This window comes from Plecotus auritus, assembly GCF_963455305.1.
Source record: "Plecotus auritus genome assembly, chromosome: X".
Taxonomy (NCBI): Eukaryota; Metazoa; Chordata; class Mammalia; order Chiroptera; family Vespertilionidae; genus Plecotus; species Plecotus auritus.
The window spans coordinates 134,062,202-134,134,290 of NC_137784.1; the positions used below are offsets into that span (position 1 = coordinate 134,062,202).

Sequence of the window (72,089 nt, forward strand, 5' to 3'; positions counted from 1 at the left end):
CGCGGGGCTTGACAAGGGTGGGACTAGCCAGGTCTGTATCTATCCCAATGAGGGGGGGCGGCAGCCAGGTATGGGTCTCACGTGATTTTGAGGCGCACAGGGGTAGACGGGGACTTGACTCTGGGTCCTGTGTTGTGCCCCAGACTCTGACAGGAGGAAGGTTTTCATATACATTTTACTAATTTTCTTTCATCTCTGACAATTCTATTATAGAGAAAGGGCAAATAGCAATATTAAATTATTTCCTCTATTTAATCCCCTTTTAATGTGCACGAATTTTGTGCACCAGGCCACTAGTTTCCATATAAATCTTAGAAATAGCTTGAGGGAGTGGCAGATTACCCAGTGCCCGGCAAAATGGATCTCAAGGCCATGAGCAGATACACCAGCCCCGCAAACCCAGCCATCTTCCCCCATCTGACGGTGGTGCTGTTGGCCATTGGCATGTTTTTCACCGCCCGGTTCTTCGTTTGTGAGGTCCGTCCACCAGGTACACTCGAGACATCTACAAGGAGCTGCTCATCTCATTCGTGGCCTCCCTCTTCATGGGCTTTGGGGTCCTCTTCCTGCTGCTCTGGGTCAGCATCGATGTATGAGCTCCCACAGGCTCCAAACAGGCAGCTGCACTGAACCCCTGCTTTTGTAAATTACTTTTTTTACTGTTGCTGGAGGTGTCCCGCCTGCTGCTCACAATAAAGCAGATGTGTGACAAAAAAACAAAAAAAGAAAAAAGAAAAAGAAATAACTTGAATTGTTGCCTTCCCTATAGAGAAAGGTAAAAATGGCATCAGATGTGTTATCAGAAAAAAGTGTCTTAGTCCATTTGTTTTGCTATAAAAACATACCACAGACTGGGTGGCTTAGAAACAACAAGTATTTATCACAGCCCTGAAAACTGGAAGTTTGAGATCGGGGTTCTACTGAGGTTGGGTGAGGTGCCTCTTCTGGTTTGCAGACTTCTCCTTCTATCCACACAGAGTGGAAGGAGTAAGCAACTCTCTGGGGAGCTTTTTATAAACAAACAAACAAAACGAATACAATTCATGCACGCTCCACCCTCATGACCTAATCACCTTTCAAGGCCTAGCCTACTACCATTACCTTGGTGGTCAGAATTTTTTTTTTAACAAATACTTTTTAAATTTTTAATATATTTTTATTGATTTCAGAGAGGATGGAGAGGTAGAGAGAGAGAGAAACATCAATGTGGAAAGAGAGTCATGCATAGGCTGCCTCCTGCAGGTCCCTCACTGGGGATTGAACCCACAACCTGAGCATGCGCCCTGACGGGGAATCGAACCCTGACTTCCTGGTTCATAGGTTGATGTTCAATCACTGAGCCACACCTGCTTGCAATAGAATTTTCACATATGAATTTTGGGGCAGGGAAACCGACATAAACACCATTTGAGGGGCGGTGAAATCTTTGCAAGCTGCACCAGTTAGTTGGACAGACTGGCCCTCTCTTCCTACATCAGGGACTGTTTGGAAGACATATCTTTAAAGTAATAATGTTGTGTGTCCTGTTGTCTTCTATTTTGAAATAAATGTCACCTTAAATACTCTGCAGGCAAGCAGAACAAACTCTGGCAAAATAAAAAGTAAGCCAAATATAAACACCAAAAGGAAAATGTGAAGATACTTCGAAATTATTCATATCTAGATATCCAAGGGAATAACTGGCATTTATGGAAGTGCATTTTATTTTATTTATGTATTTTTATTTAATGAATTGGAGTGACACTGGTTAACAAAATTATACAGGTTTCAGGTGCACAATCATACAACACATCACTTGTACATTGTATTGTGTGTTCACCACCCCAAGTCCAGTCTTCTTCCATCACCAGTCATCCCTCCTTAACACCTCACCTCTCCCACACACATCCACCAGGCAATCCCTACACTATTGTGTCCAAGAGTTCTTTCCCTTTTTTCCTTTTTTGTTCAATCCCTCCACCCCCTTCACCCAGCCCCACCCCTGAGCGCTCTATGAGTCTGTGCCTATTTTGCTTGGTAATTCATTTTGTTCATTAGATTCCACATGAGTGAAATCCTATGGTAATGGTTTTTCTCTGATTGGCTTGTTTCACTTAGCATAATGCTCTCCAGGCCTATCCATGCTGTTGCAAAGGGTAGAAATTGCCTTTTTTTTTTACTGCCTTGTTGTATTCCATTGGGTAAATGTACCACAGCTTGCTTATCTACTCAACTACTCATGGGCACTTGGGATGCTTCTAGATTACAGTATTTATTCAACCATTGAAAAATTATTTCTTTGGTTTTTACTAGCAATAAAAACATTTATTTGCATGTAATCTATAATATTGTATCTAACATTATGTATTTACTAGAGGCCCAGTGCACGAAATTTGTGCACTGGGGGTGGAGGTCCCTCAGCCTGGCCTGCACACTCTCCAATCGGGGACCCCTCGGGGGATATATGATTGCCTCTTGCAATCCGGGACTGCTGGCTCCTAACTGCTCACCTGCCTGCCTGCATGATCACCCCTAACTCCTCTGCCTGCCTGCCTGATTGCCCCTAGCTGCTCCCCTGCTGGCCTGATCGCCCCTAACCGCCTCTGCCTCACCCCACACCTGGGACCCAGGATTTCCTCCTCCAGCCAGTTGCAGGAACCTGGGAGCCAGGACCCGGGTTTCCCTACCTCTGGCTGGCTGTAGACACCCAGGATTTGGGCTGGCTTCACCCGGGCTGGCCACAGCCACAGCCACATGGGACTGTGGGTGGGCGGCTTTGCCCAGAATGCAGCCATTGGCACCCAGGACCGTGGTGTGGCGGCTTATCCCTCTCCTGGGCCACAGGCACAGTTGCAGGCACTAATCCCGGGACCAAGGGGTGGATGACTTGTCCCTCTCCCAGGCTACAGCCCCAAGCGCTGGCGCGCAGGACTGCAGGGCAGGCGGCTTGTCCTTCTCCCGGGCCGCAACCTGGCTGGTCCCCATTCCTTTCTCGTGAGCTCATTTGTGCCTGTCTGCTCCGCATTCCTCTCTCCCCAGTATTGAGTGTCTGAGCTGTTACCATGTGTCAGCATGAGGGCATGATGACCATTTGCATATTATTTCTTTATTATATAGGATGTGTGTTACTATATAATTATAATTATATATGTTTTACAATACATATTTTCTGATATATATTTATATACTATACTAGAGGCCCGGTGCACAAAATTCGTTCATGAGGGTGTGTGTCCCTCAGCCCAGCCTGCACCCTCTCCAATCTGGGAACCACCGGGATCAGGCTTAAACGGGCAGTCAGACATCCCTCTCACAATCCAGGACTGCTGGCTCCCAACTGCTTGCCTGCCTTCCTTCCTGATTGCCCCTAACCACTCCCCTGCCAGCCTGATTGATGCCTAACTGCTCCCCTGCCAGCCTGTTTGCCCCTAACTGCCCTCTCCTGCAGGCCTGGTCACCCCTAACTGCCCTCCATGCAGGCTTGATCGACCCCAGCTGCCCTCCCTTGCAGGCCTGGTCCCCCCAAACTGCCCTCCCCTGCTGGCCTGATCGCCCACAACTGCCCTCCCTTGCAGGCCTGGTCCCTCCCAACTGCCCTCTCCTGCTGGCCATCTTGTGGTCGCCACCTTGTGTCCACATGGGGGCTGGATCTTTGACCACATGGGGGCAGCCATCTTGTGTGTTGGAGTGATGGTCAATCTGCATATTACTCTTTTATTAGATAGGATAGAGGCCTGGTGCATGGGTGGGGGCCAGCTGGTTTGCCCTGAAGGGTGTCCTGGATCAGGGTGGGAGTTCCCTTGGGTCGTGGGGCGGCCTGGAAGAGGGGCCTGTGGTGGTTTGCAGGCCGGCCACACCCCCTGGCGACCCAAGCAGAGGCCCTGGTATCTGGGGTTTATTTATCTTCTACAATTGAAACTTTGTAGCCTGGAGCAGGGCCAAGCCTTCTGCTTGCTCCGTGGCGTGGTGGCAGCCATTTCTATTGGGATTTATGTATCTTCTATAATTCAAACTTTGTAGCCTTAAGTGAGGTCTGGGCCGGCCAGAGTGTGCGGAAAGCTTGGCTTCCTCAATCGCAGAGGGCATCCCTAGCCTCTTGCTCTTTCCAGCTCTGAGGCTGCCGCCATTTCTGTTTGGATTTATGTATCTTCTATCATTGAAACTTTGTAGCCTTGAGTGGAGGCCTGGGCCGGCAAGGGCAGGCATAAAGTTTGGCTTCCTCCATTGCCGGGGATGCCCAAGCCTCGCTCATGCTCTCTGTGGCCGTAGCCATCTTGGTTGGGTTTATTTGCATATTTGCTCCTTATTGGCTTGTGGGCGTGGCTTGTGGGCGTGGCTTGTGTGTGTGGTGGAGTGATGGTTAATTTGCATATTACTCTTTTATTAGATAGGATGATAATATAATATTTTATCTACCTATATATAAAAATGTAATATGCTAATTAGATCGGACGACCTTCCAGACAAAGCCAGGGCTGTGAGGGAAGCCCAGGTCCCAGGTGCCAGAGGGAAGCCAGTGTCCGCAGCCGGGGGAAGGAAGGCCTACTCTTGCATGAATTTCGTGCATCTGGCCTCTAGTATTTATATAATATGTAATTATGTACTATGTTTATGTATCCTTTAATCCTTGTTCCATTCTTTAAGTGTGGAAAAAAATATAGTTTTTGCAGATAAGCTGGCAGCAGTATGCGCTCTCCAAACCCTAGAGTAACTGGGCCATGTGTTCAATTATTTGGAAAATAACACTAACTTATATAATATGTAATGTTATAAAACCTGAGATTGCCTGGCTATTTAAAACTGTACATTTTAGAGTACAAAAGCGTCCCTAATCACAGGTTTTACCTGATGATTGACTCTCCTGTAATATTGACACAATAAAAACCATATTTGCACAACAATTATAGCAAGGGAAAGAATTCTACATTTTCTCTCAACGTTAGTTAGGGTAAAGCGTGTCTAAGTAATAAATTGATTTTTATTCCTTGGCTTGCATTTCCATTTAGAGCTTGCCTATTGATGGTAAATAAGAGGCAAAAAATGACAACATTAATGATTATTTGGTTTCACAGATACTTGCTTTGAAATAAACTTTGTCTTCTTAAATCCATAGAAATAAAATAAAGCTAGTCATTCATGGCAATTTCCACATTTGATTTTATTATATGCCATCTTTATTGTGTTTTACAGTAGGGCCATTGAAGGCAATGAAACATCAGAAGTGTTCAAAATGCTAATATATGCTACTAGACAAGCTGATCAATTCCTGGACTTTCTAATGATGTAAACAGGAAGTTACAGAATATATATAAAGGAAAGCTCAGAACTTTTCTATCTAACTTCATTACCAGGTGGTCCTCATCGTTCTCAAAGGTAAGAGTTTTATAACCAGTTGTTTTCCTGAAAATTACTTTTCCACTAGAATCGAAATATACCAGAGTTAATCTGAACGCAATATTCCTTAGAGATCGTAGAGAAACTGAACCCACACCTGGCCGAGTGACGAGATTTTGCTTGAAAATTATATAATCGCTGGTGAAGATGACGTGCAAAGGAAAGCCGAAGTTGAAACCCGACCACTTCCAGGAGAATTTCCCATTCTTGACAACGATTTTCCCACATCTCATGCTGTATTCTTCCAGTTCTGCTTCATTGGTGTATTGGGGCCCGATTTCCTTGCTTTGTTGAGCTCTCAGCAAGGTAAACCATTGTTGTTTATAAGCTTTCGATAACCATTCTGAAGGTATTAGAGTATCTTGCTCAATAACCCTTGTGGAGGCCAGGTCACAGATGATATGCTGAAACCTCAAATTTTTAAACACCGACTGAAATGGTATGCCTCGTCTGGTCTCCAGGAAGGCCATGCTGGCAACACGTCCTCTGTGCCTGGAAAACCAGTCGTTTGCGTGGTCTAAAAGCTGTTGTATGGATCCTTTCCAAGCCCGGTTAAGACGAAGGAACATCCACTCTTTCAGTGTGGTGTACACATCTATTTCCTTCTGTATCACTAGTAAGTCAGCGGAAGAAATGAGCTGATTCATGAGTTCTATACTGACTTCTTTGTAAAGTTCAACACTGGGATGAGTCATCAGGTTGTGGAGAAGCCAGTCAAAGCATTCTGTCTTCAGAGACTCTAACCCATAGGCTTCTGCTGTTGCGTAATAGCCACATACAGTTTTCACGTTGACTGCCTCCTTCATGGTCTCCTCACAGTCTTCAATGAGGTCCTCCACTTGAAGCAGGCACGCCGTTGCCAAAACCCTGGGAACTCGAAGGGGCTCCCGCAAGTCATATTCATCCCTGTACAAGGAACCTAGCACGAAGTTCAGGGACTCGACGTCAATATTGTGGTCCTTAATCTCCAGGTCGATAATATCTTTGTCAGAGTCTTCGCGAGAACTTCTAAAGAGAGTAGCAAAGTAGCCTGCCTGACGCAAATACGTTTTGTGTAAACACCACACTTTCCCCAGAGCGCGGATTTTAATGTCACTGGTTTCCCCATTCAGAAATAAAGTTTGGTAAGCATACTCAGATGTGAGCTTCACTTTTTTCCTCTGGCTTGTAGTGGCCTCTTGCTGGAGACTGTCTTCTGGGTCTAGAGACCTGCGGCTGTTCCCGGCCTCTGGGTCGCAGGAGGGTCCGCTCCGCTTGCGTTTCCGGCGGGACGAAACGCGTCTGGGGCCTCCCCGGGCTTCTGGCTGAGGCGGATCCGTTGTGCCTAAGTCCCTGCCCCTCAGGATGCGACTGCTCAAGGACCCCATAGAGGAAGACTATGAGATTCCCTGGCCTAGGGGGACTGTTCTAGACTTTCTTGCCAAGGCATTCCGGCGTCCGTCACCTCAGCTTATGCCCGAGTCTCCCTGAGACCCTGAGCGACAGTTCCGAACGTCACAGAGGTCCCGCATTCTTTAAAGTCCCCCTGCCACGCCCCCAGCGAGACCACGCCCCCAGTGAGACCACGCCCCAGCTCCCCGCCACAGCCAGTGGCCCCGCCCCACTCCGATGGCCCCGCCCAACCGCTGTGGCTCCGCCCCCTGCCTCGGGGTCTTCCATGAACCTGGCCGCTTACCAGGGCCGCACCCAGGCCTCCAGGTTTTCCTGAGAATGTTTATAAGGGAAATGACTGAACCAAAGGCTTTTGGATCAGAGTGTTAGAGGCTGTAACGCTTTCACACATTCTCAATGCCAGTGTGCGGGAATTTCAATGTGAGCAGTCCTAAATACAGTCATTTACCTACAACTTGTAGCGATTTGAAAAGGTTAACAGCCTGGCTGGCTGGCTCAGTGGTTGAGCATGGATCTATGAACCAGGAGTTCACGGGTCCATTCCAGGTCAGGGCACTTTTTCCGGTTCCGGGCTCAATCCCCAGTGCGGGGTGTGCGGGTGGTAGCTAATCAATGATTCTCTCTCATTATTGATGTTTCTGTCTCTCTCTCCCTCTCTCTTCCTCTCTGAAATCAATAAAAAATATTTTTTTAAAATGTGAACAGTGTGGTATCTCTTTATTGTATTTGCTTTTGATTACTGGAGGGCAGAAGAGATCTTAAAAATTTTCCAGTGAGGTACATCTTCATATTCTTCGCTGATTTCTGAAAGGTTTACATAACTTTTCACCTCGTGGATTGCTAAAAGCTTCTTTTAACTATTGTCATTTACCACTTAGTTTTTATGGAGTTCTTTTCTGTAAAGACATTTTCATTCTGTTTTAAAAATATATTTTTGTTTATTTAAAAATATTTTTATTGATTTGAGAGAGGAAGGGAGAGATAAAAACAGCAATGATGAGAGAGAATCATTAATTGGCTGCCTCCTGCATGCCCCCTACTGGGGATCAAGCCTGGATATGTGTCCTTGAGCAGAATCAAACCTGGGACCCTTCAGTCTGCAGGCCAATGCTCTATCCACTGAGCTAAATCAGCTAGGGCAACATTTTTATGGTTAAGAGGCCAAATCAGATTTTCCAAATACCGGTTTTTGCATCTCTGCTTATAGAAAGTCTTGCCTTATCTGAAATTAGATAAATATTGTTCTATAATTCCTTGCTGAATTTTCATGGTATTATTTAATAACTTTAAAAATCTAAGTATTAAAGTTTAAAGCATTTGGATATTCTTATACTTTGAAGTGACAGAAGCAATATACGAAAGAATACATTATAAAACAAATTTTTATAAACAGAAAAATACACATATATGTATATGCATGCACAGAGATACTGCAAGTAATAGACAAGATTACACCATACATGCCTGATCGGCATGGCTCAGTGGTTGAGCTTTGAACCAGGAGGTCATGGTTTGATTTCCCGTCAGGGCACATGCTCAGGTTTCAGGATGGATCCCCAGTTTGGGGCATGCAGGAGGCTCGATCAATGGTTCCCTGTTATCATTGATGTTTCTCCTCTTCCCTTCCACTCTCTCTCTCTCTAAAAAAAAAAAAAAAAAAAAAAAGATGGCAGAGCAGGGAGCCAGAGATCTGGGCCCTTCATACTATCCCTGATGCAATTATAACCAACTTGCCTGGAACTCCCCCTACCACTGGAATGCCTGATCTATAGACTATAAGTTAGTTTGAATCAAGATTTTCTTTTGTCTAAAGCTAAAAGCATCTTAACTGACACAATAAACATTGTAGATTTCTCTGAGGGAGGCAGAAAATTCTGGATCATGGGATAGACTGCCAGTTCCAAACTGTGTCATCTCGGACCAAAAACAAATCCTCTCTGTGCCTCAGTTTCCCCATATGTGAAGTGAGAAAAATACCTGTACTTCACAGGCTTGCTCTGGAAATCTTTAAACAAAGTAATTTAAGTCTAGCTCTTTATCACTATCATAAAGGTATCTTGGAGACAGAAAACAACATCAAGTCAGTTATATATCAGTATGCTCTCCTATTTCCAAGTTTTTACCCTGATACCATGTCTCACCCACGCAGCAACCCCCTCACCTGCTCTCAGCTCCCCCCTTCATAGGCATAAGGATATTCTTTTACAGAATTACAGTGCAAGCATAAATTCAGAAATTTCCACAGGACACATTATCTGATATAAATCCGATATCCACATTCTGCCATTTGTCCTAATGTCCTTTGTTTCACCTTTTCCCCCCAATCCAAGATCACACATTGCATTGAGTTATGTGTTTTCAGCTACCTTTCAGCTGGAACAGTTTCTCTGCCTTTCCTTCATCTAATTCATTTATTTGTTTTAAAGAACATGGGCCCTTTATTTTGTGACGTGTCCATAATTTTTTTTACTGCTTTCAGAGGGAGGAAGTGAGAGGGAGAGAAAGATAGAAACATCAATGATGAGAGAGAATCATTGATCGGCTGCTTCCTGTAAGCACCCTACTGGGGATGGAGCCCACAACCCAGGTATGTGCCCTGACCAGGAAATGAACTACAGCCTCCTGGTTCATAGTTTGACGCTCAACCACTGAGCCACACTGGCTAGGCAAGTGTCCACAAATTTGGTTTTATCTGACCCTTCCTTCCTTCCTTCCTTCCTTCCTTCCTTCCTTCCTTCCTTCCTTCCTTCCTTCCTTCCTTCCTCCCTCCCTCCCTCCCTCCCTCCCTCCCTCCCTTCCTTCCTTCCTTCCTTCCTTCCTTCCTTCCTTCCTTCCTTCCTTCCTTCCTTCTCCCTCCCTCCCTCTCTCCTCCCCTTCCTTCCTCTCTCTCTTTTATTATTTCTTTGTTTATAAAACCAAAAGGGAATTTACTGGAAGGAGATGAGAGCTCACAGAACTATAGCTAAGTTGGAGTAGAGGAAAACCATCAGGGCAGTCCTTGTGATCTGGTGGAGGAAATGAATGGGCTCCCCTTGGAGCTCTGGGGAGGACATGACTCAGCTTCTCTGCTTTTCTCTGGCGATGTTCAGGAATGCTGTGGGCAGTGGGACTGGCTTTCTGGTCATGCAACTGTGCTTTGAAGACTGCCCGACTTGGTTCAATGCTCTGCTGTTGCCATTTTGAAATTCTTCCTAATCATAGACCCTGCATTTTCATTTTATTAAGAGTTTAGTTTGTTTTAGAGCAATTTCAGGTTTACAGCAAAACTGAAGGGAAGGTGCAGAGATTTTCCATATACACTGAGTGGCCAGATTATTATGATCTCTGAACGCATAATAATCTGGCCACTCAGTGTATATCCTATATAATAAAAGGCTAATATGCAAATTGTCCTCTCGACCAGGAGTTCGACCAGCAGGCAGGCCAGCCAACCACCCATGTCCCCTCCCCCTGGCCAGGCTGGCTGGACCCCACCCATGCACGAATTCATGCACTGGGCCTCTAATATATATATATATATATATATATATACATACACACACTGAGTGGACATATTATTATGCATTCAGAGATCATAATAATCTGGCCACTCTGTGTACGTCCTGTCCCCACATACAGAACTTCCCCCCAAGTGATACATTTTTGGAAGGAACATCACAGAAGTAATGATAAATTCTTCTCCTTCTTGGTGCATTTCAGCAGAAGACACATGGTATTAATTTGTCTTATTATTGTTCATGTAAATTTTTTTAAATCCCCACCCGAGGATATTTTTTCATTGATTTTAGAGAGTGAGGAAGGGGAGGGGGAGAAATACCGATGTGAGAAATATTGATTGGTTGCCTTCAGTGCCTGCCCCGACCATGGGTTAAATCAGCAACCTGGTTAATGTGCCCTGACCCAGAATCAAACCCGTGACTCTTTGGTGCACAGGATGTTATTCCAACCAACTGAGCGACACTGGCCAGGGCTGTTCATATGAATTTTTTTCGTTGTTCATATTAATTCTGATCATTTGATTAAGGTGGTGTCTCCTATATATCTCAACTTGAAAATCAACATCCCATATCTTGTAATTAATAAGTATTTACAAGAGATATTTTAAAACTGAAACAACTTTTCAGTTTCCTAAAAATTGTTCCCCAATTTTTATCCAGTGGTTTTAGCATCCATTGATGAATCATATCTGAATTAAATATTTAGATAGTTGCAAAATGACTTTCTAAATCTGTTATGTATTTCTAACCCTACATTATTATATATTACATATAAATATAATTTTATATATCACATGTATTTTTTATTTATATGTATTTATTTAGCATTTATATTTATAAAATATAAACATATTTATAAAAATCTATAAAAATCTAATTTTATATCTCTATTGTTTGATTTTTTGTTGTATATAACAATCATTAGAAAGTCATCATTTTGAAATCAAAATATATATTACCTGTATCTATTTTATTTTTTAAAAAATATATTTTTTTATTTCAGAGAGGAAAGGAGAGGGAAACATCAATGATGACAAAGAATAATTGATCGGCTGCCTCCTGCACGCCCCCTACTGGGGATCAAGCCCCCAACCCAGGCATATGACCTTAACCAGAAATGAACCCTGGACCCTTTAGTCCACAGGTCGATGCTCTATTCACTGAGCCAAACTGGCCAGGGCACCTATATCTGTTTTATATCAAGATCTGTATCTACTTTCCCTCACCTCCATTCCAATCTGAGTTATAATCCATCACTGTCATTCATTTTGGTATTAAACTTGTCCCATGTTTTGCCATTGAGAGCTTCAAATTGTTCCTTTGTCATTTTGATATGTTTTCCTTCAGTTTTGAGCACTTTCTAACTTTCTGGTTACAGGCTCACCTTACCGTTTCTCTCAGTCATGGAATCAGCTTTTTCTTCAAGAAGCCCTGGTTTGCCTTAGCCAGCATGGCTCAGCGGATGAGCATCGACCTATGAACCAGGAGGTCACGGTTCAATTCCCCGTCAGGGCACATGCCTAGGTTACGGGCTCAATCCCTAATGTGGGGTGTGCAGGAAGCAGCTGATCAATGATTCTCTCTCATCATTGATGCTTCTATCTCTCTCTCCCTCTCTGGAATAAATAAAAAAATACATATTTTTAAAAAGCCCCAGTTCTTTTTAATGGAAAAAGGTATTTGGAAATGAAGATCTGGGTGCTATGAGAATATTTATACTAACGGGCACTGCTTCTAGACCCTCTTAGTGGACAGAACTGACATACACTTTTTTTTTTTTATGATATCGGAGAAACTTTTCTTGCTGCATTCTCATCCCCTCCATACTCCTCTCCAGCTCCTATACTTACAACAATTCACTACGTAATTTTCATGCTTTGTTTTTGTCACTACAGTTCTTAAGTGGAATTACCTTACTTCATGGCCTGCCTGGCAAATACATAATTGTCTTCCAATTCTTAGTTTAAGCATCATCTTCTCTATGAAGTTGCTTATGATTCCCTAATTAAAACGGAATATTCCGTTCAGTGATCTCCCCACTGTATGTAAAACAGACACCATAACAGCATATAGATCACTTTATTGCACATATTCATTTACCTGCCCGTCTTCTCAGGTAACTGAGGGCAGGAACCGTTTATTAGCATTTTATTAAAGTCAATACTTGGTTAAAGGAAGAACAGTGGGAAGAATAACTGAACAGTGATAATTCTGCAGTTTTTTCTTCTTAACTTGCTTATTGGTGCTTGATCTCACCCAACCTGTAGAAACACACACACACACTCACACACGGTGAGAAGGTACATTCTACAGCTTGCCAGGACAGACCCAGCCTCCAAAACTTTTCTCCAAGTACTGGGCCACAGCCAGGGTCAGGTGATCATTAAAAGGTCCAGCCACGACCTGGATTCCAAGAGGAAGTCCTTTGGCATTCAGACCCAATGGGCACTGGGTCACAGGCAAACCCAGGGCACTGAAGATACCTGAGTGAAACAAACAAGAATAATGTGAGAAATCAAGACCTGTTCTTGAAAACTTCTTTTCTCCCCTCGATTGTACAGTGATGATAATAGTTAAAAACATATAGGCAGAGTTTACTATCTGCTGGACTCATCTAGGAACTTGATGTGGATGAAACATTTGAATTATCACAACAAAACCCATGAGACAGAAACCATTAATTATTCCTATTTTACAGATAAAATAACTGAAGAACAGAGAAGTTAGATAACATAGCTACAATTACTGGGCTAGTAAAAGCTCAAATCAGGATGTGAATACAGAAAATGCGAATGAGAGCTAGAGGTGTTTTCTGGTATGCTACTCCTAACTTGCCCTTTGTGGCATCTTCAGAAAAATTAGTGTAAATGCTAATATGGGGCAATATCTTATTGCATTATGAATTTTCTTTTCATTTATAAAAATTGGGAGTATAATTTTGTGGTAGTCTAGATTTGTAAATTATAATTATTTGTCTCATTCATGTTTTTATAGAGCATTAGAGTATAACTTATATAAAATAAGATTTCTTGTTTTAAATGTACAAATTCATGATAATAAATGTATAGAATTGTGTAGCCAGACCCACATTCTAGGTTTAGAATATTTTCATCACCCCAAAAAGAAACTACATAAAAGAAGTTGCTCTCCATTCCCCTTTTCCCCAATCCCCTAAAAACCACTAATCTATATTTTTATCTTTATAGATTGACTACTCTGGACATTAACTATAAATGGAATCATATGATATGTAGTCTTTTTGTGTCTGGCTTTCTTTAATGTCACATAATGTTTTCAAGGTTCATCCAAGTGGTTCTTTTACATTGCCAAAGCGTGTGTCTATTGAATAGATATATAAAATGTTGATTGTACATCCACCAGCTGATGGACAACTGGGTTAATTAATGCCTTTTGGCTATCGTTAATTATGTTGCGACTAGAGGCCCAGTCATGAAATTTGTGCATGGGAGGGGGGGGTCCCTCAGCCCGGCCTGTGCCCTCTTGCAATCTGGGACCCCTCAGGTAGGGTCCCTAGGCCTGGTGGGCGATCAGGGTCTATTGGGCTTTCCTTCCCCAGGCTGCCAACAGCTGCCCCCACCCCTGTCACTGCCACTGCTTGCCATCTGTGCGGCGCTGCCCCTGCTCCCCCGTCACCAGTTGCCTACCTCTGTGGGCAACAGGCATGGGGTACAATCACTTGGCTGGCCTGGGCCTCCCTCTGTGGGGCCATTGATCATGGGGCCCCCGGACTGATCGCCCCACAGAGGGAGGCCTCACCCACCCGCCGCAGCACCGCCAGCCTGGTAGCCTGGGCCTCCCTCTTTGGGGAGATCATGGAGCACCCCTCCCATCGATTGCCCCGCTGGCCGGTGGCCTGGACCTCCCTCTGCAGGGCAATCCTGGGGCAATGGTGAGGCCCCCCAACCAATTGCACTGCACCTGGCCTTGGCTGGCCTGGCGCCAGTACGTGTCTTAGTGTGGTCATCTGGAAGGTCGTCCAGATGGTCGTCCAGCTGTTTGGTCGTTCAGTCGATTTGCATATTATGCTTTTATTACTATAGATAAGCATTCATGGACAAGTCTTTGTAAGGAGATACGTTTTCATTTTTCTTGAGTATTTATATAGCAGTGAAATTGTTGGGTCATGTGATTAATTAACATTTAACCTTTTAATGGAAATGCCCAAATGTTTTCCAAAAAAGCTGCACCATTTTTGCAATATGTTCACTAGCAATGTTTGAGGGCTCCAATTCCTTCACATATTTGTTAACAATTATTTTTGATTATAGCTCGTCCAGTGGGTGTACAGTTATCTCACTGTGGTTTTTAAATATGCATTTCCCCACTGACTAATGATGTTGAGCATCTCTTCATGCACTTATTGGCCATTTGAATATCTTCTTTGTAACCATACCTATTAAAATCCATTGTCCATATTTAAATTGAGTTTTAGTCTTATTATTGAGTTTCAAGAGTTCACGTACTTGGAATATAAATCACTTATGGATGCATAATTTGCAAATAATTTCTCTCAGACTGTGAATTTTTTACTTTCTTGAAGGTGCTTTATAAAGAAAAAGTGTTTAATTTTGTTGAAATTCAATTTATCCTTTTTTTCTTGTATTGCCGGTATTTTTGGTGCTGAATCTAAGAAATCTTTGTCAAACCCAGGGTCACAAAGACTTACTCTTATGTTTTCTTCAAAATTTATTGTAGTTTTAGCTTTTATATTTAGGTCTGTTACATTTAGGTTTGTAAATGGTATATGATAGGGGTATGATTTAATTCTTTTGCATGCAGACATGCAGTCATAACAGCACTATTTATTGAAAAGCCTGTTATGCCGGGGCAGCATGGCTCAGTGGTTGAGCAGGAGGTCATGGGTCGATTCCTGGTCAGGGCACATGCCTGGGTTCCAGGCTCGATCCCAGGAGGAGGCAGCTGATCAATGATTCTCTCTCATCATTGATGTTTCTATCTTTCTCTCACTCTCCCTTCCTCTCTGAAATCAATCTATAATAATAAAAGTGCAATATGCTAATTAGACCAGACATCCTTCCATCCTTCCGGATGAAGCCGGGGCTGCAAGGGAAGCCCAGGTCCAGGGTGCCAGAGGGAAGCCAGTGCTGGCAGCCGGGGGAAAGAAGGCCTACTCTTGCATGAACTTCATGTATCAGGCCTCTTGTAAAAATACATTTTAAAAAATAAAAGCCTGTTTTTTCCCCATGAAATTGTCTTTGAACCTTTGTATAAATCAATTGAACATAAATATAGGGACTTAGGTTTGTACTCTGAATTCTACTGATTATATATAAACTGAGTGGCCAAATTATTATGATCTCTGAACGCATAATAATCTGGCTACTCAATGTGTGTGTGTGTGTGTGTGTGTGTGTGTGTGTGTGTATGTGTGTGTGTGTGTGTGTGTGTGTGTGTGTGTGTGTGTGTATATTAGAGGCCCGGTGCATGAATTCGTGCATGGGTGGGGTCCGGCCAGCCTGGCCAGGGGGAGGGGACATGGGTGGCTGGCCAGCCTGCCTGCTGGTCGAACTCCTGGTCGAGGGGACAATTTGCATATTAGCCTTTTATCATATAGAATATACACCGAGTGGCCAGATTATTATGCGTTCAGAGATCATAATAATCTGGCCACTCAGTGTATATTTGTATACATGTAAATCTACACATATACACATATAGATGTATATATATCCTTATACCAGTTGTACTAGTATACATATATATACATATATACATATACATACATACATATGTAGCAATTGTTATGAAAACAGAGGTATTAAAATTATCTACATTAAAGTAAACAAACATATGCTTCAATAAATAATGTTATTATCACTATTATTAATACCTGTAAGATACTTTATATACATTTCCACATTTAATCCTTCCAACAATCCTGCAAAGTACATGTAGCATCCTCATCTTTGCCATAAAAAAACTAAGTGCAGAAATTAAATATCCTAGTGCAGTGGTTGGCAAACCGCGGCTTGCGAGCCACATGTGGCTCTTTGGCCCCTTGAGTGTGGCTTTTCCACAAAATACCATGGCCTGGGTGAGTCTATTTTGAAGAAGTGGCATTAGAAGAAGTTTAAGTTTAAAAAATTTGGCTCTCAAAAGAAATTTCAATCGTTGTACTGTTGATATTTGGCTCTGTTGACTAATGAGTTTGCCAACCACTGTCCTAGTGCATTTATCCATCTTGTAAGCATCAGATAAGTATAAAATTATCATAGCTGCCTGAATAGCAACTGAGAAGAGTATTGCTTTATAGGAAAAAGAAAAACACAGCTGAAATCCCAAGCTATATGGCATCTTATAATTCTATGTTGTTGACAGAAGGTTGCCCAAGTCTAGTAAGTTTTCAGCTTCAGTGGAGGAAATGAAAGCAAAATAATGCAAAGTATTACTGAACCAAGCATATAGTGGAAACCACACTGGCTTTGAAGTCAGATGAAATGCAGTTGGATTCCAGCCCTGACTGTGACCCCTTAAGTCACCCTATTTCTTCACTTTTTGAAAACATGTTTTTATTGATTTTACAGAGCGAGGAAGAGAGAGATAGAAACATCAATCAGCTGCCTCGTCCATATCACCTCCTGGGGATCGAGTCTGAAACCTGGGCCAGGAATTGAACCAGTGACCACTTAGTGCATGAGTCAATGTTCAATCCACTGAGCCACACCAGCAGGGCTGTTTTTCATATCTTTTACAAGGATAACTGTACCTGCTATGAAGGATTTCTGGGAGCCTTAATTGAATAATGTAAAGCATTTCTAGCTCATAGTATCTGGCACATAATAGATACTTGATACTTGATAAATGGCACTATTGTCTGTCACGGATCTTGTATCCATATTACCGGGCATATCACCTGGTTCACAATGGGAACTCTGTAAATGTGCTTAGGCTTGAACTACAGGAAACAGTTCTCAATTGTGCCTAACTTCAACCTTGGCATCCAGTATACCAGAACAATGGATAGGGTATAAAAGTTGCAGAGAAATTTATAGACAGAATAGTTTGAAGCTAGTTTTGCACAAAATCATCCTTCACTTGGTTTCAACTTACTAATAACCCTTGGTGCTATATTGGTTCATGAGCTGAGAATGATAAAGCCTTTAGAAGGTAGATTAAGTTCTTTAGGAAACTACTGTTAAGACTCAGGTAGAGTTCTGGAATAAAAATTAGAAAGCAGAAGCTGGGCCGGTGTGGCTCAGTGGTTGAGTGTCAACCAATGAATCCGGAGGTCACGGTTAGATTCTCAGTCAGGGCACATGCCCGGGTTGTGGGCTCAATCCCCAGTAGGAGGCGTGCAGGAGGCAGCAGATCAATGATTCTCTCTCATCATTGATGTTTCTATCCCTCTCACTCTGGCCCTTCCTCTCCCTGAAATCAATAAAAAACATGTTTTTAAAAAAGAGGAAGCAGGAGTGTAATTTCTGGTGTGAGAATTGATCTTTGGGAGTCACCAAGCAGGTCTCTATGACACAGTGTCCTTAACTATAGAACAGGATTCAACTTTCATTTATTCTTGGAAGCTTTGAATTACATGTTGTGCTTCAAACAGTCCCAGGGCAGAGATATAGTAAATTATGGAAACACCGTGTGGGACTGTGATGTGTATTATCAAGGAGGAGTTCCTTCTGAGCTCGAATTCCTTAGTTGAACAGATTTCTGTATGATTACAAATAATCATTAGGGAGACAGCTGGCTGCTGCTGTGCCTCACCAATAAAACACACTCCTCCCACATCCCCGTATTTTCTTCTTGGGAATTTTGCCAGAAGGGCTGGGAGCAAGTGTTTGGGTAAGCAAGTGGGATTTGCTATCTGCTTCTGTAAGGCCCCGTGGGATATATTGTTTCTCCAACATCTGTAACATCATGAATGCACACGAGTCTAACAGACTGGGATAAATAAACTATGCAGTGCCAGCTCTCCTGAGCTGTCTGTGTTGATAGGGAGGCCAACGAGATTAAATTGGCAAGGCCATGTGCATTGTCAAGAGTGGGAGGTTTCTGGGATTCCTGCCTATTGAGGCTGTTGGGAGGAATAAACATCAGAGAGAGGAATATATGGGTGGCCTAAGTCTGTCCTTTTCTGTTCTTCTGTTATTACACATCTATCAGAGAATCTCGGCCATTGTCATAATTTCAGCTATCATCACCGATGAGCAGATGACCTCATACCTATATTCCCTGACCCACATTTCATACCTATATAACCAAATTCCTATTTGACACCTCCATCTGAATATCTCACAGAAACCACAAACTTAAAAAAAAACAACCTTGCAAAATAACTGCTTTCCTCAAGGAATGCAATCTAGACAGTTAAGACACAAACATGAAGAGATCTTTAATAAAACAAGAATATTCTCAAAAACCAACAAAATAGTGATTTAGATAAAAAGTGGTAGAGAATCTCAAAAGATGGATCTTCCACTGTGGGCTGAGTATGAGAGTGGTCAGAGTTGAGATATGAACCAGGTTTTCAAAAATGAGTTGGCCTTGGGCTAAAATTCAGGCTGAGTTGCTCTTTTTAATCTCAGGGAACATCATCCTAGACTAATCTCCGGTGTTAATAATAATCAGTGAGAAAGCTAACAAATAACATAAATGTTTATAAAAATAAATTAAATAAAAAGAAAAGCAGAACAAAACAAAACCAAAAAAGTTGTAACTGGTAATTTTCTCTTTAGGTTCTTTCCTATAGACTAGGGGGGTGGGGAACCTTTTTTCTGCCAAGGGCCATTTGGATATTTACTTATTTATTTATTTTTTTAAATATATTTTTATTGATTTCAGAGAGAAGGGAAGAGGGAGAGAGAGAAACATCAATGATGAGAGAGAATCAATGATCGGCTGCCTCCTGCATGCCCCCTACTGGGGATGGAGCCTGCAACCCTGGCATGTGTCCTTGACAGGATTTGAAACTGGTATCCTTCAGTCCGCAGGCTGACGCTCTATCCACTGAGCCAAACCAGCTAAGGCCATTTGGATATTTATAACATCTTTCGAGGCCCATGCAAAATTATCAACTTAAAAATTAATCTGCTATATTTGGTCAACCATTTAAGTAATTCACCCCTAATGCCTTGGCAGGGCCAGACCAAATGATTTTGCAGGCCTTTGATGGCCCACGGGCCGGATGTTCCCCACCCCTGCTATAGACAATTATGTTTCCTGTCTTCAGAACTTGAGTAGCTAGGTGATAGAAACTTAGGCAGAAACTTGTTTCAAAGATTCAAGGAATTGGAAGTGAGTGACCAAAGCCAAGAATTAGTGTAAAGAGGAGTCAATGAAGGATGATATAAACTGTCATTTGATACCCTCTCCCCCTCATCCTCCACAGCCCTTATGCCAAGTACTTTACATGCACTATTTAATTTACTTCTGATAGCAACAATGCAAGGTACAGATTACCCTGAATTCCTAGAGAAGGAATAGATTCAGAAACATTCAGTGTCTTGCACCAGGAAACACAGGTAAAAACTATAGAGTCAAGTATTTGCACTTAAATAAACCAAGCTCCAAATTCCAAGTTCAAGTGGACCATAGATTTTTAGAGTAGGAAAGTATATAGTGTGGTTCCCTGGAAGAGACTTTATAGGAACCATAGTAACCGACCTGGTACATTTCCAGGGGCCTTTAGACCTCATATAACCATGGTCCAGACACAGCTCCCAAACCAGTTGAAGTTGAAACACATGGCAGAGGGGTGGGGGGATGCGTGGGGAGGGGTTTGGGATGGGAATGGGGGATGAAGACAAATATGTGATACCTTAATCAATAAAGAAATTAATAAAAAAATAATAATAATAAAAGAAATTGAAACACATGGGTGAATACTAGAATGATTCAAACTCAGAAGTGATCATAGCTAGGCAAATAGATGATCATCTTGGAGAATTATATTTTGTACTTGTATTTCCTGGGAAGCCACAAATCCTGGTAAAACAGCTGACTTGGCATATTATGCATCAGTCTAGTCATGGCAGCCTTTGGATTCAGTCAGTTCATGCTATGTTACTGGGGACAAGTCACTGAACCTCCCTGAAGCCCAGGGCTGTAAAACGTGATACTCATACTCACTTGCAGGGTTTTCTTAGGGAGAATGCAAATATTAGCAAATCATCTTCCACATATGACAATAGCAACTGTTTTCTGCCATTTGTTTTTTAAAAATATTTTTATTGATTTTAGAGAGGAAAGGAGCAGGAGAGAGAGACATAAAAACATCAATGAGAGAGAATCACTGATCAGCTGCCTCATGCACGTCCCCTACTAGGGATGGAGTCCGCAACCTGGGCATGTGCCCTTGACAGGAATTGAACCTGGGACCCTTCAGTCCCAGGCCGACACTCTATCCACTGAGCCAAATCAGCTAGGGTTGCCATTTGTTTTTAATTACACATCATCTTTGGACAGCAAAAGGAGAGAACACTTTTCTTGGAAAATTTCTGTTTCTTTAAGATTAAAGAGTATAAGGAATACTAGGTACCTGTGTAAGCGAAGTTGAAAGGTCTTGTCAGAGGAACATGATGCTTGGGAGCCACTGTGGGATGCGAGGGATATAAGAAGATACCATCATCACCCAGCATCTCCACCAATTCCTTATTCAGGCTTTCTTTCATTGCCTTAAACTTTTTGTATTTCTCAGGGCTGTATTTGATCTTTGCTTCCAACAAGGCCAGTCCTACAGAATGATAACATATAACAAGTAAAGGTATGAAACTTCATTTTAAATACTAGTGTTCTTTACTTTATCTTTTCTTTTTTTTTTAAAGTATATTTTTACTGACTTCAGAGAAGAAGAGACGGGGAGAGAGAGAGATAGAAACATCAATGATGAGAGTCATTGATTGGCTGCCTCCTACATGCCCCATACTGGGGATTGAGCCTGCAACCTGGGCATGTGCCCTGACTGGGAATTGAACTGTGACCTCCTGATTCATAGGCCAACGTTCAACCCCCGAGCCACGTGGGCCAGGCTACTTTATCTTTTCTTATTCTATAATACTGAGAAAGTTAAAAAGTGATGAAAAAGAAACCTTATAACCTGGCTACCATACATGAACATTGTTGATCATTGAATGTTAACTCCTCATCTTTTTTGGTAATGCTATATATCGACTTCCTAGCTTCTCCCACAGAATGCTATATCATAAGGATTTGTATGACTGTATAATATTTTAATTGTAGAAATGTAAATAGGCTTTTCTTTAACTAGCCTATGATTGTTGGGCATATAAACTTTTCTGAAACTTAAATGCTGCAATAAACATCTTCATGCATGTAATTCATAGAAAACTTTATAATGGAATTATATTTCTAGAGGATTCTATTTAATGTAGCTTCAAGATTTAAATTATATTTTATAAAAAATCATTAATACATATACATAAATATTTTTAAGTATATATCATAAATGATTAATACATATTTAGTATTTAAGATTAATATTTACGTATTTTAAAATAGAGTTTACTTATTTTAAAAATAAGTTTATTGTTCTCAATCCTATATAATAAAAGCATAGTATGCAAATTGTCCCCTCAACTGGGAGTTCTTCCAGGAGTTCGACCAGGGGGCAGGGCCGGCCAGGGGAAGGGAGGGAGGTCCTGGCCAGTGGCAGCAACAGGTGATCAGGGAAAGAGAGGGATGGAGCAGGTGATAGGGGAAAGGGAGGGAGGCCCCAGTGGCGGCAGGTGGCCAGGGGAAGGGAGGGAGTACCCGGCTGGCAGCCAGTAGCTATTAGGGGCCCTACCAGTGCACAAATTTCATGCACTGGGCCTCTAGTAGAAAATAAGAAAAATTCAAAAGATTAAAGTGGACTAAACTACTCACCAAAAAATACAGTGCCCATGGAAAATAACTGTAAATATGTTAGTACACTTAGTTCATGTACTTTTCTATACAACTGTATGTACAATTTTCCACTCACCATTTTAACATACATAAATACGTGTTATTGACACAGCTTCGTAAACTTGGTCTTAAGTGCCTGCATACAATTGTGTCGTATCTATGAATCATAATTCACTACCTATTCCTCTGTTGTTAAACATTTAGGATGCTTCTATTTTTCTGTTATTATAAAACATGCTGCAATGTACATCTTTATGAATAAATTTTTAAATATAGTTTGGAATATTTTTATCTGAAGAGTCTAGCTTGTGGCTAAAATCCCTATGGGATTTTTCAAGTGTAGCCATCAGCAATTATAAAAGATTTATCTAGAAAGCTGCCCTCTCCAAACCAGATATGGTGCACAGACAGCGCATTGAAACATCTGTAGGGTGTTGCAGTCAAGGACTTGGGCTTATCTAGCCTGTGATGTTGTTGTACATATTTGCATTCTTAGCCAAGGCACCTAAATATCTTTACCTGAGGCCTTTGGCAGGGGTCTTATTCAGGTATCTTTATGGGAGAAGTAGAGGAAACCTTGAAGACACTTTTCCCTACTCTGATTACTACTCAGGACTTTTCCACTCCTAGTCTCTCTCCCTTATCCTATTCCTGACCTCAGGGTCTGTAAAACTGCTGGAGCCTTTTCTTCAGGGCCCCTTTAACAGTGAGAAAATGTCCACACTTGTGCTGATTCATTTGATCCTTGACTGGTGCGAATTTTCATAGGGGAAATGGAAAAGGGAGGAGTTGTTTTCTCCAGTTTTAGTCTCCTGCTTCTACTATCACTCCCACTAAAGGCTTCACTGTTACTTTTATTTCGTCGTGTTGCTATAATTGGCTCTTTTAACACAGAACAGCTCAGCTAAGCCCCTGACATTACGTAGGATGATAAAATGTGATTTCTTTGGCATCAAATGGCATAAGACAACTCAAGAGTTCCTTAAACACTTCATATCAGTATACCCCTGTCCTTGAAATTTCATGGCTATGCACAACAAAGAGGACACCAGTGACTAGCATACTGTCAAGATTCTTTTGAAGGAAAGTAACTCTGACAAATACTAGTATAGCTCAGCTTTCCTCAGTGTTGTGGTGTGGTAAGATATTCTCCCTGCCCCTAAAGACAGCAAACCAGAGAAAAGATGATTTATATACCAATGGCAGGGATGGTGTGTGCTGATAGGCCCAGGCACCATTTCATCAATTCCCACAGAGGGCTGATAGGCTTCCCATGGTCACTAAGCAGATCCACAAATTTCATAGGTTCCTGAGAGGAAGAAAACTTTATTAACCAAGGTCACCCCAACAAATTTAATTAAAAAAAAAAAGAACTGGGAAAGGAAAAGATTAAAATGTAAATGTGAAAATAAACATATCGATGTGCTAAAACAGGAAATACAAGTATTCTCTCAAAAACAGTATGGTTGAGACAAACATGTGAATAGGAATGGTCATAGCAGCACTATGAATAATAGCCACCTAGCAATCAGCTGATGAATAGATAAACAAAATGTATTAATTCAATAGAATATTATCCAGCCATAAAAAGAAATAAGGTGCTGGATATAAGGCACAACATGGATAAAATGTAAAAAAACACACACACATTATACTAAGTGAAAGAAGCTAGTTACAAAACACCACATAATGTATGATTACATTTATTTGAAACTAGAGGCCCGGTGCATGAATTTGTGCAAGGGTGGGGGTCCCTTGGCCTGGCTGGTGATTGGAGCCGATTGGGGCCATCTCACCCAGTCCCGATTGGGGCCAGCCAGGGGGAGGGAACGTGGGAGGTTGGCTGTCCAGCTGTGGGGAGGGACTATGGGAGGTTGGCCAGCGGCAGGAGGTTGGCTGTGGGAGCGCAATGACCACCAGGGGGCAACTCCTGCATTGAGCATCTGCCCCCTGGTGGTTAGTGCATGTCATAGCGACTGGTTGTAATGGTTGCATAGGCTTTTATATATATAGATGCCTATAGTAAGGAAATCTATAGATACCAAAAGTAGATTAGTTTTTGCTTAAGACTGTGGGTACGAGTGGTGAGGATACTGGAGGGGGTGACTGATAATAAGTATGGGTCCCTTTCTATGGTGTTGAAAATGTTCTAAAATTGATTGTAGTGATGGTTGCACAATTCTGCAAATGTTTTAAAAATCATTTAACCATATGCTTTAAAAGAGTGATTTACATGGTGTGGAAGTGATAACTCAATAAACTTTTTATAATAAAGCGGCAAAATGGCCATAAACAAGTATGGTTGAGAAAATGGCCACATCCTTTTTCCATGGAAAAAGCTTCAAGTACCAACAATATAATGTACCCGTTCTTAAGAGATGAACCATCACTGAGCAACATGGTAGAGTGCCTATGAATAGCAGCTCTGAGTCAGGTATCATAATTCAAGGTGAGGGGAGACCAGATTTTTCGCCCTTTTGTCTTATTTGAGGTTTTTTATTTCAGGACCAATTTTAACAATTAGCACCTGTTATAAGCTTCTCTAAGCTATAAGAGAATATTTCCTGCAAATGAACTCAGAATACAATTTTTGTTACTGATCTTTGATTTAGTTTTGTTCATATTCTGATTATGAATCCACATGTCAGAGTCAAACATCCAAGCTTGTGGATTTACATGAACATCCTATTCTGAGAGATGTCCAAACTGCTTATATAAAAGAAACTATTGGTCTCTTCAACACAAATATAATGACAATTTATTTTCCTTAAGGTAGAAAGGGATCATGAAAGTGCTCCCTTATTTATAGGGCTACTAAATGTCAGGAACTTTACAAGAAATATTCTTTTATTAAAAAAAAAACATTTTTATTGATTTCAGAGAGAAAGGAAGAGGGAGAGAGATAGAAACATCAATGATGAGAGAGAATCGTTGATTGGCTGCCTTCTGCACGCCCCCTACTGGGGACTGAGCCCACAACCGGGGCATGTGCCCTTGATTGGAATTGAACCCGGGACCCTTCAGTCCACAGGCTGATGCTCTATCCACTGAGCCAAACCAGCTAGGGCTACAAGAAATATTCTTAATCCAGAAAACAGTCCTGTAACACAGGCATCAACAGCTTCATTTCACAGATGAGTCAAGTGAAGAATAGATAAGAACTCCCCTACCAAGAAGAAAACAGAGCTAAGAAGTGACTTGCGATTTGAATTTGGGTCTGTCACACTCCTAATGGCCAGCATATGTAAAAAAGTTAAAAGACTTGAAAATAACTTTTCTATTTCTTCATAATGTCAACTTATTACTCTTAAAGAATTCATATTTAATATCCGCAACAAGCCTGAAGAAATCATAAATAAAGCATTTTTCACAAGTACCCACATCAGCTTCCAAACTTAGCAAATAACAGGAGGGTGAAATTACATTGTAGAAAAGCAGATAACTGTGTGCATAACCCTAAAAACCTCTGATGGAGAGGGAAAGTTGGATCTTGATAACGGGGGTTACCTAATCACTTTATGTTTACTGAAGCCTAAATGCTCTGATACCCAGCACATGGTATAATGGAATGAAACTCATGCCCCTGTGCCTTGTCCATAATGTTACCTCTGCTTGAAACACCTTTTATCACTTCTTTACCTGATTAAGGCCTCCAAATTATTCATGTATTGGTGGATAGCAACTCCTCCACCAGGAAGATTTCCCTGACTTCCACATAGAGATGGGCCTGCCCTCTCTGATCCTACAACCATATATGCTTATACTGGTATAGCACTCACCAAGCTGTATAATCTTTAATTATTTAACGATGTCACCTATTTGCTTATTAATTTCATTCCTCCATATTGAAAACATATGGCCCACAATAGAAGGTCAGTAAATATTTATTAAAAAAGAAGGAAGGAAAGAAAGTAGTGAACATACCGTCCCATCAGGTCCCTTTGCTGACATCATTGTGACCCATAACTGGAAAGAATACTTCATTTGCTTTAGTTTAACATGTTGAACTGAGGCTCCTAGTGTATTTTCCAGGTGATCCACAACCTAAGAAAACGAAGATAAAACAATAGACAAACATGTTTAGGAAAAAGAGATGTCATTGGAGAGTGGTGTAAGCAAGATGGCTGACAAGAAAGTGCAAGGCCCTCATTTCTTTTTTTTTTTTAATCTGTTTTTATTGATTTTTATTTATTTATTTATTTAGTTAGTTAGTTTAAAATATATTTTTACTGATTTCAGAGAAGGGAGAGGGAGAGAGAGATAGAAACATCAATGATGAGAGGGAATCATTGACTGGCTGCCTCCTACATGCTCCCTCCCTACTGGGGATTGAACCCACAACCCGGGCTTGTGCCCTTGAGCAGAATCGAACCTGGGACCCTTCAGTCTGCAGGCTGATGCCCTATCCACTGAGCAAAAGTGGCTAGGGCTGTTTTTAGAGAGAAATAGAAACATCGAAGAGAGAGGAACACCACCACTACCACCACCACCATATCACCCTCATCATTGATCCGCTGCCTCCTGTACACCCCCTACTGGGGATCGAGCCCAGAACTCAGGCATGTGCCCTGACCAGGCATGGAACTGGCGACCTCTTGGTTCCTGGATTGATGCCCAACCGCTGAGCCACACTGGTCGGGATAGGAACTCATTTCTTCATGGAAACACCAACATACAGACCAAGACCAAAGGAGCTCTGTGGGGCCTCTGAAAACCAGTTAAGAAACTTCAGCAATAAAACAAATGACCGAAAAATAAAAGCTGCACCCAAAATGCTAAGAAATCTCATGGTAACTTTGCTCATTCTCGTCCCATCGCTTTCCTGGTACAGTGCAGACAGATTGGGAGGAAACCACCCAACTACTAACTTCTACCTTAGGATGGAATGAAAAGAGGAGTGGCATTTGCTTGTAGAGTTCTGGTTGGTATAGAGGCAGCCTGGGGGCACTGGTTTATCTCTTGCCTGACAGGAGCACTGATGGGAATAGAGGCATAGTTTGCATATCAGGTTGGAAGCTATCAAAAGCAGTGGTTGGAGCTGTGGCATAAAAGAGTTGGAGGGTTACCACAGACCTGTGGGTGTCATTAATATAATGCTAATATAATATTAATATAATAATAATTTATATTATTTATAACAGGCAGAGCAATAATATAAACCAACTAAGGGCTTGAGAAGAAGCAAGGATGAGACATTTAGGGAAATTAAGACATTAAAAAGTAGTCATATGTACAGAGGAACTGGATTTTAAAAATGTACAAGCCCCAAAAAGAGCCATCTCCACAAGTGTTGAGAGAGCAGGTAAATGTGACACCACCAATGGGAACAAATAAAGCCCCAGCAAGTGACCTAAAGAAATGGAGGCCAATACAATAAACTGTCAGACAATTCACAATAATCCTTTTAAGGAAGTTTTATGAACTACAAGAAAACACCAAACAGACAACTAAACAAAATTAGGGAAATAATACATGAACAAAATGAGAAGTTCAACAAAGAAACAGCAACAACAAAAAACCCAGAAATTCAAAAATACAATAATTGAACTGAAGAAATTCAATAGAAAGTTTCAAAAGTAGACTTGACCATGTAGAAGACAGAATCAGTGACCTGAACATTAGAAATTACCCAGTTAGAGGAGCGTGAAAAAAGCCGATGGGAATTATGGGGCACAATGAAAATAAACAAGTTTCATATTGTGGGAATTCTAGAAGGAGAAGATAAATATAAAGGGACAGAAAGTATATTTAAAGCAATAATGACAGAAAATTCCTAATCTTGGGGAAAGAAATGAACATCCATACTCACGAAGCCCTAAAGATCACAAATAGGTTGAACACAAATAGTGTTACACCAAGATGGATTATAATTAAGTTGTTAAAAGTAATATGCTAAGCGAAATAAATCAGTCAGAGAAAGACAAGTATCACATGATCTCACTCATATGTGGAATCTAATGAACAAAATAGATTCAGAGACATAGAAGCATGGAACAGACCGTCAAATCTCAGAGGGAAGGCGGGGGAGGAGGGTGGGTGGGAAGAAATCAACAAAAGAACTTGTATGCATACATGCATAACCCATGGACACTGTCAATAGGATGGTGAAGGCCTGGGGGGTGAGGGGGACGGGCTAGAAGGGGTCAATGGGGGGGGGGACATATGTAATACTTTCAACAATAAATATTTTTTAAAATCAATAAATATAGCCTCGGGTGAGGATTTAAAAAAAAAACCACAGTGTTGCCTGCCCCATTTTTTTTTAAATTAGTGTTGGATATAATATTGAATGCCAACTGGAATTGAAAAATAATTAAAATAAAAAATGAAATAAAAATAAGTGTTGGAAAAAAAGTTAAAGAGAAAGAAATTTAAGATTAGCAAAAGCAAAGAGAGACGGTATCAGCCTTGGGCAAACTACGGCCCGCGGGCCGGATCCGGCTGTTCTATCCGGTTCTCTTGCTCTCTCCTCCGCTCCTTTACTTTGAATTTATATTAGTTCACACAAACACTCCATCCATGCTTTTGTTCCGGCCCTCCAGTCCAGTTTAAGAACCCATTGTGGCCCTCGAGTCAAAAAGTTTGCCCACCCCTGCAAGGGAACTCCCATAAGGCTATGGGTGGATTTTTCAACAGCAACTTTTCAAGCCAGGAGAGAATGGACTGCCATGTCGGTCTTAGTATATTAAAGCGATCTTTTTAATTTTTATTTTTTAATATATTTTTATTGATTTCAGAGACGAAGGAAGAGGGAGAGATAGAAACATCAATGATGAGAGAGAATCACTGATCAGCTGCCTCCTACACGCCCCCTACTGGGGATCAAACCCGCAACCCAGGCATGTGCCCTTGACCAGAATTGAACCTGGGACCCTTCAGTCCGCAGGCCGACGCTCTATCCACTGAGCCAAACCAGCTAGGGCTAAAGCGATCTCTTATAGCACTCAAGTTTATAATTGTCTTCCTTTAGGTTTCACAGATATGTTTCAACTAATTTGTAAGTGTTGTAAAATCATTTTTTATTAGTTGTTTCTGGTATATCAGGATGATTCTGATTTAGGGATTACATGACTTTAATCAAGACAATTGTTAACCTTACTGTGAGAATTTACATAAATTTTCTTGATGTTAGAGATATAAAATTACATGTTTTCCAAATAATTATCTGTGCTATTTTTAATAGTGCCATGTTTATTTACTATCATTTTTTAAAAAATATTTTAAAAATTTGACAGGGTTCTTCTCTTTATTCTTCTTTGATTGAGCTTTTGCTTTTAAAATGACAAATCTGTTTCATTATTATAGAAGTATTTAAAGAATAAAAAGCAGATCAGAATTGTTACATATGCAATGTGATCTCAATTATATAAAATTTACATCTACACATAAGCACATAAGAATAACTGGATAGATATGACAAAATAGTAATAGCTGTTACCTCTGAGCAATTTCGTTCTTTGCTGTATTATATTTTTAAATGTCCCTTTTTATTATTAAAAAACAAGTAAAACATTAAAAATAGCTATAAAAATCACACCAAAAGTTACTTAGTACAACTACTGTGATCATCTTAATTCTGTATTCTGACACAGAAATATCTGGTAGACAGTAAAGGAATAGGCTGAGAATGGCATCTATTGGCCTAAATATGAATTCCATTAAAGAGATTCTATTTATAATTACCTTTTTCTGAGCCTGAATGAGTTCTCGGTCCACTTTGGACATTAAAAATGAGCCACCATCATGTTCCATCCAGTAAAATTTCAAGCCCTTTAAATATACCTTTTCATCCAGTTTTAATCTGTGGAGGAATAAAAAGAAACTGGTATGAACAAATTACTTATATATACACTCACTAGTTCAATCCTAACAATTGAGTATTTGCTTTAGTGGGGCTCCCCCCGCCCCCAGAATTTTGTGCCAGAAATAGTGATAAGCCTTTAGAATTCATACATTCAATTAAGAATATTACTCTATCTACATGAGAAAGGACAGTAAGAATGGTCAAGACTGAAGATGGAGTAAAAAGTCAGAAGGCTCTAGTGAGAAATTATTGTAGCCTATACAAGAATTATAACCATGGTGATAGAAATGTAATGATGTGGGAAATAATTATGAGGTAATCTTCATTGGAGATTGCTTAGACCAGAGGTCGGCAAACTCATTAGTCAACAGAGCCAAATATCAACAGTACAACGACTGAAATTTCTTTTGAGAGCCAATTTTTTTAAACTTAAACTTCTTCTAACGCCACTTCTTCAAAATAGACTCGCCCAGGCTGTGGTATTTTGTGGAAGAGCCACACTCAAGGGGCCAAAGAGCCGCATGTGGCTTGCGAGCCGCAGTTTGCCGACCACGGGCTTAGACATAGGAGTAATAGAGACGGGGAACCAGGCTTTTGTGGCTGGGTTGATTATAGTACAGTCACTGGAATTGGGGAAGAACAGAAGTAGCAAATCATTTTTGTGGGGTTTGGACGGAGAACGAAAATCCATTTTAGACACACTGGGTTCCAAGTTCTTGGGGTGCCCAGGATGCTGGTTAATATACACTCCTGTAGCTAAGGTGAAAAGAAGCAATTAGAGATGTATATTTGTGAATCCTCAATGTACGGGAGGAAATCGAAGTAGCAGGTGTAAATGGAGTCTTCCTGGGAGGTTGGGGAAAGAGAGAAGAATGAATTGAGCCAAGACCCTCTAGGGCAGTGGTCGCCAACCTTTCAGACCTCATGGACCACCAGTGGTCCGCGGACCACTGGTTGGTGACCGCTGCTCTAGGGGACCAGTATTTTAAGGATGAACCACCAAGAGAGACAAAAAGGAAAAGGCATAGATGTAGGAGCTATATCAGAAGAGTGTGAATCACAAAATCCTAAGGTAGAGATTGTTTCAAGAAGGAAGGAATAGTCAATAGGGGTCACCAGTTATAAGATCAGAGAACTTGACAAAAAAATTATAGCGGTGGATAGGTGAAAACCAGTATGTAGTTCAGGTATGTTTAACCAGTAATGGAAAAAAGATCTGAGAGAGTACTGGAACATGCGATCCGGAGCATGGGTCAAAGTATTTAATACCAAAGCAAAAAGAAAGATATTTTATCTACTCTAAAGGGGAAATGAGAAATTAATGGCTGGGGAACTAGAAAGTTTGATGTAAGGAACTGAAGAAAGTTCCACAGATTGCATTTTCTTGGTAAAGTAGAAAGTGGGACCATTTATTGCTGCTGTGCAAAGTGTAATAAAGAGCTATAAAGGGAAATAGATTTCTATGTCCCAAAAAATGTTTGGAAAACATGTGTGGTGACCGATAGAAGAAGTACCAGAAAGGCTTCATTTAAAGTGGGATGTCTATATATTCAAATTGCCAAATGAACGACAACAATAACCCAACTGCTTTCATCCCCAAATAGGCTTCTCTTTGTGTAATATTTTCACGCAGTAACTTATTTTTACACACGATCTTCCCAGTTTGTGAAGCATGACATGCACCTATACAAAAACTCACTCTCAGAAAAACAAAAGACCAATTCTATGGTTGAGGACTAAATGTCTACCTCTATGTCTCTAATAAACCAAGGGAGAAGGGATGTTTGGACAGGAAGGAGAGAAAATGAAGAAAAGCAGCTGACATACTTTTTGATTCCAGGTCCTGCCATGACCCTCAGCATGGGGGCCAGGTCTTCAGCATAGCGGCACATGGGACCAGTGCACTGAAACAGCTCCTGGGCTCCCTTGGCCACAGGGAACTGACCGTTGTTGGAGACCACACCTGAAAGGTTAGACACTCGGGTTAGCCGTCCAGAGTAAGACATGGTCCCTCATAGGAGTAGAATCATATGAGTCTTAGCTTTTTCTGACCGACTTACTTCGTTTAACATGATATTCTCAAGGTCCATCCATGTTGTTGCAAAACTGAAACTCATAGACACAGACAACAGTATGGTGGTTGCCAGAGGGATGGGGGTTGGGGGCAGTAGGTAGTAAAAGGGGAAGGGAAAGGGGGCCAAATATACGGTGATGAAGATGATTTGACTTTGGGCTTTGGGCACATGATACACTACACAGATCATGCATCATAGAAATATATACTAGAAACCTATATAAACTTATTAATTAATGTCACCCCAATAAATTTAATTTAAAAAGACATGATTCCTGAATGTTGTATGTCATCATGTTTAATCTTTCTTAAACTTGGAGGGTTGAACTTCCAGAACAATATCTAACGGAAGCAGCAAGAGCAGACATATTTTTCTTGTTATTGATCTTCAGAGGAAAGTTTTTAGTTTTTTTTAAAATATATTTTATTGATTTTTTACAGAGAGGAAGGGAGAGGGATAGAGAGCTAGAAACATCAATGAGAGAGAAACATCCATCAGCTGCCTCCTGCACACCCCCCACTGGGGATGTGCCCGCAACCAAGGTACATGCCCTTGACTGGAATCGAACCTGGGACCCTTCAGTCCCCAGGCCAATGCTCTATCCACTGAGCCAAACCGGCCAAGGCGAAAGTTTTTAGTTTTCACCAATAAGTATGATGGTAACTATGGGTGTTTTCATATAGGCCCTCTTTTTTAATATAAAAAAAATCATAGTGTTTACTGTTTGACAAATACTCTTCTAGGACCTTTACAACATTAACTCATTTAATTTTCATAACAACCTTATAAAGTCGATATTTTGGCTATACCCATTTTACAGATGAGACAATTGAGGCAGACATTAAGTATCTGTCTACTAGTAATATTACATAGTTACTAAGTGACAGAATACCTGAAGTCTAGCACCCCAGACTTGTCAATCACTAAACCAGTGACTCTAAACTTTTGGCTTCAGGTTCCTCTTAAACTCTTCAGAATTATAGGGGACCTTAAAGAATTTTTGTTTATACAAGTTAAATGTATCAATATTTAACATGGTAGAAATAAAAACTGAAAAGATGCTACAATATTTGTGTTACTTTGTTTAAAAATAACAGTAAACCCATTATACGTTAGCACAAAAATATTTTATAAAAAATAACTATATTTTCTAACACAAAAATGTATTTAGTGAAGAGGTCACCCTTTTACATTTTTGCAAAGCTACATAGTGTTTGATTTAAAAGAAAAAACCTGGATTCTCATATCTGCTCTGCAGTCTGTTTTACAATATGTAATTTTGTTTGAAATATATAGGGAAAATCAATCTCATACAGATATTTATTTGAAAAGGCAGTATTTTAAAAATCTTAACAGATAATTTTTCATATTCTCTGTTCATATTATATCAAATCAGGTCAAGTCTTGTTTCTGATAGGATATTTACAATAAGAAATCTGAAATTTTATCAATGAATTTCATATTCTATTATACTAAAATCCATTGGTATATCTCTTGCTCTGATTCAATCATTTTATAATTCATAATTTTGTAATACCAATCATTAGTGATTTGAAAAACATTCACTAAAATACACATTACATATTACGTTCATTTTATATTAAAAAATTCATTCACATCACCACTGATCTCTAAGAAAAGTCTTAATTATTGCAAGGCTGTTAAGCTCATGGTGGTAGATGTAGGTTTTCCAAATTTCTAATTTTTGTTTGTATAAGGTTCTTAAAATGCATGAGTAAAAGCCCAATCCAAAGTAAGAGATAACAAAAAGTAAGAGATAGGCAAATTAATCTGTTATATGTATTTTAAAAGTATTTTGTCCCATTTGACCCAGTGATCCCACTTCTAGGAATATATCCCAAGAAACTAGAAACACCAATCAGAAAGGATATAGGCACCCCTATGTTCATAGCAGCACAATTCACCATAGCTAAGATTTGGAAACAGCCTAAGTGCCCATCAGCAGATGAGGGGATTAAAAAACTGTGGTACATCTATACAACGGAATGCTACGCTGCGGTAAAAAAGAAGGAACTCTTACCATTTGCACCAGCATGGATGGAACTGGAGAGCATTATGCTAAGTGAAATAAGCCAGTCAGAGAAATATCACATGATCTCACTCATTTGTGGAATATAATGAACAACATAAACTGATGAACAAAAACAGGTCCAGAGACAGAGTAACATCGATCAGATGGTCAAACCTCAGAGGGAAGGTAGGGGAGGGTGGGGGTAAGGGGAAGAGATCAACCAAAGGACTTGTATGCATGCATATAAGCCTAATCAATGGACACAGACACCAAGGGGGTGAGGGCATGAGTGGGGGAGGGGCACTGGGGGAATAAGGACACATATGTAATACCTTAATCAATAAAGAAAAAAATAAAAAGGTAAAAAATAAGTATTTTGGAAATTTTTTATTCATAAGAAAAAAATGACTGATGGTTACCATAGGGGAGGGCGATGGGGGGGGGTGCTGGGTGAAAAAGGTGAAGGGATTAAGAAGAACAAATTGGTAGTTACAGAATATTCATGGGGATATAAAGCATAGCATAGGGAATACAGTCAATAATATTGTAATAACTATGTATGGGGCCAGGTGGATACTTGAAATATTACGTGGACTACTTTGTAAAGTATATAATTGTCTTACCACTATGCTGCACACCTAAAACTAATACAAAATAATATTGAATTTACACTGTAATTAAAAATTTTTAAAGGACAAATGAATCAATGAAAAGGGTCAGGAATGTATTAAATATATAAACGCAGATTGAACTGTTTGAAGGTGCAAATAGTAGCCTACTGCATGCACTTTTTTTTTAACCTTGCTTTTTCTTACTTATCCCTGTGGTGACATGAATTTGTAGTGTCTACAGTGTAGTTGTTGAAACAAGAAAGATTAAGGAATATCAAATAGGACAGCAGCATCAGTGTAGCATATTGTTTTTATTTTCTTACTTTTTATTACAACTAATTAGATACTGCTTAACTGAACGAAATTGCCTCTGCACATTACACCAAGGGACATGGAAATTTTCTAACCCACCTTTGTATCCAAAAATAAGCAAATAAGAACTTGGTAAGGACCATGGATCCAGGAGAGTCAATGAGGATGCCCCATTCTAACTCACTGTGATGTGTGTGTGTGTGTGGGGGGGGGTGGGGCGGACCTGGAGAGTGCAAACCTGGGCAGATGCTCACTGGCAAGACAATTTGTGGAAGTCCAAGTAGGCTGAGAGAAGATTCTAGCATGCCACTGATGCAGGGTAGAGGCAAGATTGGATGCACAGAAAAGGGAGAAACTCATTAGGCAGTCCCCCCTTCACAGGGCAACACTGCAGCAGAAGTGATCACTCCAGTACAGTAAGTGTAATACTGTGACCTCATCCACAAAGAAGATGGAAAGTGAAAGTGATGCGTGACTGCCTTGTTACTCCAAATGTGAGAGTGTGGCTGGAGAAACCCATTTCTATCCTGCAGCACCCACATTTCTGAGGAGGAACCTCCATGACAGGGGTGGTGGGGGAGAAAGGGAAGGAATCTGATAAGAATAGCAAAGGGAATTGAACACAGTTCCTGTTGTCTGCTTCAAGGCTTCAGCAGGAAGTCCAACCACAAGCTTCTAGGAGTATCCCCCCCATTTGAAGATATACCCACAGAGCCCACGGGCACTACCAGAGCCCCAAGTACTAAACCAACACCTAACCCTGTTTTGCTGCTGGCTCCTTGTGTGTGCTTCCAAGTGCATCTGCAAGAACAAGCTCTGATAGAAAAGGAGCATGCTAAAAAAAATAGGTCCAAGTCAATGGACAAGGAAGGACCACAAACTTAGCTATAGCATCACCTTTGGGAATATAAAAGAAAGGTTTCCAATAACCAGCCTGGTGCATTGCAAGGGGGGAAAAAGCATAGTTAAGTTGGCATCTGCTACTTCAAATGAGAAAGCAGAAGTACATACATATAAAATATTTAAAAATCAAGAAATATGGTATTATAAAAGTAATTGTTATTATCTAGAAACCAACTTAAAGGCCTAAAATATTATAACCTAATTAATAAAGTATTCAAAATAGCTGGTATAAAAAAATTCAACAAGCTACAGAAACTCAGAAAAACAATGAAATCAGGAATAGAATTGATAAACAGAAGGCTTTCTTTACCAAAGAGATTTAAATAATAAAAAAAGGACCAAACAGAAAATCTGGATCTGAAGAATTCAATAAATGAGATAAAGAATGATGGGTAGACCAGATAAGAAAAGAATAAATGACTTGAAATATATAAAAAATAAAGTTCGGTTAGGAGAAGGAACTAAGATTTTAAAAAAGCAAAGAAGGCCTATGAGAGCTATTGTTTTCATTGAGAAAGGCAAACATTTGATAATTGGGGTTCCAGAAGGATAAGAGAAGGAAAAGTTGGCAGAAAGTTTACTTAAATAAATAATAGATGAGCACTTCCCAAATGTGGGGAAGGACTTGCACATAGAAGTCAATAATTCTAATAGAGCAGTCTATTATATCAATGCAAAAAGACCTCTAAGAATATTATAATAAAACTGTCAAAAATCAATAATAACAAGAGTATTATAGGTAGGTGAGGAGCCATTACAATTGTTACTACTGCAATGCATGGGGAACCATGAGAGACTTCTATGAGCAATTATATGTCAACAAATTGGATAACCTAGAAGAAATGGATAAATGAAAGAAATCTTGAAAAAAATCACAAAACTGGAAGTATCATGCTTCCTCACTTCAAAATCCTATCTAATAAAAGAGTAATATGCAAATTAACCACCACTCCGCTACACTCACCAGCCACACCCACCAGTCACGCCCACCAGCCAATCAGGAGCAAGTATGCAAATTAACTCAACCAAAATGGCTGCAGCCACAGAGAGAGCAGGAGGGAGGCTTGGGTTTCCCCGCTGATGGAGGAAGCCAAGCTTTCCGCACATCCTGGCCGGCCCACTCCAGGCTACAAAGTTTCAATTATAGAAGGTAAATAAATCCCAACAGAAATGGCTGCCACCACAGAACGAGCAGAAGGCTTGACTCTGCTCCAGGCTACAAAGTTTCAATTGTAGAAGATAAATAAACCCCAGATCCCAGGGCCTCTGCTTGGGTCACCAGGGGACGTGGCCGGCCTGCAAACCACCACAGGCCCCTCGCCCAGGCCGCCCCACGCCCCAAGGGAACCCCCACCCTGATCCAGGACACCCTTCAGGGCAAACCAGCTGGCCCCCACCCGTGAACCAGACCTCTATCCTATCTAATAAAAGAGTAATATGCAGATTGACCATCACTCCAACACACAAGATGGCTGCCCCCATGTGGTCAAAGATCCTGCCCCCATGTGGACACAAGATCACCATCACAAGATGGCCAGCAGGGGAGGGCAGTTGGGAGGGACTAGGCCTGCAAGGGAGGGAAGTTGGGGGCAATCAAGCCTGGAGGGGAGGGCAGTTAGGGGTGACCAGGCCTGCAGGGGAGGGCAGTTAGGGGCAAGCAGGCTGGCAGGGGAGCAGTAAGGCATCAATCAGGCTGGCAGGGGAGTGGTTAGGGGGTGATCAGGATGGCAGGCAGAAGCGGTTAGGGGCAATCAGGACAGCTACTTGCAAAAAACAACAAAAAAGAGAAACTAGACCACTTTCTTACACCACATACAAAAATAAATTTTAAATGTATTAATAGTGGACCATAAACGATAAAATTTCAAGAAGAAAACATAGGCAATAAACTTTGACACTGGCCTATGTAATATTTTCTTGGATGTCTCCCCAGGCATGAACAATAAAAGCAAAAATATACAAGTAAGACTACAAAAAACTGCCCTGGCAGGTGTGGCTCTTTTGGTTGAGCATCGTCCCACACACCCAAAGGTTACTGGTTCGATTCCCAGTAGGGGTGTGTATAGGAGGCAGGGCACATATCCAGGTTGTGGGTTCGATCCCCAGTAGGGGTGTGTATAGGAGGCAGCCACTTGATGGTCCTCTCTCACATAGATGTTTCTCTCTCTTCCTCTCTAAAATCAATAAAAATATATTTTTAAAGAGACTACATAAAACTAACAAACTTTTATACAGTGAAGAAAAACAACAAAATGAAAAGTCAACTCACTGAATTGTAGAAAATATTTGCAAGTAATATGTTCAATAAAGGGTTAATATAAAAAATATATAAATATGGAGCCATAAAATTCAACATAAAAACAATCAATCCAATTAAAAATGAACAGAGGATCTGAATAGACATTCTTTGAAAAAAGACATACAGATGGCCATCAGATACATAAAATGATACTCAACATCACTGATCATCGGGGAAATGCAAATAAAAACCACAGTGAAATATTACTTCACACCTGTCAGATTGGCTGTTATAAAAAATAAAACAAATAACAAGTGTTGGCAAGGAGGTGGAAAAAAACGGAACCCCGTACACTCTTGGTTAGATTGCAAACTGGTGCAGCCACTATGAAAAACAGTATGATGATTCCTCAAAAAACTAAAAGTAGAACTTACATAGGATCCAGCAATTTCACTACTGAGTATCTATCAGAAGAAAAAAAAAACCAATAATTTGAAAAGACATGTATAACCCTTATGTGCAGGTTTACTTATTTGTTCTGAATTTTGAATTTGTCATCGGCCAAATAGGTATAATTTCTTCCTGAGAGGTTTACTGTAGAGAATAAATAAAATTAGTTATGGTAGACAACTTGTAGAGTACCTGACACAGAGCTGATGCTCAATAATAGTAGCTATTTTTAATATTGATAAATATATATGACCATACTTCTAGGTAAGATTATCCTGGTAGGTACCAGATTTCTGTTGCTATTATAATATTAATATTATCACTATATTAATATTACCTGGGGAAGGTTTGTGTCCAAATATGCCATTGAAGAATGCAGGCATTCGAATGCTGCCACCAATATCAGAGCCCACACCAATCACTGAGCAGGCAGCTGCCAGGGTACAGCCCTCACCACCTATGGGAAATGCAAAATAGTCCTTTATAATAAATAAATTAGATTACTATTTGCAAATAATGGTTATTATATTTGCTCATATATTTTCCTTCACCAGAGATTTTTATATTCATACTGGAGGTCCGGTGCATGGATTTGTGCACCAGTGGGGTCCCTTGGCCTGGCCAGCGGGGATCAGGCCAAAATCCATGCACCGGGCCTCCGACATCCCCTGAGGGGTCCCAGATTGCGCGAGGGTGCAGGCCAAGCCGCGGGACCCCACCAGTGCACGAATCCATGCACCAGGCCTCTAGTATGCATGTAAGATCTTTGGTTAATCTCTACCCACCCTCCCCACTCCCTGCTTCCCTCTGAGATTCATCAGTCTGTTCCATGTTTCCATGCCTGTGAATTGAGCGTCTGCCCCCTGGTGGTCAGTGTGCACCATAGCTACCAGTCGAACAGTCGAGTGGTTGAACGGTCGAATGGTCACTTAGGGTTTTATATAGATGACTTTTGAGTTACTTTCTAGTGTACTTTCATTACATTTTATAAGTTGAGGAAACTGACCCACTGACTGCACCTTCATTATGTTACCAAGGTCACATAGCAAAAACTGTCAATGTTCTCTTTGGCTCTAGCTTAAGCACCGTATTTTACTAACCCACATATATGCCTTTAGGATTGATAAAAGCCATATAAATTCTAGTCTCTAATATACTCTCTGATGTTTTCCTCCTACATCACTTGTTGCGCATTCTTAATCTCCTTTGCTAAATATGCCTCTTTTTAACCTTGAAAATGACAAAGCTTTATCATGAGCCCCAATTCATCTTCATCAACACACACACCTTGTTTTCTTTTTGCATCCATTCTAATAGTTTATAGACTAGATACTGTACCATGCTTATGATGATAACGTCTAAATTATTTTAAACCCAGATTACTACTCTGTCTTATATAGGCTACTTGACAACTCCATTGAGTGTCTTACAAACATCTTAAACATAAAATGTTCAAAGTGGTATTCTTAAATCATGCTGCCCCCATTTGTCCCTCCTCTTCCCGTTTCTCCATCTGAATGAATGCCTGTACCATCTTTCTAGTCAGAAACCCTATTGATTTTTACTTCTCTTTTTACCTTTACACCCACTTCCCATTACTAATCTATCATCAAGTCATGGCCGATCCAGTCTACCTTTAAGATAGTATATCTTGTGTCCCATCTACTTTTCTCCATCTACACAAACACTAGTTGAATCCACTATCATTTATCTCCTGGACAACTAAAATAGACTTGTAAGATCTCTATTTGCTCCAGCTTTTGTCCCTCTACATTATCTGACCTGGACAAAACTTTAATTTCATCATTAACTCCTCTCTGTCTTACTCACTATACTGGGTTTCTTTCAGTTCACTGAACACACTAAACATGTTACCACCTCAGGCTTTTGCACTTTCTGTATTATGTAACTAGGATTATTTTTGCTTGCCCCACTACGCCAACATCCACTGAGTGGTTAGCTGTCTCTGATCCTCTGGATTTCATCATAAAAATCACCTTATTACATAGGATTTCCATGACTATATCTGCTATATTCCTGCATTTAATGCAGTTCCTGATATACAGCAGTTATCAATGCTTAGTATCCTTAGAGTATTTTATCACCTTTGTCTCAGGAAGATAAAATTCTAAAGTAAAACTAGCTTTGCTAACTCACATTTTTCTCTCTCTCCCTTGCTTGCTCTCTCTCTCTCTCTCTCTCTCTCTCTCTTTCACACACACACACACACACACACACACACACACACACACACCAATAGTATGACTGTTCATTTCCTACAATGCTCTTCATCAACCTATGACAAATTTTATAATTGCCTTTACATAAACACCTAATTATGACTTTCCCAGAAGTTTCTGCAATAGTATTTGTACCCCTTCCTCAGTGATTCACTAACAAGTGTTATACTCACCTGAACTTCCACCTACAATATGCCGTAAATCATATGGGTTGTTGGATCGACCATAGACCTTGTTACTGGATTCATACCACATGCACAGCTCACTACAATTGGTTATGCCCAAAGGAATGGCACCAGCTTCCTTCAGATATGCCACTACAGTGGCATCTGTTTTGGAAATGGCATTACGACGATTCACAAGGCCAGAAGAATTAGGCATTCCTATAAAGTCCACAAGAAAAAGAAGTTAAGCCCTAGCCGGTTTGGCTCAGTGGATAGAGCGTCGGCCTGAGGACTCCAGGGTCCCGGGTTTGATCCTAGTCAAGGGCACATGCCCGGGTTGCGGGCTCGGTCCCCAGTGGGGGGTGTGCGGGAAGCAGCGGTCAATGGTTCTCTCTCATCATTGATGTTTCTATCTCTTCCTCTCTGAAATCAATAAAAATATATCAAAAAAGAAAAAGAAGTTAAAATGTTATTAAATAAAAATAGGAACAATTTACTGAGCACCTCCAATGAACCAACCCAGCTATTGTGGGTGATTTTCTTAGTACTGACAGGTGATATGACTTAACAGAAAGTGCACTGGCTTTGGAATCAGAACTAAATTCAAATCATATCTCTGTAGCTTACTAACTCTACAAACTTTGGGAAAGTCTTTTAACTTTTCTGATTCTCAGTTTACACAGGAATAAATGAAATATTGAATGTAAAGTATGTGAACAAATTTAATAAGTAAAAGTGATTAATACAGATCAGCCAGTGTTGCTCAGTGGTTGAGCATAGATCTATGAACCAAGAGGTTACCAGTTTGATTCCTGGTCAGGGCACATGTCCGGGTTTTGGGCTTGATCCCCAGTAGGGGGTGTGCAGGAGGCCGCTGATCAATCAATGTTGCTCTCTCATCAATGTTTCTATCTCTCTATCCGTCTCCCTTCCCCTCTCTCTAAAATCAATACAATAAAATAAAAATTAAAAAGAACAGTACCTTGTAGCTGGAAAGCTTCTTTGACTGTCAAAGGAACCCCAAGGAAGGGCCATTTCTTTTCCAGGGTGGCATCATCTTCCAAGTTCTCTGTAAGCTTTTTATCTATATCACGAGCCTCCTTCTTAGCTGCCTCAAACCTAGAAAAAATGGAACAAAGCTGTGGACCTTGAGAAAGAATATAGTTCTAAGAAAGGCTCCTGATGGCTAACTGAGCTCAAATTTTAAAAACAGGACCTAGCAGCCACTTCTACACAGGGGCGTCTCATGCAAACTGCACTTTACAGAGAAACCTGCACTGAACTATTGCCTCTGCACTAGACTGCCTTCCTGCACTGTGTTTCTGCCATCTGAGCAAGCCCTTGCGGAGAAGTTCCTGGAATCCTATTTCAACCAATAGGACAGAGGCTTTCCCTGTACAGAGCTGTGTAGCTATATCCTCATCAGTATCTTCAGCAACTAATCAGAGAGGCTCCATTCTGACCAATCAGGATAGTGCTTTTTTGGACCAATCAAACTGGGAAGATTATAGTCAGAGTCTATTTCAATAAAAAAAAATCTAATTAAGCATAATCGTTTAGAAACCATAGATTTTTCTGCATACATAGAGCTATGTCCAAGGTAAATTCATTAGCATTTGTCAAGCAAAGTCCCCCAGGGTATTGCACATACCTATAGGCATCTAGCCACAATTTTGGCCTCTGAGACATGAAATATGACAACCATCTCATAAAAATGAGAAGATCTAGCCTGAAAATAAGTCTGGCAATCCAGGATATCCAAGGCAAAGGACTGAATACATAAGTTATTGATATTTTTTTCAGTTGCTGAGTTAATTATGTGGCTAATCTACCTAAGGACTTCTGTTTAATGGGATATTTTACTTATTGTTTTCAGTCCTTTTGAGTTGGGTTTTCTGTTATTTGCAGTGAAAAGTATCTAAACTAACAGAGTTGGCAGGGCACTTTTAATTGCGTGGTAGGGACAGAAGCTAGATTTCAGTGTCAGTGTAAACAGGAGATAAAGACTCAGAGAAAATAATTGTTGACTACATTTTGCAGAAGCTTGCTTATGTGAGAAAAATAAGAGCATTAAGATAGCCAGTTAGGTACAGCAAGATATTCATCTGAAAATATTATAATCCACTCAGCCGGTGTGGCTCACTAGTTCAGTGTCAACCTATGAATCAGGAAGTCATGGTTCAATTCCCAGTCAGGGCACATGCCCAGGATGCAGGCCCGATCCCCAGTGTGGGGTGTGCAGGAGGCAGCCGATCAATGATTCTTTCTCATCATTGATGTTTCTATCACTCTCTCCCTCTTCTTCCCTCTCTGAAGTCAATAAAAATATATTTTTAAAAATGAAAATATCATAATTTGGCTACTAAAAATACACAGAATTTGTCCACCTAAAGGCTCTCTATTAGAGTGGTCAGGATCCAGACTTTGGAGACAGGCTTATTTGAGGTGGATATGTGACCTTCTAAGTAACAATTCCTTAAACCTCCATTTCACCATCTATCCTATATAATGAAAGCCTAATATGCAAATTGACCAACTGGTGGAACAACTGGTCGCTATGATGCACACTGACCACCAGGAGGCAGACGCTCAATGCAGGAGCTGCCCCCAGCCTGCAGGCTCCAGGCCAGCCAAGGCAGGTACCAGCAGGGGGCCCCTGATCACCCAGCCAGTCACCCCACAGAGGGAGGCGACCTGCAGCAGTGGCAGGTGGCGGGGCTGGCGAATGGGCGGCACCAGGCCCACCAAGGCAGGTACCAGCGGTGGCCCCCCAACTGCCCCACCAGTTGCCCCACAGATCATCCCTGATCGCCGGCCAGGCCTAGGGATCCTACCCGTGCATGAATTTCGTGCACCAGGTGTCTAGTAAAACAATAAGACCTACATGCTTTGCCAATGCATAAAATACAGTGCCGAGCACACAGAAGCCACTCAATAAAAGGAGGTTATTACTATCATCATTACTAATACCATCAAGTTCTCCTGACAGTCAACAAAATCTGTCAGGAAAGTCAAAGGATTAGGGTTTTAGCAGACTAAGTCAAAGCCAAATTGCCCAAATCACAGAATTCAGAGAATCGGCAACATAAAATTTAGGAAATAGGCTGCAAGCCTTTATATCAGAAAAAAACAATGAGAACTGCAGCAGGTATTTCTTCAACATGTCTTACTAGTATGATATTATCAGCACCATTTACTGGCAGCCTATTTGTTGGTGGCGAGACACGGTTCTTGGGACACTTGACACCTAGAAATTTCCCAGCCAATTAGCACAGGGTGGTCAGATTCCTAAGTCCTATTCCTTCCAAGTCTAGAGCAGAGACCTTTCCAAAGGCCTTAAAAGCCCCGTTGTTAGTATTGCCCAAAACCTAAGCCACACATAATCAGCAAATGCAAAGAACTCTAAGAGAAGGAAGGTTGTATGGGCAGAAAGGAAACTAGCTACCGTTACACATGGGCTCAGGGCCACAGGCAGCACTAAACCTCTGACACCAAAGAAAGCCCTGTAATTTTAGCCTATCTACAAGCAGGTGCCCCAGAAGAAAAGAATCCTCACCCCGGCCTCTGTAGAGACAGACTGAGAACATGTCCTAAGGGAGGCTGTGACACCAGAATGATATATAGGCTAGACAGTGTGGTGAGTGAAAGACTTTACTGAGGTCTGAGAGGCCTTTTAAAAAATGTTTTTACAATGGAACACTACGCTGCTGTAAAAAGGAACTCCTACCATTGGCAACAGCATGGATGGAACTGGAGAGCATTATGCTAAGTGAAATAAGCCAGTCAGAGAGAGATAAATATCACATGATCTCACTCATTTGTGGAATATAATGAACAACATAAACTGATGAACAAAAACAGGTCCAGAGACAGAGAAGCATCGATCAGATGCTCAAACCTCAGAAGGAAGGTAGGGGAGGGTGGGGGTAAGGGGGGAGAGATCAACCAAAGGACTTGTATGCATGCATATAAGCCTAATCAGTGGTCACGGACAACAGGGGGTGAGGGTATGAGTGGGGGAGGGGGTGGGGATGTAAGGGTGGGATAAGGACACAAATGTAATACCTTAATCAAGAAAGATAATAAAAACAAAAAATATGTTTTTATTGATTTGAGAGAGAGAGAGAGAGAGAGAGAGAGAGAGAGAGAGAGAGAGAAAATGTGAGGGAGAGAGAAACATTGATGACCAAGGTACATGGATCAGCTGCCTCCTGCACACCCCTACTGGGGATTGAGCCAGCAACCTGGGCATGTGCCCTGACTGGGAATCAAACCGGTGACCTCTCAGTGCATGGGACATCACTCAACCAACTGAGCCACACCGACCAGAGATGAGAGGCCTTTTTAATACTATATATCCTGCCTGCTCCCAGTGGTCTCACTAGAGCAGGGTCTAGGAGAGCAAAATTCAAGGAGGATTCCATCCCCATGCTCTGGTGAAAAGCTGTACAGCCACCTCAGCTCTATAGCAAAAGCTATACAGCCTGCCATCATCATCTGGTTTACTTGTATTCATTTTTCAGAATTTTGTTTTTACATCACTTCCTCCAGAAAGCTTCCATGACACCTCTCCAGGCCTGGATAGGTACACCTCTTCCACCCACAGTATTCTCTTCTTACAGAGCCTTAGCTCCACTATGCTGTAAACAATAGCTGTTTGTATGTTTCAACCACCAGACTAGGAGGTAAAAGAGGCCAGGGCCTGTCTTTTGTTCACCTTTGTACCTTCCAATACCTACTACAGTGTCAGGCACATAGTAGGCATTGAACAAATGTCCGGTGGGTGAGACAATTAAGGTCACAACTAGAGGCTCGGTGCACAAAATTCATGCACTGGGGGAGGGGGGTCCCTCAGCCCAGCCTGCACCCTATTGCAGTCCTGGACCCCTCGGGGGATGTTCACCTGCTTGCTGCTCCTTAGTGCTGCCGCGGAGGTGGGAGAGGCTCCCGCCACCCCCACCACACTCACCAGCGGTGAGCCCGGCTTCTGACTGAGCAGCGCTCAGGGGTCAGCTCCTGCGTTGAGCGTCTGCCCCCTGGTGGTCAGTGCGTGTCATAGCAACCTGTTGTTCCGCACTGTTCAGTCGATTTGCATATTAGGATTTTATTACATAGGATGGCAACACAACTCCGAATCAAGCATTCTATACCCCCACTTTATGATAGAACTGGGAAAACTCAGGGTTGTTGGTGTGTTGTTGTTTTTTTGGCTAACTAGTGCTTTCTTAGAGCCTCAACTACAGGGTGCTATAGACTGAAAGGCAAGGAAAGAGGTGAAGGGATTTGCTTCTTCCACTTTGTTTGTTGTTCCCGATAATACTGTCCCAACAGCAGCCTTTCATCTAGACCAGGGGTGGGGAACCTTTATTCTGGCAAGGGCCATTTGGATATTTATAACATCATTCAAGGGCCATACAAAATTATCAACTTAAAAATTAGCCTGCTATAATTGGTCAAACAATTAATTCATCCCTAATGCCTTGGCAGGGCTAAACCAAATGATTTCACGGGCCTTATCAGATGTTCCCCACTCCTGATCTAGGCAAATCTAGTTAGTTCGAGCTTCCTATTTCTTTCCATACTCTAGAACCAGTCTCACTGCACCCTCCCAGAAGTACCAGTATCAGGCGGCTGCCCCTCAGAGGTCTGAATCATAGCTCCGTGAGGTTTCCTCTTTAAGCTTTTGAGGCAGCAGCAGCTCAGCAGCAAGCACCCTACCCTCCTCATATGCGTCTAGGTCCTAGCTCTGCAGGAATCTTTTTTTTACCTTCTTAATTCTGATAATGCCGTTTTTTCCCTTTGTCCTCTCAGATCTAGGGGTGGTAGTTGTTTCCTACATTCATTATCTCTGAGTTGCTCCAGTGCTACACACTTTTGGTTTTTTTAATTCCTTAAAAACCTATTTCAACAATTCTGTCTAATATATTTTTCAGAACAGTGTGGTTCTGGACCCTGAATGAAACAAAAATGGCGAGAGCACAATGTGCTCTGGGAGCTCAGAAGCAGACTCGTCACAAAGGCTGAGATGATTCAATAAAGTGAAATTGAGACTTGAGCTGAGTTCCTGGAAAATAATTCAGCCAAATGTGGAAGAGATAAGGAGGGGGGAGGGGTACCAGACAGAAGGAACAACATATACAAAGTTAGGGAGATCAGAGAGAGAGCACAATGGGTCAGGGGACATGGAGTAGTTCAGTATCCTAGGGAATAGGACGTGAAGAAACAGGAAATGCCTGGCGTCACAGGAAATAGGGAAGAGCCATTAAAACTTGTTGACTAATTCAAGTGGGCAGATCATCTTTGGAAAGGAGGGGAGAAGCCAAGGGTTACACCCAAGTGTCTGGCTTGTGTGACTGGGCGGAAGAACAGGTTTGGGAGAAGTTGATAAAGTGGTAAACATTTTCTGATTAGTGTTTCAAGAGTAGAAAGAAACTAGGAACCAGCAGATTTAGAGTCCATATTTTCTGCTGCTACTATATTTCATAGCTGTGTGACTTTAAGCACTGAACTGCCTTGAGTGTCAGTTTAGTGTCAAGTAAACAGGGGGATGGCAATACAGTAGAACTGTGTATAATCATTAGGACAGTTCCATTTATGGAGCTCCTATTATACTAACAACCATAACAATACCAATAGCTAACACTGATTGATTGATGTAAGGGCCTGTGCTGCATGCTTTACATATATTTTTCATTTAAAAATGTTTATCAATTTTGAGAGAGAGAAAGGAAGGGAGAGGGAGAAACATCGATGTGAGAGAGAAACATCAATCGGTTGCTTCCTGCATGCACCCCGAACCCACAACCTGGGCATGTGCCCCAACCAGGAATGGAACCTGTGGGACTATGGTCAATCAACTGAGCCACATAGGCCAGGGCCATATATTTTTCATTTTAATGCCAATATTTTAATTACAAATACAATAGAAACATAATTAGCACAGTAAAGCCATTTTGGTATGCTTTAAGGGAGGCAGGAATACCACTGATGTTACACATAGCATGACTAAACTTCCTAAAATTATTTCTCAATCCATGGCTTTTCTCTCTCCAAATCTTCAATCCTTTCACAGCTACTGCCCTGCCCCACTCTCCCTACCCCCATCTGCAACCTCTCCATTCTCCTATGTGTAGGCCCACCCATCATTTTCAACGAGGACAGAAATTTAATTCTCTATCAGATCTTTATTAGTATCCTCACACACAAAAACAAGTTCTACAACATAAGACCTCCCTCCTTATGACTCACATTCCTTAAAATACAATAGAAAAATAAAAGTAACAGAATTTCCTTTTCTCAAATATTTAAAGATATACTTACTGTCAACAAATTACATTTCAAATAAAAACCCAGTGCAGAATCTGGGGAAACATCTACGGAATGAGGAGCTGCTAAAAATGTTGGGAGGATGGTACTAGTGTAGAGCTGGTCCGTAGGAAAAGGAAGGGGACAAGGGAGAACTGCTGGAACATACAGACACTCTGTACTTCTGTTTCTGTGAGTTTTGGCACCAGATGTCTACATATTTGGATCATGGCTCTATCACATACTACCTGTATGACACTAGGCAAGTAACTTAAATTCTCTGGGTCACACTTTTCACATTTACAACATAGCAAATATAGTATTTTATGGAAAAGCTTTTGAAATGATTAAATTTAAAATGTATAAAGTGCCCCGGCCAGTGTGGCTCAGTGGTTGAGCATCAATGTATGAACCAGGAGGTCATGGTTCGATTCCTGGTCAGGACACATGCCCGGGTTGTGGGCTCTGTCCCCAGTGTGGGGTGTGCAGGAGGCAGCCGATCAATGATTCTCTCTCATCATTGATGTTTCTATCTTTCTTTCCCTCTCTTCCTTTCTAAAATCAATAAAAATATATTAATAAGGAGTCCATTCTTTATAAAAATTACCAAAAATGTATAAAGTAACTATAAAGCACAATCTATTTCATGTAGTAGTGTATTTCATAAAAATATCTTAAATATTTATAATTTCATAATGCTGGTTTTCATTTTATTTACATGTACAGTAACTGTCAAGTGATATTTTTCAATTTTTGTAGTAATATAAACTTTCATTTAAAAATAATTGACTTAAGTGATGCAATTTAATAAGTATATTAATTAACAATAGAGTTGCTATGCAAACAAGGCAAAAATCTTGAAGGTACTATATGAATGAGATCTGAAAAATGCCGCTGTAGATCATGGCATGATAAGAACTGTGCTGTGTAGGATGCCACTGGAAAACAAATCCAAATTTTGTCCCTCTAATACCTCACAGCTCCCTGGAAGAGTTTACTTGGTAACTGAGACACAGAAATCACATATACACTGAGTGGCCAGATTATTATGATCTCTGAACACATAATAATCTGGCCACTCAGTGTGTATGTATATATATATGCAAATTAACCCAACCAAGATGGCTGCAGCCATGGAGAGAGCAGGAGGGAGGCTTGGGTTTCCCCAGCAATGGAGGAAGCCAAACTTTCCGCCTGCCCTTGCCTGCCTAGGCCTCCACTCAAGGCTACAAAGTTTCAATGATAGAAGATACATAAATCCAAACAGAAATGGCGGCAGCCATGGAGCTGGAAAGAGCAGGAGGCTAGGGTTGCCCCCGGTGATGGAGGAAGCCAAACTTTCCGCACATCCTGGCCGGCCCAGGCCTCCGCTTAAGGCTACAAAGTTTCAATTATAGAAGATACATACATCCCAACAGAAATGGCTGCCACCACGGAGCAAGCAGAAGGCTTGGCTCCGCTCCAGGCTACAAAGTTTCAATTGTAGAAGATAAATAAACCCCAGATACCAGGGCCTCTGCTTGGGTCACCAGGGGGCGTTGCCGGCCTGCAAACCACCACAGGCCCCTCGCCCAGGCCACCCCACGCCCCAAGGGAACCCCCACCCTGATCCGGGACACCCTTCAGGGCAAACCAGCTGGCCCCCACCCGTGCACCAGGCCTCTATCCTATCTAATAAAAGAGTAATATGCAGATTGACCATCACTCCAACACACAAGATGGTTGCCCCCATGTGGTCAAAGATCCTGCCCCCATGTGGACACAAGATGGCCACCACAAGATGGCCAGCAGGGGAGGGCAGTTGGGAGGGACCAGGCCTGCAAGGGAGGGCAGTTGGGGACGATCAAGCCTGCAGGGGAGGGCAGTTAGAGGTGACCAGGCCAGCAGAGGAGGGAAGTTGGGAGCAAATAGGCTGGCAGGGGAGCAGTTAGACATCAATCAGGCTGGCTGGGGAGTGGTTAGGGGGTGATCAGGCTGGCAGGCAGAAGTGGTTAGGGGCAATCAGGAAGGCAGGCAGGTGAGCAGTTGGGAGCCAGCAGTCCTGGATTGTGAGAGGGATGTCTGACTGCCCGTTTAAGCCCGATCCCGGTGGGATTGGGCCTAAACGGGCAGTCGGACATCCCTTGAGGGGTCCCAGATTGGAGAGGGTGCAGGCTGGGCTGAGGGACACCCCCTCCTCTGTGCACGAATTTCGTGCACCGGGCCTCTTGTATATATATATATTAGAGGCCCGGTGCATGAATTCGTGCATGGGTGGGGTCTGGCCAGCCTGACCAGGGTGAGGGGACATGGGTGGTTGGCCGGCCTGCCTGCTGGTCCAACTCCTGGTCGAGGGGACAATTTGTATATTAACCTTTTATTATATAGAATATACACTGAGTGGCCAGATTATTATGTGTTCAGAGATCATAATAATCTGGCCACTCAGTGTATAATATCTTTTAAAATACCATCTACTGCCCTAACCGGTTTGGCTCAGTGGATAGAGCGTCGGCCTGCGGACTGAAGGGTCCCAGGTTCGATTCCAGTCAAGGGCATGTACCTTGGTTGCGGGCACATCCCCAGTAGGAGGTGTGCAGGAGGCAGCTGATCGATGTTTCTCTCTCATCGATGTTTCTAACTCTCTATCCCTCTCCCTTCCTCTCTGTAAAAAAAATCAATAAAATATATTTTTTAAAAAAAGAAAATAAAAAAGAAAATACCATCTACTATACTAAATCCACATTGGAATGTATGGTAGTAATGGATCATTCTCTTATTAGAGTTGCTACCAAAAACCCATTATTTCAATAAGCGCTCAATGATGCCTACCAAATTCAGGCCTTGTTCTGGGTGTTGAATACGTAAAAACCAATGAAATGTATTCTTTGTCATCAAAGATCTTAAAGTCACTGGGAGGTGTGAGGAAGCAGTCAGAAATGTAAAAGCTCAACAAAGGGCAAGAAGTGCTGAATTAGAAGTTAGGGTAGGTCCCAGTGAGAAACCAAAGGAAGGACACAGAGGAAGAGGAGTCCAGGAAATATGCCAAGATGGCATGGCCACAGAAACAGGACAAAAACCATGACAGTAAAAATGCTCACCTGTACTTGACAATTCCATTGATCAGTGGGTTCACATCCACGATTCTGTTGATATAAGCCTGAATGACATCTATGCATTTCACCTGCAAAATACAATAATTTATTTAACAGGTGTTTATTTGAAGAACTATTTATCCATTCAACAGGTACTTTTTATTTAGGACATCTTCAATGAATTATCCAGTCCATTGTGAGGTAAAAGATGTCTACTTTGAAGCTAAAAAGTCACACATATGCCAGTATTAGAAGGTTCTGAACAATGGGTAGGGATAAAAGACATAAGCTCCCCTTTAAGTAAATAGAAATTGGAGTCCAGAGATATTATGTATATATACTCAACTAGTAAATATATTTCTAGAAAATAACTAGTATAACGATAGATACCCATTTCATAGCAATATCCTGAAATTTAACATTACACATCACCTTTGCAAAATCTAGGAGTTGAGGAGTGGCGACAAAGCTCATTAACGCAGTTTCCAGATAAAATAAAGGGTACCAAGTTAAATTTTAATTTCAGATGAATAGCGAATAATTTGTAGTATAAATAGGTACCAAATACTTCATGGGGAAAATTTTACTAAAAATTATTCATTACTTACCTGAAATTAAAATTAAACTGAGTGTCCTGCATTCTATTTGTTAAATCTGGCAACCCTAGGCCAAGGGTCTTAGTTTAGGAATATGAGGAGAGGTAAGACAAATAAAACACCTGGGGGTTCTTAGGGATTAGCATTTATCTATTATATACAATTATAGTTTTAATGATAATTTTTATACATGGGACAATAAGCATTAAGAAATTAAAAAGCAAAGTAAAACTCCCAAATAAACAGGAAAAAAAAGGAAATGAAAAGAAACTAGATCAAGCCAGAAAAAAGTAAGGAAAGGGAAGTGAGAGAGTAAGTATAATAAATTATAAATATTATATCAAATGGAAGGAGTTAAGCAAATTACATCATAATAAGTGAGGACTGAATTCCTCCATCAAAGAGCAGAGACATCAAATCTGTGGGCTTTTTTGTTTTGTTTTGTTTTAAAGCTCAACTCAGCTATACATTGTTTACAAGACATTCACCTGGTACAAAGTGACAATGAAAGGTTAAAAATAAAAGAATGTGCAAAGATATATGAGATAAATGTAAACAAGAAAGCACATGTGTTACCATTAATATCAGATAAGCAAATTTCAACACTGAAGCATGAAATATTACAATTCATTAAAATGATATAACAGTAATATACTTTTTTGTATTAAAAAGCAGGCAAATACATAGAGCATAAACTCCTAAGAATATAAAGAAAGCTTGACCAGAAATACAAGTATAGTAACAGATAATATAGCTTTTTCAGAAACTGACAAATTAAGTAGTCAAAAATAAGCTTATATCTAGGAATTTAGTAATACAGCCAATATGTTCAAGGACATAGAGAGAACTTTTATTCCATCAAAAAGAAACACTCTTTTTGTTCATAAATCGTGAACAGAAAATGATAATGTATTTATCTAAACACAAAGAAAATCTTAAGTCACAAAAGTAAGTAAGAGTGCCTATCAATTAAATCAATCATCATAACCCAGTAATTCTAGAGAACCAAAGTAAGAAAAATATAATTTTAAGAAGGCTTAACTATTTCAAAACACACTCTTCCACATAACCAATGGGTCTAAGAGATAACCAAAATTAAAATAGAAAATTATACAGAAATTCACAAAAAGAGAAACATTTCTTACTAAAACCTACAGAACGCAGCTAAAGCTGTTGTAAATGTATTCTTCATAAAAACAATAGGACATAAGCTAGCCAATGTAAAATAATAGGAAAATAAAGTAAATTTAAAAAGTAAATAAAAAAGATAATGATAACCAGCGACCTCCTGGTACATGGGTCAACAAATGCTCAAACACTAAGCCCCACCGGCCAGGCTCTCTATTAAGTATTGATTATATTAATGTAAATAGATAATATAAGCACATATGTTTTAAAATCTAAAGGCCCTTCCCACCCATCATCTAACATTCCCTCACAGTTCTTCCCAGAATCAACTACTCTATCAGTTTTCATGCATTTTTCTAGAAAAGAAACAGAGAGAGGGAGGGAGGGGGAGGAGAGAGAGAAAGAGAGAGAGAGCAAAAAGATTTTTTTCATACAAATGACAGTATATTATATAAATTGTTCCACACTTTGCACAGTTTATTTTTTAATTCAACAATATGTCCTGGAACTCATTCCATATCTTGGACATAAAGAGTCACTTTATTCCTTCTTATTTGTTATATAATTTTCTAATACATATATATAGTAGAAACCCAGCATGTGAAATCACTCGGCCCTGCCCACCCATGCCGGTCTTTGGTCGTTATGGCATTAGGGCCACTGGGTTTTTATAATATATATATATATATATATATATATATATATATATATATATATATATATATATATATAAAATAACAAATTTAATCAGGACTTTGATTTGCTTTACAAGCATTTGCTATTAAAAATAACATGAGGCCCTAGCCAGTTTTGCTCAGTGGATAGAGCGTCCATCTGTGGACCAAAGGGTCCAGGGTTTGATTCTGGTCAAGGGCATGTACCTTGGTTGCAGGCTCCTCCCCAGCCTGGGCCCTGGTCAGGGCTCATGCAGGAGGCAACCAGTCAATGTGTTTCTCTCACACTGATGTTTCTTTCTGTCTTTCCCTCTCTCTTCCACTCTCCCTAAAATTCAAAATATCCTCAGGTGAGGATTAACAAAACAAAAAATAAAATAACATGAGGATATCCTCATTTACATATCATTAGGTGACTTCTGAGTGGGAATTATGTCTTTAAAACCTCATCACTGCCTGGATGGTGTTGCTCAGAGTTTGAGTGTCGACCCATGCACCAGGAGGTCACTGGTTCAATTCCCAGTCAGGGCACATGCCCAGGTTTCCAGTTCGATCCCCAGCAGGGGGTGTGTGTAGGAGGCAGCTAATCGATATTGATGTTTTCCTCTCATCCATGTTTCTATCTCTCTCTCCCTCTCCCTTTCTCTCTCTCTCTAAAATAAATAAAAACACATTAAAAAAAACCCACTTCATCACCTTTGGGATCACCAACAAAATCAGACTTCCAAGTGTACAAAGACAATGGCCCATTTATGGATGGTGGCGACAGTGATAAGTTGATATCCTTTTGTGAGGTCCAATCTCAGAGGCCAACTAAGGTTGTGGAAGTTGAATAGTGGTAGCCTGAATTCTGAATAATGAAACAGAGACTATTTATGAATCGAAAGGCAAGCACATATAGAGTTGACATTGACTCACAGGAAACTGACGATTCAGAGAGCTGATTAGCATGAAGTAACACAACAACGGAATCAAATTGACCTAGCTTTATCACTTCCTAGCTGTATGGCATTGGACAAGTTACTAGAGAGGTCTAAACTTTGCTTTTCTTATCTGGAAAGATGTTGATAATTAATTATGCAATCTCAAAAGGTTGTTATGAGAATACAATTTTTAAACATCTAAGCAAAATACCTGTCTTAGCAGCATAAGTGTAGGTAATGAGAATCGGTTTGATAAAACCCAAATAAAGTGGCAGGGACAAGAAAACAAAACAAAATAAAACATCCCCCTATAAAGGCTAGCATCCATGAGTGTATTTCCCTGTTTCCTACTGAAAGATAAGACTGAAACCTATAATACTATTTAACTTTTATTGAGCATGTGTTAAGGGTTTCATAGCCATTGTTCCATTAAAGCATCCAGACAACTTTATGAAGTAAGTACTATTTTATGACCATTTTACAATTACGGAATCTGCAGCTCAAAGGGGTTAAATCACGTACCCAAGTCCTGATCCTTAGGGAGAAAAATAAAAGGCAAACCTTTGGCCTTCAGAGACATAAGGAAAACAGATTAGTGACTTAATGGCCTTTTCAACCCTGCAGTATTAGTATAAAGACTAAAGAAGGCAATTGCCATCCAGATAGCAAAACCGGGGTAAGTAAAATAACAGGAAGAAACTTGAATTTTCTGACGAAGGTCTCAAGGCAAACTGAATGTACCAGAACTTTACGACTTTCCTTCCCAGTGTATAGAATGTACGCATACATATACGCCAGCACCAAAAGATAATATCTCAATGCACGTAAGTACATCTGAGTAAGTACATAGAGCCTGTTGGAGCTAGCACTCTTAAAAGAAATAAGCAACAGTGTCAAATCCCTCATATTTACACTTTTATCTTGATCTTAGAGTAATGTCTTGCCTTTTAATATGAGAATTGAAGATAAAATACAGAAAGTTCCTAGTATACAGTGTATGCTATATAAATGACAACTATTATTATTCCATCTGGAACCCTAGATGTGACCAAAAAATGCAACTGAAACTGACCAGTCTCACATAAAAAAAAAAATAGGTAAAATCATCATGAATCTTTTTAATGGCTTCCTCCTAGTCCCTAGCAGTAGGACTGAAAGGAGGCCAGCTTTCTCAAACATTAAATGGTCCAGGGCAGTTTTTCTCATTCTGGGTACTACTGACATTTTGGGACAGTCGATCCTTTGCTATGCAGTGGAGTCTCCTGTGCATCGCAGTATCCATGGGCTCTACGCACTCCATGCAAAAGCACCCTCACCCTGTTGTGACAGCCCAAAATGTAAACAGACATTGTTATAGTCCCCTGGAGAGAACCATTGTTCTCGAAAAAGGAAGGAAATACCAAAGAAAGTAAAAGGCAGGAGTTGTTAATATGGACATTGACAGAGGTAGAACTTTGGCGGGATTGAGGGAGAACTAGGACAAATAAGACTATATCTTCTCCACTTCTTACCTTAAGAACATTTTTATAGACAGTATATGTAGATAATATCTTCTCATAGGTAAGCATAACATATCAATAATGATTACCCGATGATGGTAATAATAGTAAGACATAGTATTATGCCAGGTGGCATTTTTAATAGTTTTACGTAATATGACCTTAACCCTCACAATTCTTTTAAATATATATAATATATTTTATTGATTTTTTTACAGAAAGGAAGGGACAGGGAAAGAGAGTCAGAAACATCGATGAGAGAGAAACATCAATCAGCTGCCTCTTGCACACCTCCAACTGGGGATGTGCCCACAACCAAGGTACATGCCCTTGACCGGAATCGAACCTGGAACCTTTCAGTCTGCAGGCCGACACTCCATCCACTGAGCCAAACGGGTTAGGGCTAAAATATATTTTTATTGATTTCAGAGAGGAAGGGAGAGATAACATCAATGATGAGAGGGAATGATTGATCAGCTGCCTCCTGCACGTTTGACTGAGCCCACAACCCAGGCATGTGCCCTTGACAGGAATCGAACCTGGGACCCTTTGGTCCACAGGCCGACGCTCTATCCCCTGTGCCAAACCGGCTAGGGCCCTTAAGGTAGATTCTATAATCAAGTCTATTTTTCTTGCAGAATATCAGAGGCACAGAGAGGTTATGGGATGTTTCCAAGATTGCATTGCTAAATAGTAGGAGAGCCAGGATTTCTCAAGCCAGGCAGTCTGGCTCCAGAGTTCATCCTTCTAATCACTGTCCTCCACCTCTATGTGCCAGGTGCTTGACACGCATTATTTGCAACTGTCATGGCAACCCTTGCCCAGGGTGACAGAGCTTTGAAGAGGCAGACCAAAATTTGAAAGCTATTGTCTTTCCACTATATCTCACTCCCCGACAAAAGGCTAGGAGAGGAGAGAGGAAAACGGCGGAATATGTCATTGAAAGGTTATCAGGAGTATAAAAAGGCATTCTAGATTCTAACAATAAAGCAATGAGGAAAAGCAAATGAGACAAGAGAGGGCTAAAGACAAGAGGGGACTAAAGAACGGACACTAGACTATAACCCAAGATCTCTAGGGAACTAACTATTCATATGGCACAGAAATAGACGGTCCTGCTTGCAATTGTTTGAGCTGCTTACATGTTTGCATTAAGCATTCCCACCAATTTTTGTGTATTTGTGCAAAGCGTTTTACCTCGGGTTTCTCGTGTGTAAAATGGGTATATTACCTAGACAACTGCATCAGTGAAACAGAGCATGCTTAAACAGCCCGCATGGCATTTGACATAAACTTATACACTGAATATATGGTAGCCACGGGCCTTACTATCCGATGGCAGGTATACCCACAGCAGGTACACATTTTTTAATATAAAAATCACTTGAGCCCTGACCGGTTTGGCTCAGTGGATAGAGCGTCGGCCTGCAGACTCAAGGGTCCCAGGTTCGATTCCCTTCAAGGGCATGTACCTTGGTTGCGGGCACATCCCCAGTAGGGGGTGTGCAGGAGGCAGCTGATCGATGTTTCTCTCTCATCGATGTTTCTAACTCTCTATCCCTCTCCCTTCCTCTCTGTAAAAAAATCAATAAAATATATTAAAAAAAAAAATCACTTGAGCCCGCCCCCGCTGGGTGGCTTAGTTTGTCGGAGCGCCGCCCACCCGTCCAGCAAAGAGGATTGCGGGTTCGATCCCTCGCCCCACCCCCATCCCCACCCCCGTCCTGGCATGCACGGGAGGCTACAAATGGATGTTTCTCTCACCTCTCTCTATTTCTCTCTCTCTCTCAAATTAATTTAAATGAATGAATGAATAAATATATCCTCGGGTGAGGATTTTTTTATTTTAATCCCTTGAAAGAGAAGCATCACCTAGGGCGGGGGCGGGATCGGGGAGCTCAAGAGGGGATGAATTTCCCTTAGGATCATTTTGTAAACCGCACTTGACTTATCCCCGCACAATTATGACACACAAACAGGGCAAAAGGACACGAAGAAACGTGAAGCGGCCCCAACATAGCCCCACCGATGCCCACTGCAAATGCTCGGGGTAGAAACACTACAACTCCCAGAAGTCTCCGTTCATCCCCAATCAAAGCCTCTCCTCCGCCGCCCCACGGAGAGTGGAAAGGAAATGTGTCCCCACAAAACCCCAACTCGTTACCACAACAACCACCGCCGCCAAACGCCCAGGGATGGAATTGCCCCCGAAAAGCCCGGTCGGCCCGGTCCCGCTGGAATCAGTGCGCGTCGCCCGCTCACCTTCCTCTGGCGGATCAGCTTGGCCAGCTGCACCCCCGAAAGCAGCAGTAATGGTTCAGTCACAGGCGGTGTGGTCATCGAGCCAAACTTGGGGCCGCCGAAGGCTCGAGCGATTTGGCCTATTAGGCCAATGAGAAAGCCCATCGCCTGCAGAAGCAGCAACTGGAGCCTGGCGGTGAACAGAGGCGCCATGACGGCTGGGATTCCGCCGGGTCCTAGTGCTGGACGGTTCCGTGCACCCTCGGCCAGAGGAGCAGGAGAGACTAAGCATGGGAAGTGTTTAGGAATCCTTTCATTTGTGAGCCTGAGATCTACCCACAATTCCACAGGAGCCGATTTGTCATCACCTGCTGGGTTCTGGGCCAGGGATGGGGGCGGAGTAAAGTCTTCCCAGCAACTGGCTGAGTGTAACGCAATCCATTGTTAGTGCCTCTGGAGCCCAACCCAGAGAAGTGAGATAAAAGAAGGAACACTGCCTTTCGAGTTGCCAGTTCGGCCACGAGCTAACCTTGGCCAATTTACACTACGTTTTCGATACTCGGCTCTAATGAAAACTAGGAGTAATTATTCTTACATCAAAGAGTTATGGTAAACACTAGGTAATTCAATGGCACATAGTATAAAGGGTAGGTGTTATCATTGATTTCATTTTACCTGTGAAAAAAAGTGTAAGTATGCCTTTGCATGTAAATATTTAGTATGTTCAACTAAATAACAAGCACCTCAGGAACATATTATCTATAGCCATAGTATTTAATCCGTGTGAAATCATAAACAGGTAGTACTGATAAATAAAAAAAAATCTAGCCCACATCTCTCTCCAGATACTTGAATTCAGTGCCTGTTTGACATGTCTGCATGAATGTCTCACAGATCCAGCCATATTCAACGTGTCCAAAATTCCTCATCTTCTCAAACCTGCTACTCCTGCAAATTCATAAGTGGCATTTTCATCTACCCAGTCAGCCATGCCCCCATGGGAATCACCTTAGATCCTTCCTTTTCTCTCATCCTCATGAGTAGTCACCAAATCCAGTTAATAATTTCCCCTCCTCAGCCCTAGCTCAGATCTCACTAATGTTTCCGTGAACTTCTACAGATAACCAACTGATTACCCTGCCTTCATTTAGAGTGTTCTTCCCAATATACAAATCCAATCATATTACTCCCCTGCCAATGGCTCTTCAGTGATCACCCACTTTCTTCAAGTTCAAGCCCCATCTACTTCATCTGGTATTCAAATATCTAATGACTGGTGTCTGAAAACCTCTGTACCTCATCCCTAGCCCATTCTTTTCCTCAGGTGCTATGCTCCTGCCAAACTAAACTACCTAAAGGGTTTCCCTCCCCTCCATATCTTTGCATATGCCTGCCCCACCCATACCCTCTCCATCTGACTCAGAACAAGTACCGCCTCCTCTAAGAAGTCTTCCCTGAACACCAAACTAGGTTTCCTGCCACTCTTCTGTGACACCACACTCTACAGATTAACAATATCAAAACACTTATAACCCTCTATTTCCATGTTGGATTTTTCTGTCTACTCCTCATCTAGATGTGAACAGAGTCACTCTAATTCATCTTTGAATTGTCAGAGCCCAACAAAGGCCTTGTCATGAGGTTAGTATAAGTTTGTAGGTTGAAGATATGAATATATGAAAGAATGAATGCTGAAGATAGGCCTTGAGCTTGGCATTTAAGGCCTTGAGTAGGTGAAATGTAAAGGTCATCCAGGAACTATTTTTTCATTTGAATAAGTTAGATACTGAAAGATGTCATCACAGCAATTCTAGCCTAGTTGGAAGCGCCCAGTGGAATGCAGGTTAATCATGATAGGCACCTCTGACAGGTCCACTAAACACAGTTGACAGTAGATTGTCAGAATCTAGGCTCCATTACAGTTTTGAGCAAAATCTATAGCTGAGTGAATCTTCTTTTCCCGGGAGAATATTTGTCAAAAGGAAAGTCTTCCCTTTGCCTAACTTTTGACACTTTATCTAGATTGTAAATGACCTTTTTAAAAATATATATTTTTTATTGATTTTTACAGAGAGGAGAGGAGAGGGATAGAGAGTTAGAAACATCCATGAGCTGCCTCCTGCACACCCCTACTGGGGATGTGCCCGCAATCAAGGTACATGCCCTTGACCGGAATCAAACCTGGGACCCTTCAGTCTGCAGGCTGATGCTCTATCCACTGAGCCAAACCAGTTAGGGCTGTAAATGACCTTTATCTGAGTCTATGGTGCAATAGATCTGGATCCAAATCCTGTAATCCAAATCCTAAATCATGCACACAGTCCTTGTATAAATAACATAATGCCTTTGTGTTTACTCATCTGTAAAATAAGAATAACAGCTATCTCGCCCGGTTTGGCTCAGTGGTTGAGCATCAGCCTGTGAACCAGGAGGTCACGGTTCAATTCCATGTAAGGCACATGCCTGGGTTGCGGGCTCGATCCCCAGTGTGGGGCATGCAGGAGGCAGCTGATCAGTGATTCTCTTTCATCATGGATATTTCTATCTTTCTCTCCCTCTCCCTTCTTCATTGAAATAAAAAAACATATATATATTTTTAAAAATAATAATAGCTATCTCATGGTGTTATGAAAAGTAAGTCAAATATGTATATGAAGATTCTATAATGCCTTCCTAATGCATCATAGCTCTTTTTTTCTTTTTTATTGAATTTATTGGGGTAACATTGATCAATAAAATTATACAGGTTTCAGGGGTACAGTTCTATAATACATCATCTGTATATTGTATTGTGTGTTCACCACCCCAAGTTTAGTCTTCTTCCATCACCCTTTATCCCCCCTTTACCCTCTTCTACTTCCCCCCATCCCCTTTCTCTCTGGTAATCACCATACTGTTGTCTGTGTCCATTAATTTTTTTCTTAATCTTTCACCTTTTTCACCCAGCCCCACAACGCCCCTCCCCTCTGACAGCTGTCAGTCTATTCTCTCTATCTATGAATCTGTTTCCATTTTGTGTGTTAGTTTAGTTTGTTCACTAGATTCCACATATGAGTAAAATCATATGGTACTTGTCTTTCTCTGACTGGCTTATTCACTTAGCATAATGCTCTCCAGTTCCATCCATGCTGTCAAACAGTGTAAGATTTCCTTCTGTTTTCACGGCCCATTCTGTAAATATACCACAACTTTTTTATCCACTTCTACTGATAAGCACTTGGGCTGCTTCCAAATCTTAGCTATTATAAATAACACTGCAATGAACATAGGGGTGCATACAGTCTTTCGAATTATTGTTTTGGGTTTCTTCAGATTTATTCCCAGAAGTGGAATCGCTGGATCATAAGGGAGTTTCATCTTTAATTTTTTGAATCAACTCCAAACTGTTTTACGCAGTGGCTGCACTAGTTTGCTTTCCCAGCTCTTTGTATCTGTTTGTATTAGGCAAAGAAACACAGTGTAAGTTTAAGAGATGGGAGAAATTACATTTTGTCCCAAAGAGGAAAAAGAATGAGAAATAATGTTTGCATGTTTGTGAAGGCGGTGTAATCTTCTTATTAACGTCAGTGTGGAGGATTTCTGTAACTCCACAATCCACTTAGTAATCAATGGTGGAGGCTCAGGAGTTATCCTTGACTCCTTCCTAAATTTCAGTTTCCACTATAGAGCTTACATATTAGCATGTCTGCAGTGTGTTCTCTACTCTCCATTTATACTGCTATGACCTGAATTATGTGATAGTTTCTTAAATGGTGCTATGATGCCTTCAATCTGAGCCTTTTCAAAACCAGTTACTACACTTAAATTTTATTTTATTTTCTGATGAAGTAACTTATGCTTCTGTTTATACTGTATACATTTGGCCTGTCTTTCATATCCTCATGAAAGTGAGTATTATTATTTTTATAATTTTACTAGAGGCCCAATGCACAAAATTCGTGTAAGAATAGGCCTTGCTTCCCCTGGTTGCTGGCACTGGCTTCCCTCGCAGTGCTGGCTTCGTCTGGAAGGTTGTCTGGAAGGACGTCCAGTCTAATTAGCATATTATGCTTTTATTATTATAGATAGGTGAAGAATTGATTTTCAGTGTTTTTCATATTTATATTTATTGTATTTAGAATAATGATGAACGCCTTTTTCATATGATTATGGGTTATTTGCATATCTTCTATTGTTAATTTCCAGCCTGTTTATATCCCTTGCAAATTTTTCTATTGAGTTATCTTTTAAAAAACTTACTTGTAAGAGTTCTTAATTTAGTGAGGGTGTTAATCTTGTATATACCTTATTTGTTTATAGTATTTTTCTCAGTGATTTTTTTTTCCCTCGGTGAGTTTTTAAAAATATTTTTTTACTGATTTTAGAGAGGAAGGGAGAGGGAGAGAGAGATAGAAACATCAATGATGAGAGAGAATCATTGATCGGCTGCCTCCTGCACATTCCCTACTGGGGACTGAGCCCGCAACCCAGACATGCACTGACCTCCTGGTTTATAGGTCAACACTCAACCACTGAGCCATACCTGCCAAGCCAGTGAGTTGTTTTTCATTTAATATTATTGAAAGTTATGTTAAAACATAAAGATAATTTAAATACTTATGTAAAAAAGACTGTTGAACTTTCCCATTGTGATTACATTCACCAATATTATCCTTACATCCTTTCTCAACAGTCTATCAATTCACAATTCACCTATGCTACCCCTCTTTTTTGAAATTTTTTTTTGCAGAAAGTTTTTTTCTACTCTTCAGATAAATCCTAGCATGGAGTTGAGACCATTAAGGGTAGAGTGATTGCTAGCTTTACTAGTTTTACTTCCTGCCAGTTCCACACACACACACACACACACACACACACACACACACACACACACACACACATCCTGTGCTCCAACTATACCAAACTACTTGCAATTCCCTACAACAGTGGTCTGCAAACTGCAACTGCTATCCTATATAATAAAAGGCTAAAATACAAATTGTCCTATCGGGAGTTCAACCAGGAGACCGGGAGTTCGATTCGATTGCTCACTCTGATGTGTGCTGACCACCAGGGGGTGGCGCAGAACATGGCGGGCGACCAGTGGTGGCAGGGTGCTGAGGGTGCAAGGGAAGGAGGAGGTGGGGAGGCGAGGAGGTGGAGAACATGATCGGCCTGGCCTAGGGAACCTACCTGTGCATGAATTTCATGCACCGGGCCTCTAGTTTAAAATAACTGGCATAAAAATAATAAACAAGCATACTCCCTAATATATATGTACATAGTTATGTATAAACTACATTGAATTTTGCTAATGCATATTTGAAGAATGTATCCTACAGACAAATATAAAATGTACATCATAGAATAGAAAGAAAGAAATTGAGGTAGAGGATTTTTTTAAAGTCTTAGTATTTCCACACACTCCAATGTATTATCCTGTGCACTCCTGGAGGTATTCCTCACACTGCCCTGCCCCCACCATAAAGATCCTGACCTAAATTACATCCTGTCTAATGAAAGAGTAATATACAAATTGACCGTAGCTCTGCTACACCCATACGCCACACCCACCAGCCAATCAGGAGCGAGTATGCAAATTAACCCAACCAAGATGGATGCAGCCACGGAGAGAGCAGGAGGCTTGGGTTTCCCCGGCAATGGAGGAAGCCAAGTGTTTCACCTGCCCTGGCCTGCCTTGGCCTCTGCTTAAGGCTACAATGTTTCAATTATAGAAGATATATAAATCCCAACAGAAATGGCAGCAGCCACGGAGCGAGCAGGAGGCTTGGCTCCGCTCAAGGCTACAAAGTTTCAATTATAGAAGATAAATAAATCCAAGATACCAGGGCCTCTGCTTGGGTCACAGGGGGGCGTGGCCAGCCTGCAAACCACCACAGGCCCCTCACCCAGCCGCCCCATGCCCCAAGGGAACCCCCACCCTGATCCAGGACACCCTTCAGGGCAAACCAGCCGGCCCCCTCCCATGCACCAGGCCTCTATCCTATCTAATCCTCCTATCTAATAAAAGAATAACATGCAAATTGGTCATCACTCCAACACACAAGATGGCTGCTCCCATGTGGTCAAAGATAACTGATCCCATGTGAACACAAGATGGCCACCACAAGATGGCCAGCAGGGGAGGGCAGTTGAGAGGGACCAGGTATGCAAGGGAGGGCAGTTGTGGGCGATCAGGCCAGCAGGGGAGGGCAGTTGGGAGGGACCAGGCCTGCAATGGAGGGCAGCTGGGGGCGATCAAGCATGCAGGGGAGGGCAGTTAAGGGTGACCAGACCGGCAGAGGAGGGAAGTTGGGAGTGACCGGGCCTTTAGGAAAGGGCAGTTGAGGGGGACCCAGGCCTGCCAGGGAGAGTAGTTGGGGGGGACCAGGCCTGCAGGGGAGGGCAGTTAGGGGGGACCAGGCCTGCAGCGGAGGGCAGTTAGGGGTGTCCAGGCCTGCAGTGGAGGGCAGTTAGGGGCAAACAGGCTGGCAGGGGAGCAGTTAAGCATCAATCAGGCTGGCAGGGGAGTGGTTAGGGGGTGATCAGTCTGGCAGGCAGAAGCAGTTAGGGGCAATCAGGACAGCAGGCAGGCGATCAGTTGGGAGCCAGCCATCCTGGATTGTGAGAGGGATGTCCGACTGCCTGTTTAGGTGTGATCCTGCCTGGATCGGGCCCAAATGGGCAGTCGGACATTCCTCGAGGGGTCCCAGATTGGAGAGGGTGCAGGCTGGACGGAGGGACACACATGCCCGTGCACGAATTTCGTGCACCGGGCCTCTAGTATGCTCTATAACAGTCCATTAGCTGGTGTCTACTTTCAGCCCCCTTTTTCTTGCACCCCTGAATAGTTGTTTAAATATACAACTATTTAAACTTTAAGACTCAACTAAGACACCATATCTTTCAGGAAGCTATTTCTGCCCACTACCATCTCCAGTCTGATTTGATCTGACGCTTATTTTGCATTTCCACAACACACCATATGTTGCCTTGTCACAGCACTCAGTGCACTGTGCTGTAATGAAATATCCTTCCTCCCCAAAGAGTGGAAATTCCCTAGGGTAAAGACCCTTTTTTAAAAGTTTAAAAAATCAATAAATATTTTTAATATAGCTTCAATTCATTTAAATACATTTTATATATTTTTATATTTTAAAAATCTTAGTCATCTCTCTATCATCAGAGCCTGAAACAGGGTAGGCACTCAAAGAATGTTGATTCAGTAATTTAATGAGTAAATGGAACTATCAAAATTTTGTTTGAGAACTATCAGAGTGCCTTCTCACACTCAAACAAAATACTCAACCCACTACCACTCACATAAGCACAACCAGAATGCATTTGAAAATACACTGAGTGGCCAGATTATGATGATCTCTGAATGCATAATAATCTGGCCACTCAGTGTATATCCTATATAATAAAAGGCTAATATGCAAATTGTCCCCTCGACCAGGAGTTCGACCAGCAGGCAGGCCAGCCAACCGCCCATGTCCCCTCCCCTTGGCCAGGCTGGCTTGCTGGACCCCACCCATGCACAAATTCATGCATCAGGCCTCTATATATGTATATGTATATGTATACACACACACACACACACACACACACACTGAGTGGCCAGATTATTATGGGTTCAGAGATCATAATAATCTGGCCACTCAGTGTATATACTCATTTCAGTAAGCATATATTTATGATAAAAATATTAAGCCTTTACACATGGATGCACATGCACACAATCACAGCTATGAAAACAAAATTATTCCTGCTACCCTTTCACAAATACTATATAATAAAAGCCTAATATGTTAAGTGTCCGGTCATCTGGTCTTCCATTCAACGAATCAAAGCATAATATGCTAATGATATGCTAAGGCCGCTCAACTGCTCACTTTGACGTGCACTGACAACCAGGGGGCAGACAGTTGACTGGTAGGTTAGCTTGCTGCAGGAGTCCGGCCAATCGGGACTGAGCAAGATGGACCAGACACACCCTGAAGCCCTCCCGCAGCCACTCCCCGGCTGGCCAACCTACCGCATCCCTCCCTGGCCACAATCATGCACCAGTGGGGTCCCTCAGCCTAGCCTCTCACAATCTGGGACCCCTCTTGCAATCTGAGACCCCTCAGGGGATGTTGGAGAGCCAGTTTCGGCCCTATCCCACAGGCCAGACTGAGGGATCCCACTGGTGCATGAATTTGTGCACCAGGCCTCTAGTACTAACATAAAAACAAACATACCTCAGCAACCACAAACACCAGGTTAGGGGAGTCAAAGGTTGTGTGACTTGATAAATGGTACCAAAATAGGTAAATTAATAAGAAATGATAGGATTTTGAATGCACATATACCCTACACCAAGAAAATTTGTTTTTAAAATATATTTTATATTTTAAATTTATTTAAATACATTTTTATATTTTCATATTTTTAATTAAACTTTATCCTATATAATAAAAGGCTAATATGCAAATCGACTGAATGGCAGAACAATCGGTCGCTATGACATGCACTGGGCACCAGAGGGCAAACTCTCAATGCAGGAGCTGCCACCTGGTGGTCAGTGCACTCCCACAGTGGGAGCGCCGCTCAACCAGAAGTCCTGAGCTGGGCTCAGGGCTAGTGAGTGCAGCAGCGGTGGCGGGAGCCTCTCCCAAGCCTCTGCAGCAGTACTAAGGTTGTCCGACTGCCACCAGTCAAGACATCCCCCAAGGGCTCCCAGACTGCAAGAGGGCGTAAGCCGGGCTGAGGGACACTCCCCCCACACACAAGTGCATGAATTTTGTGCACTGGGTCTCTAGTATATAAATAAAAGAAGCCTTTACTGCACGTGGAGAGTCTCTGACAATGCAACATGATTCCAAGGGCTGCTTACTGGATGAACTGTTGAAATTTTAGATTTCTTGAAACAAAATCTGTTTCACAGTTTACCTCAACTAACACCATCATGTTTCCTTCCTACAGCAGCTGAATCAGGCCTTCTTTAGTCTACCTCCTATGCAGCCTGGCAGCTTTGCTCTAGTCCTCCTTCTGGGCTTGCTCAGGCAGCCAGCTCTCTGCCCTGCACTGCTGCCAAGATCCGCATGATGCCTGGTCCCACACCCAGTTCAATCACTTTCTTGTCTTAAAATCCACATTTTTTATTTTCGAAATAATTGCAAAGGCTCAGAGCCTGTGGATGCCTGAACCAGGATGACAACCCAGACTAGGCCCACACAGGCTAAGGAAAGATGCTGGTTGCTGGCTCTGGCCTTGCAAACCCAGTTACAGACTTAAGGTGTGGAGGTGCCCTTCTTATTTGGAGATAATTTTAGATTCACATGCAGTTTTAAGAAATAATATAGAGAAATTCCAAATACCATTTTCTCCAATGATAACATCTTCCAAATTATAGTTAGATATCACAATGACATTGGTATTGATACAGAACATTTCTACCATCACAATGATCTCTCATGTTGTCCTTTTACTAGTATAGCCTCACCTACTTTCATGTTGCCCAATCCCCTTCTTAACCCATGGTGACCATTAATCTGTTCCCCATTTTTATAATTTTATTTCATAAATCTATATATATAAAAGGCTAAGTGACTGACCATCCATCTGTCCAACCATCTGACTGACCGATCGGCTGGTTCATATGACGTGCACTGGCAATTTAAAAATAAACCTTGACTCACGCATGTGCGATACAAATGAAGCTCTTGCTGGTGCCAATCGCAAGCACGTGCTTTGATCTGTCATTGTCGATCATGAATTTGGTTGTTCTTATTGACATTCTGAAGCTGAAAGAGTTGTCGTGGACAGAATATGTCTGAAGACCAACTATTGGCACAACATACCTCTGACACTTTTATTATAGAGAAAAGGTGAATAGAGATATTAAAATATTTCTTCTAATTAATTTCCTTTCAATGTGCACAAATCTGTGCACTGGGCCACTAGTATTATATAAAATTAGAGGCCCGATGCACGGAATTTGTGCAAGAGAAGACCTTCCTTCCCCCGGTACCGGCACTGGCTTCCCTCTGGCACCCGGGACCCAGGCTTCCCTCCTTCCCTCGCAGCACTGGCTTTGTCTGGAAGGTCATCCGGAAGGATGTCTGGTCTTAATTAGCATATTATGCTTTTATTATTATAGATAACTCACACATTATTGTAACTAATTGATATTGACTACTTTCTTTTCTTTTGTTTATATTTTGTTCTATTTTTTTAATTTAATAAATCTTTATTGTTCAGATTATTACAATTGTTCCTCCTTTTCCCCCCATAGCACCTCTCCACTCAGTTCCCACCCCACCCTCTGCCCTTACCCCCCCCCCCGCCACTGTCCTCATCCATAGGTGTACGATTTTTGTCTAATCTCTTCCCGCACCCCCCACACCCCTTCCACCCTGAGAATTGTCAGTCCACTCCCTTTCTATGCCCCTAATTCTATTATATTCACCAGTTTATTCTGTTCTTCAGATTTTTTATTCACTTGATTTTTAGATTCACTTGTTGATAGATATGTATTTGTTGTTCATAATTTTTATCTTTACCTTTTTCTTCTTCTTCCTCTTCTTAAAGAACACCTTTCAGTATTTCATATAATACTGGTTTGGTGTTGATGAACTCCTTTAGCTTTTTCTTATCTGTGAAGCTCTTTATCTGACCTTCAATTCTGAATGATAGCTTTGCTGGGTAGAGTAATCTTGGTTGTACCCTGTTTCCCCGAAAATAAGACAGTGTCTTATATTAATTTTTGCCCCCAAAGACATGCTAGGTCTTATTTTCAGGGGATGTCTTATTTTTCCATGAAGAAGAATACGGTACACATTTATTGTTAAATGAAAATAAAGGAAATTTATTTCCTGTATATGGTATGGTAGTATGGTAGTTGTCAACACAAACCAGACAAACTGTGAATCCTACAGTATCAAGAATTTACTCATTTATTCAGTGACAATCATGTCATCATCTTCTGGAACATCATCATAAAAACCCAATTCCTGAATTTCCTGGTGAATTTCTTGTGACTCCATTTCTTTCAGAACCAGTGGACCAAATCTCTCATGTTTAGCAATAGCACTGTCTTTAAATGAGTACTTCTTGTCCAGGTAGCCTGCTCGCAGTGCATTTGCAATGCAACTGTCAGTGGTTTTCTCCCATGAATTCTTCACCCAAGTCACAACTTCTTGCAGTTTAGGTTTCACAAAGTTTCCACGCTGATTTCTCTCCATTCTATTTTCAATGTAGTCATTAATTTCCATGCACAAATTGTCTTTGAATGGCTTGTTTATTGCAATATCAAGAGTCTGGAGATAGGTCATCATTCCTGTGGGAATCATTATCTGATCTATTTTTCTTTCGTGAAGAAATGTCTTCATGTCTTTAGCGCAGTGAGTGCTGGCTGCATCCCAGACTAGCAGACCTCTTTGGCTCCCTCGCATAACAAGCGGCAGCATTAAATCGACCCACTTCCTTATAACTGCTTGTGTGGCCCAGGCTTTTTCAGTTTCAAGAATAAAAATGCCCAAAACACGTTCAATCTTTTCCTTCTTGCCCTTAGAAATGATTAAAGGTGGGATTTTAGTGCCATCCAGATGAATTGCCAAAATACAGGAAACACGTGCACTTTCGTAAGCAGTGGAGGGAATGTACGCTAAGGAGGCACCCCGCTGTTCAATTGTTGTTTGAGATGATTGGCCCATAAACACTGCAGTTTCATCCATAGCAATCATGTTGGAAAGATTGTATTTAGAGAAGTCAGCATCATCAATAAAGGACTTGAATGCAAGTGCTCGCTTCATAACTTGAGTATCTTCCAACCTAAACAATGTTGTAGATCTTCTTAAAGACAGTTCACTTCGCTGAAGGAAATTATCCAGCCAGTGTTGTGATGCTTTGAAGTCTTCGGGGGCTATGTCAAACTGTGGTACCATTGCAAGGGCAAATTCTTGAATCTGAGCCCTATTCACAACCAAAGCCTTTGCTCTCCTGTCAACAACCCATTCACAGATCAGGTCTTCCAGCTTGGAAAATAATGGTTGCCGACCTGATCCACACTTGCGCTTTTTAGCATTTCCCTTGTCCACTTGTTCAATGAGGTTACCATACTCTTCTCGCCATTTTCGGACCAATCGGATACTCAACATCTTCTCTTTGCAGAAAGCAGTAAGATTTTGACCCCAAGAGTCTTCCACAATTCCTTTCTTGTACTCCACGGAGTAGCTTTTTCTTTTTGCGCTCATTTCTAGGGGTAAAAAAAAAGGAATTGGGGTATCAAGGTGGGGGGAGGGGGATCATTCAAAATGACACAGGGGGGATCAGATGGGGGAATCAAAATGGCACAGGAGAATCAGAGGGGGGATTACCATTTTAGTAACCCCTTTTGATCCTCCTGTGTCATTTTAATTGTCCCCTCTGATCCTCCTGTGTCATTTTGATTGTCCCCTCTGATCCTCCTGTGTCATTTTGATTGCCCCCTCTGATCCTCCTGTGTCATTTTAAGTGATCCCCTCCCCCCACCCCTGTGCCACTGAACACCTTCACCAGACATCCCCCCTACCCCTTTATCAGACATTTACCCCCTGGGGCCTGCCTGGGGACTGTCACTGGGCTTGCTGGGGCCTGGATCTGGGCTGGAGCAGGGTCTGCCACTGACTGAGAACCTTCAGTCATCATGAAGGCGGCCACGAGCATCAGGTAGTGTCACCAGAGACAGACCAGCACTCACCACCTTCGCCGCGTCCCGTCCGCTCTAATCCTCCTGTTCTTCTACACGCATCTGCAAAAGTCTCCTCCTCTCTCCCGCCCCGCGCTCACCGCTCACTCCGACCTCTGTTCCGCTTCCACACAGCAGTGACGTCAGGACTCCGCGTAACGTCACTGGTTGCTAGACGTCAGTCGGGGCAGCCCTAGCAACCAGTTTACGGTAAATTAATTTTCATTCTGAGACAGAGCCTGGGGGATGCCTTATATTTCACTCAGAAGGAAACCTGTAAATAGGTATTACTTTCGGAGGATGTTTTATTTTCGGGGAAACACAGTAGGTTCTTGCTATTCATCACTTTGAATATTTCTTGCCACTCCCATCTGGCCTGCATAGTTTCTGTTGAGAAATCAGCTGACAATCGTATGCGTGCTCCCTTGTAGGTAATGAACTGTTTTTCTCTTGCTGCTTTTAATATTGTCTCTTTGTCTTTTGCTCTTGGCATTAATTATGATGTGTCTTGGTGTGGTCCTCTTCGGGTTCCTTTTGTTTGGGGTTCTCTGCGCTTCCTGGACTTGTAAGTCGATTTCTTTCACCAGGTGGGGGAAGTTTTCTGTCATTATTTCTTCTAATAGGTTTTCAGTGTCTTGCTCTCTCTCTTCTTCTGGCACCCCCATAATTCAGATGTTGGTACGCTTGAGGTTGTCCCAGAGGCTCCTTACATTATCTTCAAATTTTTGGATTCTTTTTTCTTTTTGCTTTTCCAGTTGAGTGTTTTTTGCTTCTTTGTATTTCAAATCTTTGACTTGATTTTTGCGGTCCTCTAGTCTGCCGTTAGATCTCTGTATAATATTTTTTATTTCAGTCAGTGTATGTTTAATTTCTAGTTGGTCCTTTTTCATATCCTCGAGGGTCTCGCTAAATTTATCGGCCTTTTCTAGAAAATTCTTGAAAAACCTTATAACCGTGGTTTTGAACTCTATATC

At 41.5% G+C, this 72,089-nt stretch overlaps 2 protein-coding genes and 1 pseudogene across 4 annotated transcripts; 1 reads left to right on the plus strand and 2 right to left on the minus strand.

Moving 5' to 3' along the window:
- The first annotated feature begins 354 nt into the window (after positions 1–354).
- On the plus strand, positions 355–596 carry LOC308239707 (dolichyl-diphosphooligosaccharide--protein glycosyltransferase subunit TMEM258-like; annotated as a pseudogene). Its single transcript has one exon. The product of its transcript is annotated as a dolichyl-diphosphooligosaccharide--protein glycosyltransferase subunit TMEM258-like (transcript).
- A 4,629-nt stretch (positions 597–5,225) lies between these two features.
- Positions 5,226–6,740, minus strand: LOC308240330 (germ cell-less protein-like 1; the record flags this gene model as incomplete). The annotated part of the gene is made up of 1 exon (XM_080653214.1): positions 5,226–6,740. One exon carries the CDS (start codon positions 6,738–6,740, stop codon positions 5,226–5,228), a length of 1,515 nt encoding a protein of 504 aa, XP_080509340.1.
- Positions 6,741–12,323: 5,583 nt separating this feature from the next.
- FAAH2 (fatty acid amide hydrolase 2) lies at positions 12,324–58,897 on the minus strand. Of its 2 annotated transcripts, XM_080652518.1 has the most exons (11): positions 58,446–58,897; positions 51,370–51,452; positions 41,967–42,103; positions 40,994–41,203; positions 38,918–39,037; positions 31,786–31,921; positions 29,838–29,955; positions 26,079–26,198; positions 23,352–23,463; positions 20,788–20,982; positions 12,324–12,745 (listed from the first exon to the last, which is right to left on the minus strand). In XM_080652518.1, exons 1-11 carry the CDS (start codon positions 58,635–58,637, stop codon positions 12,570–12,572), a joined length of 1,599 nt encoding a protein of 532 aa, XP_080508644.1. In that variant the 5' UTR covers positions 58,638–58,897; the 3' UTR covers positions 12,324–12,569. The 2 variants fall into 2 exon arrangements, with proteins under 2 accessions (XP_080508644.1, XP_080508645.1); XM_080652519.1 differs by lacking the exon at positions 40,994–41,203 and having other exon boundaries at positions 58,446–58,752.
- Positions 58,898–72,089: the final 13,192 nt, after the last annotated feature.

Bases quoted from the DNA above. Each gene is read 5' to 3' on its own strand.
- FAAH2 (XM_080652518.1), bottom strand. From the start codon at position 58,637: ATGGCGCCTCTGTTCACCGCCAGGCTCCAGTTGCTGCTTCTGCAGGCG. The intron at 31,922-38,917 runs GTAATATTAATA...CTAACCTTTCAG, and splicing joins TGGACACAAACCTTCCCCAG to GTGTGGTCTCCAACAACGGT. The intron at 20,983-23,351 runs GTATATAAATCA...ATCATTCTGTAG, and splicing joins ACACACCATCCCTGCCATTG to GACTGGCCTTGTTGGAAGCA.